The 72,089-nt window shown below is 34.2% G+C and overlaps 3 long non-coding RNA genes across 3 annotated transcripts; 2 read left to right on the top strand and 1 right to left on the bottom strand.

Annotated features, from left to right (window-relative positions):
* Positions 1-14,262: 14,262 nt before the first annotated feature.
* LOC127867228 (uncharacterized) lies at positions 14,263-26,515 on the top strand. Its single transcript, XR_008043375.1, has 5 exons — positions 14,263-14,353; positions 16,283-16,349; positions 16,479-16,537; positions 22,466-22,564; positions 23,528-26,515. It is a non-coding gene; the product is annotated as an uncharacterized LOC127867228 (long non-coding RNA).
* Positions 26,516-36,959: 10,444 nt separating this feature from the next.
* On the top strand, positions 36,960-70,665 carry LOC127867251 (uncharacterized). Its single transcript, XR_008043402.1, has 4 exons — positions 36,960-37,097; positions 62,962-63,567; positions 66,737-66,805; positions 70,422-70,665. It is a non-coding gene; the product is annotated as an uncharacterized LOC127867251 (long non-coding RNA).
* On the bottom strand, positions 47,100-48,570 carry LOC127867239 (uncharacterized). Its single transcript, XR_008043391.1, has 2 exons — positions 48,235-48,570; positions 47,100-47,293 (listed from the first exon to the last, which is right to left on the bottom strand). It is a non-coding gene; the product is annotated as an uncharacterized LOC127867239 (long non-coding RNA).
* Positions 70,666-72,089: the final 1,424 nt, after the last annotated feature.

Below are 72,089 nucleotides of genomic sequence, written 5' to 3'. Positions count from 1 at the left end.
CATTTTATCAAATATTGTCTTTGATTATCTTTAATTCTGGTTTTTAAAATTTTGTCAGCTTTGTACCATTTTTTGTTTGAATTTTTTGTTGGAATATCATTTTGATTTATTGTATTTTGTTTGTCAGTTGCCGTTATATTTGGCTGTGTATTGTCGGTAACGGTTTGCGGATTGTTTTGATTTTCTGTGTTATCATTAGTTTCTTTTTCATGGAATTTGAATGTTTGAGATAAATCACGTAAATCCTTTTCATCATGGTATCTTCTTAATCTGTTGATATTAACCGGAACTTTTAATTCTTTGTTTGAATATCGTTCTCTCAAAATATATGTGCCATTTTGTAATATTTTGGTTATGTAATAGGGTTGCTCTGAAAATTTTCGAAACAATTTTCTGGATTTATTTAAAGGTACTTTTTCTTGTTTAATAAAAACAAGATCTCCTAATTTAAATGGACGTATTGCAGTTTTGCGATTGTAAAACTTATGCATAACGTCACGAGAATTATTTATGTTTTCTTGTGTGATATTCCATATAAGTTTAAATCTTTGTTTCAATTCCTCAACATAAGTGTTTATTGAAGGGTTGGTATTAATTGGTGGAAATAATTCGGAAGTGATGGGTTTATTCATATGTCGGCCGAAAAGAATGTAGTACGGAGAGTATTGTGTCGTTTTCGGACATACTGTTGAATTATAGGCTAATTGGACACTGGAAAGCTTATCAGGCCAATCGCTTTCGTCTTTTAACGATGTACGTAGTATTGAGAGTAATGTAGAGTGTACCCGTTCTACCATTCCGTTACTCATTGGGTGATAAGATGAAGTTCGATGCCTCTTTATTTGAAAGAATTTATAAAGAACATCCATTATACCACTTAGGAAGTTTTGTCCTCGGTCAGATGTGATACGTTTGGGCGGTCCAAATATTGCAAATACTTTATGATAAAGTTGTTCTGCGATTTCAATAGTGTTTTGCGTTTTTAATGGTATAAATAGTGCGAATTTTGAAAATGCGCATATAACGCTTAAAACATATTTATATTCTTTGCTCTGTTTTGCTACCGTAACAATGTCGATGTGTAACATGTCAAATGGTGCGCTTGCAATAAAAGGTTCTTGTAATGGATATGGTTTATAATTGTGATCTCTTTTAAATATTTGACAGTTTTTACAAGATTGAACATAATCTTTAACTGCTTGATACATTTTTGGAAAGTAATAAAAAGTTTTGAGGGTTGCAAACATTCTATCAACACCACAGTGACCATTTAAATCATGAAAACTGTAAAGTATTTCACTTCTTAATGACTCAGGTAAAGCTAATTGTTTAATTAAAGTTTTTTCAGTTTGATGTTTCTTAGATCTTGGTTCGTAAAAATGAAACAGAACATTGTCAACTATTTCGTATTGGGTGCTTATATATGGAATTCGTTTTGCTGAGTCTTTATCATCAGGTAAATGACCGTTCTTTAAAAATGCATAAATGTCGCCGAAGTCTTTTGATGTAGCTTGTAAGTTTATAATGTCTAGTTGATTAGTTGTTAAGTGCGCGTGTTGTTTGCGGTCATTGACTGTCTGGAGTTGTGAACCAGGTATGTGATCATTATCTGAGATAACACTGTTGTCAGGTGGAATGGTGCTAAGTTGATTGTCAGCAGAGATAATTGGTTGATGATTGGTGGGTGTTGTGTTGATTGTTTGTTTTCGCATTTTTCTTGTGAGAATGTTAACCTGGGAGCAATGATTATTTTGCGTTACTTGTATTGGTGCCAAGGTTTGTGGAGGTGTTAAAGGTGCGTTATTGTTGGAAAGTGTATGTATGTTTTCCTTGGATTTAACGTGGGTGTCTGATTTAGAATAGTTAATTCTACTAAGGTAATCGCTCGGATTTGTCTTGCCAGTTTTATAAATGATTTCATGATCATAATTTTCTAGTTCTAAAGCCCATCTATATAGTCTGTCATTTGAGTGTTTTGCTGTATGCAAAAATGTTAAAGCTTTATTGTCTGTTATAATTTTGACATGTATATTTGATATATAGACTCTACATTCTTTCAAAGCGTAAATGATTGCTAATAATTCCAGTTCACAACTACTGTAACGTTTTTCGTTATCTTTTAAAGCACGACCCCCATATAAAATAACATGATGACGGTTTGGAGAATCTTCCTGACATAAAATGAATCCTACTGCGGAGGTACTAGCATCTGTATAAATAGTGAATTCTTGATTAAAATCTGGTAATCGTAAAATTGGTTTTGCCATTAATGCCCGTTTTAAATAATTAAAACTTTTGTCATGTTCCTCGGTCCATTTGAATATGGTATCTTTCTTAAGTAATCTATTTAACGGGGCGACAATGTGTGAGTAGTCTTTTATAAACCGTTTTAAGAAATTTGTCATGCCTAAAAAACTCTTTAATCCTTTTTGATTATTAGGAATTTGGAATTCGTTAATTATTTTCAATTTGTCAGGGTCCATTTGAATAGTGTTTCCTTCAAATACTGTGCCTAGAAATGTTATTCGTTTTTGTGCGAAATGACTCTTTTTAAGATTTATTACTAAACCAGCTTCTTTTAGTTTATGTAAAAATTGAGAAAGTTCTTTGATGTGGGTTTCAATATTGTCACTCATAAGTATACAGTCATCCAGAAAAAATAGAAGGTTTTTGAAATTGAATTCTCCTAATATTTTTGAAAGATACAATGACCAATAAAAGGGGCTATTACATAACCCATAAGGAAGGACGTTAAATTGAAAACATCGTCCTGTTGGTGAATTAAATGCAGTATACTTTTTAGAATTTTCGGCCATGGGTAGATTAAGAAATGCTTGTTTTATGTCTATTTTAGTAAAGATAGTTGACTTTTTCTCTGCGATCATATTTTGAACATCTACAATTGTAGGCATTTGATAATACATTTTCTTTGAAATTTTATTTAACAGTCGGTAATCAATGCATAACCTATATAATTGTTTATTTTCTTGTTGGTCTTCTGGTGAAATATCATCTGAATGTGTATGTTTTTTAACTAATACAATAGGGCTACTCCAAATTGAAGTTGATGGTGAAATTATATTTTTATCTAGCATTTTCTGTAATTCATCTTCAATGATTTGTCTCGTTTTGGGGTTTACCGGATATGGTCTTGAACGTATAGGTATAGCATTTGGTATCAATTCGATGGAACATTCAAAATTTTTAACGGCGCCGACATCTGTTTCTGAATCACTAAAAATATCTTGATATTGCTTTAAGAGATCGAACAGTTGCTGATTATTCGCAAATTCTTTTCCTATTTTATTATGTAATATTTGTTCTTTTTCGGTTGTCGTCTTAACGTTTCCACTTTCGTTACATTTATCTAAATTATTAATGTCATATATTTCGTTTTCATTTAAAATATGTATTGAAGCTAAAATATCATATTTATTTATCATTTTTTCTGTATCCGAGTTATTGTAAATTGGAAATTGTATAGTTTTATTTTTGTTGTCTGTAATACATAAATCAAGTTCCATGATATTTGTTTCATCCATAATATGTAAATCTTTATTCAAAAAACATTCTTTTAATTGAACAGGTATTTTCTGAAATGAATGAGGTTTAAGTCTTATCTTTTTATTAGCTTGGATACAGTGAATTTCATTTGTTATAAAATTGGTTTTGCATGTAATATTATCTTTATTTATTTCAAGAGTATTAGTCTCAAAATTTAATTTTGCCTCGTATTGCGAAAAGAAGTCTACTCCTAGTATTGCATTATTCGTTAAGCCTTGTACTATGTAAAACGGGTGCTCAAAGCGCGTGTTGCCAATTAGCATTGGGAGGTTAATGACCCCTTCTACATTGTACGAATTATCAGAAATGGCGGTCTTGACATGGAGATTAGATGGTAGGCATTCGTTTCGCGAAATGTTTGTGGAGGCGAAGAATGATTTGCTGATTACAGACATACTACTGCCCGAATCCAAAAGAATGTTTGTTGGGACATCTGCAATTGTTCCTGGTAAAGAATTATGAAAAAATGTGGATACTACCTTTAAAGCTAATATTTTACGTTTAGATTTAATACTTTGTTTTTGTTTATTTTGAGTTGTATGCGTACTTTTGTTAATTAAACCCTTTTTATTTATTTGCTCGTGTTTTACTTGGAATTTTGAATAATTTGCGTTGTTAAAATGGTACCTACTGCTCTGTCTTTTCCATCATTTTTTAGTTCGAAAACACATTGATTGGAAGTGATTGAATTGTTGGCAATTGTTGCATCGTTTATTGAATGCAAAACAGTTTCTACCCCCCCTACAAGAATCGTATCCGCATTTGGGGCAAATTTGGTTTTGTGCATTTTGTCTGTGTACTTGTAAACGTGGGTTAGATACGGATCTATCGACTATTCGCGGTCTTTGATAGTCTAACGGTACTGACATCCTATAATTTTGGTTTTGTCGTGGTTGAAATTGTTGATAACGGCTGTAAGGAACAGATGGCATTTGATTTGGAAACATATGCTGTTGAGCGTAAGAATTTTCTACCGGTATATTTGGTATTTGGGTTGACTGTAAAGCATTAATTTCCTTAATTTTGATGTCCGCTTTTAAGGTTTTAATCTCTTCCAATAACGTTTGAAATTTTGTGTCAATAGCATTGACTGAAAATGACGTGGTCATGTCACAGAGTTTACAGTATTTGGCCAGTTCTGACAGAGATTCTGGCTGTCTTAAAATAACATCTTTCTTAATACTGTCTCTTAATCCATTGACAAGCAAGCTTACGAGAACTTTTTCTTCTAAGCCTTGTACATCAGTAGAAATTTTTAATGCTCTCGAGATATAATCATCACATGATTCATTTTCTCTTTGTTTAATAGCAATTAGATGATAATCTAATTCTTTAGTCTGAAATCGTTTAGCAAGTGCTTTGGTGAGTTCTTGATAATTAGATTTAATATCTTCGGTTAGATTATTGTAAAAATTCTCTGCATTGTCGGACAGGTAAAATGGAAGAACATTAGCGTACTCACCCCTATCAATGTTATTCATGCTACAAAATTTCTGAAATTTTGCCAGAAACGCTGGTAAACTATCATAGTCTCTGCCTGTAAAGCATGCTAACTTAATTATGTTTGGCTTAAACATTGTACCTCTTGGGTCTGAAGTCTGTGTGGTGTGGGAGTTTCTCGCCGGTCGTTCCCCGTCTGCTGGAGGGTGGCCAGGTGCGGAAGGCGTCTGCCTACGTAAGTTAATATTGTCACTATTAGCACTTTGCGATGGAAAATTAGCACTATTAACACTAGGTGATGGGGTATTTAAGAAAAAGTTAGGTCTCTGCGAAATAACACTGGAAATTGGATCCTGTAGTCGTTCGTCGGGAAGGCACTGAAAATTACCATATGGCGGTGGTACTGGGTCGTACCGGAAATTGGATAATGGCTCGAGCAGCGATTCCTTCGGTGGGTCCTGCGTTAATGGCTGGAGTGTTGTTTCTTGGGTTTCTTCGTTGTCTGATGCATCGGATTGTAATGGGTGACTTTGAAATGGGCTGTCATGTATTGTTACTCTTCTAATTGTTTTGATAGAATTTAAATGTTTATGAAAATCTGAACGTAATTGTTTTTTACGACGTTTTTCACTTGCAACAAAATCTTCGGGAGTTTGTAAATAAGGTTTTGACTCACTTGATGATTTTGGGGTGTCTTGTTTTGATATGGTAGTTGATGGGTGAAGTGGTTGCTCCGGAACTGTCGACTCGTCAGGTGGGGATGTTGGCGGCGTCAACTGTGGCGGTAGAGTGGCTGATAGGCGAGAACGTAAATTGTAGTGAGACATCTTGAAACATTTCTGACGATTTTTGTTGTGGAAAATGTTATTGTAAAGGAATTAAACTTTAGAACCTATTCTCCACCAGATATCGTACGTGCTTTTACTTTCTATTTCAATATTCTTGAAGTTTCCATTATTTCTATCTAGTGTAATCGGTAACGGGATCTTTATTTACGTACGATACATTAATTTCTTAACAGTTAGTTATTCTGTCCATTACGGTCTTAGTGGATGTTGTATTTGTAGTGTTTCATTTTCAGTTAGTATTAAATGTTACCATTCTTCATTTTATGCAAATTAGCGTTAAGCGCTAATATTCTATAATCCATAATAGATGTAAATAATCAAAGAAGTCGACAGTGTAAACAGCCCATTTTATTCTCTGTAATATCCGAGAAAACACTGTGTTAATTTATTAAACAAGATAAACATTTGCATGCATAAATATCATTTATGATATATATACGTACATATGCAACGATATTGATTCTTAATATATATTAATAAATCACACAGAATATTGTTCAATTTCACTAACAGTTTTCAGGCATTAACATTATTTTGTTAAATCATAAAATAAAGAAATTATTTATTTATGAGAAGACAGTACTATTTGTTTTACTAATATGATACTTATAAAATAGCAATTATCATTAATACACAATATATATTTATTTGGATATTGCGCAGTCAATCAACTTTCCTAAATACTCTACATTGAATGTAGGTGAAACAAATTAAAGTAGTAAACAATAATTTAAGTATGAATATATTTATTTGCAGCAAACAATAATTTAGGTTTGAAAATAAATAAGTATCAACAGCTCACCTGTAATATCCGAGAAAACACTGTGGTGAGTCCCCCGCAGTGTTTTCTTAAATATTCTTCCAGATGCAACTTTCTGAAACCTGATCAGGCTTTTCCTAATACGTTTCTCACGTGATCCTATGTGGCCTCACGTGGTACGCTGATTCACCTACTTTTTTATATTTGTTCGGGTCAAAGTTGTTAACCCTTGGTCATGGAACTTTCCAGAAGTTTCTATTGCTTACGTTTGCGTTCTTGATTTGGTAAACAATTTAGATTGGAATGTGCTATTCTTTGTTAGCTTAGTAAGCTGTTTTCTTATAGTACATCAATATGATAGAGTTTGTAGCTCACCTGGCACAAAAAGTATTCCGGTGTGGTTTTGTGAAAACTGGGCTTATGAACTGCGCAATTCCTTAAGTATTTCTAACAATGTACAATAGTTATTCTAAACAATATGCAATAGTTATTTTAAACAATATGCACTAGTTATTTTAAACAATATGCAATAATTAAAATTTTGTTAATTGAAATTAATTAAAACTTTATTAATTATGATTAATTAAAATTATTAAATAAGTTAAAGTGAAAATTTAAATATTTCAAATATTTCATAAGATTGTGATTTTAATTGGATTACATACCCCTACTTACACGCCTGGTATGCGGATACTTTGATAACAGATGGCACTTCGATACCAGATAACAACAAAAGCCATTCGCGAGAGTTTAGTTCTTCAGCTTTTTAGCTCACATGATTGCTCAGGTCGTGTTGATCCACATGAACCGTTGTATTTTCAATTCCCTTAATCTCAATGTACCACTTAAAAACAAGTTTTTTATTTAGACAATTATTTTCGGTCGTCACTTGAAATATATTACTTCAGAAATAAGCATTTGAAACTTTTTTGAAATGTTTACTGTTCGTCCAGTTTATGCTGTTTTCCGACCGATTTTTCTATTTTTTTGTGGAAAAATCTACCATTCTTCCGTGATATTTTTCTTTGCAATAGAAAATGATAGACCATTTATAAACTCGACCATGCGGCTTGTCTAAAAAACTCATCTTTATGATATAACTTTAAAAAAACCCTGATGAACTTACCTCTCGCGCGTGGCTTTTGTTGTCATCTGGTATCGAAGTGCCAACTGTTATCAAAGTATCTGCATACCCAGCGCGACTTACGATAACTCGATTAGTATCAGCATTACTTGTTTTATCATGTTTTACTGTAAAACTCTTAATTAAAGGCATATTGACTTTAAGATTGGGTTTAACGTTACTCGAAAACCATATGATTTTTATCACATCTATTGGAACAACTTTGCTAAGTTATTTTCATAAATTAATAAAACAGCTGATATGCCTTTTCACGTTTTGGTAAATTGACAAAAAAAAAAGTTCAGATTCGCTCATTTTTGCTGTAGTGATGATATTTGTGAGGAAACGGTATTCTTGTTTATTTTACTGGAGCTTTTTAGATCCAATGTTTACATTTACATTGAATGACAAACTTCGATACATGCCAAAAGCTGTGAAAAGGCCCCTTTAATATTGTGCACTACTTTAAATACTAGTAGATAACTGGGTCAACTTATTAATTATTTATTATGTTATAATCTGAAGAACGATGTCAACTGTTGATTGTTTTTAACGAGTAAAGGACACAATTGCGTATACCAGTAGTCGAACCTTTTATGAAGCTAACGAAATTCTAGGTGATGATGCTATAACACTTGTTGCTCTTCTTGAAAATCAGCGCAAAGATCGATTCCCCGCTTGGAATCTCGCTCAGTTTAGAAAAAAAAAACATAACAGGTTAAATCACATTTTAGGATGATTTTTTTAAAAGAAATGTGTACTGTGGAATGTAGGTGACCGTCAACATGTGTTGTCTTCACGTGCGCGCATACAGGTTTCGCGTGGTACCAAGATGCATTAAATGCACCTTATATTATGGACAATGAAACGAATGTATACTTAACACATGGGAATAACAATAAAAATGTTTTAAAATACGGGTTTAAAGTTTTTATATGGTAAGAATCGATATTTATTATGCTTTTCGTTCTGAAATATGACTGAGTGTCAGTTTTATTTTGAGTTCTGAAGTAAAATATTACCAGCTATCAACATTATATATATATATAAAGTTAAACTGATATTATTGACGAAAAACACCATCCTTTTTTTTAAAGCATACGTTTGTGAAATTGTCATTTCAAATCAAAACGTTGTAAATGTCACACTAATTAGTTACATACGACGTTTGCTTATTGTCGATTTTTGTATATAATCAGTAGATTGCCTGCAAATATAAAACAAAATGGATTTAAAAAGTGTAGGCCCAGTTTTTTCACACGAGTGTGACTTTAAAATTATTACATAAATGTTGTATGTTGTAATAAACGTAAAACGCATATAAAGGTGGCGTGATTAACAAACTATTATCCTCTGATTTTTTTTAAACATGTTACTGTTACTGTTTTTCACAGTTAAAATTCAATGGAAAGGCCGTTTACAACTGTGTTTTTTCTGTACGTCCTATGCAAATAAACAGCTATTTTTGGAATCTCCGGACATTACATCGGAATAATTTACAATCTTTTTTCTTATTCAGAATTCTAATTTGCTCACAGTGTCACTGACCGAAAACTCGTTTGGTAGCATATGATACTTGAACTTGACAATAATTTTTCGATTAGAAAACTTTGGTTTAAATACAAATGATAAAATTGGATTTGTTTGGAAAATAACAGCAAGTATGTGCGACCGTGGAACACAAGATTTTTATTATACATCCGGTCTTAGAATGGCTAAGGTTACTTATAACTCGACCGGATATACACGGGCTCAGCACTGCGATAAAATGACTCAATTTTAAGTTTTATTTTAATAAAAAAATACATGACCCGACGCAAATGTTAAAGCCAAAACTGAACTCAATTTAACTAAGTGCACCGAGAAGTATAAAAAAAAACTGGTTCACATATCTGTGTCCATTATTTTTCTTTATCCGTATTCTGATAATAGCTTAAAGCTGTTTCTGTTAGTTTGATAATAACGTTGTCAAAAATGCATACTAATAATGTGGTAGTTTAAATAAAAAGCAAAGTAGGAGTGTTAATTAGAGATGAGTATGACTTTTATAAAAGTAGAATATGTAATTATGCATCTCAATATAATTTTAACCTTATAAAGCAATCAATCTTTTCTCGTAAATTATATTTGTTTAAATAAATTGAATATACTTTGCTATTTGATACATTTATAAACTACTTTTGACTATTTAAGGAATAAAATAATAAAAAAATATTAATAATAAATAGAATTTTATTTGCATAAACATGTTTGTCTTTCCTGTATGGACTGCGTTTTAACCCTAACTCTACAGTGTTTGCGTTTTCAACAACCCTTACGAAAATCTAGGCCCTGTGGCTACAAGTAGCGGCTAAGTTGCCGCTACTAGTTGCCGCTATGAAGCGGCAAGGTGGTTTTTCGTATGCAAATGAGCATTCTGGCTACTAGTTGCGGCTAGGTTGTCGCTACTAGATCTGGCTATGTTGCCGCTACTAGGTCTGGCTCTGCTGTGGCTACTAGTTCTGGCTTCGTTGTCGCTACTAGCTGCGGCTATGTTGCCGCTACTAGTTGCCGCTATGTTGCCGCTACAAGTTGCGGCTACGTTGCCGCTACAAGTTCTGGGATGGCTCCGCAAGATTTATGAAATAAATCGTCTGCTGTTCCAGAGTGTAATGATTGCGATCTTTGACAGCCATGAACATATATGAACCTCCAATACCATATAATAAATTGCAAACCAATGCATTTTCTACTAAAAAACTCTCCTTAGTCTATATTAAAGTGTCATTTGAAGAAAATTGTTATTGGATTTAGTTTTGACTTGTTGTTTTTTTTAAATTGACTTTACGATAACAAAACTGTCGGAAAGTTTTTTCATGATTTAGGACAAATGTTCGGAAATTTTTTGACCATTTAGGACACCTGTCTTGGGGAAAGTGGGGCCAATCTGAAACACTGTAACATTTTTTTTATCAGAAACCGTCTTAGAAAGCATGTATATGGATTGCTTTTGTCTTTTATGTCGACTTGACAAATGGCGAGCCCAACAGCTATAATTAAAACATCATAACAACCTTTTGAAATAATCCAGAGATAAACAAGAGCACCGCATAACGGGTGCCACGCTCGGCTGCGAAAGCTTGTCAGAATTTGTTTTTGAAGGTCACAGTGACCTTGACCTTAGACCTAGAGACCCAAAACTGGGTGTGGCGTGTAGAACTCATGAAGGTGCAGCTACATATGAATTTAGAGCAAAATGTTTAGGTTTTAGATCGACGCGGACGTTGGACGACAACGGACACGACGAGCTGGCTATGACAATACCTCGGGTTTTCCCCGAAAACAGCCGAGCTAAAAATAATCTTGCTCTGATACATGTAATTTTATTGCTTTTGTTTAAAAACAACAACAATTGAAATGTTAAAATAAATTACGTATAATAACTAAGTATAGATACAAACCTTCAACACATGAATGAAAACATGCTTTTTATTCAAAACTTTTGTTTTTAGCCAAATCAAATGTCAAATAAAAATGTCAGTGTTAAAACTTGAAACAGACGTCCTTTTTGGGTATGAAAAATCAAATTTAATATTTAAATAATGCAGGTTTTTATTTCCAAACCCATGCTATTTCATTATTATACACAACTGTATTAATTACCACAACTTACTTACAATGACTTTATCGATTCCCCAGTTACTTAATTTTGTTGTCAGATTTTTCAGCCATTTTGATTTTTTGTCTGATGACATCATCAGTGATGTCATGACATCATACACAATATGATGTCATTCTACAATTGTGGCTACCTTCTGGCTCACAAGTGCCATTCTATTGACAAAGAAAATGTTCTGGTCACCTTCTGGCTACTAAGAGCCACTAGTGGCTACCATAAGCCTTTTGTGTTTTCAAGATTAATATTAAAGTATTGGTTGTGGCTACCATCTTGCTCATACTTGAAATTTTTTTTATACAAGAATATGTTCTGGCACTCTTCTGGCTACTATGAGCCGCTAGCGGCTACTATTGGCTATTTTCTGGATAGTAGATGTGGCTACAAAAAATGGTAGCGGCTTTGTAGCCGCAACATTGCCGCTACATAGCGTCAACCTTTTCATTTATGTAAGGGTATATCTTAATCAACTGGAAAGCGGCGTTGTATACCCCTATAACGCAAACTGCATTCTGCAGTCTAGATGTTTATTTCAAAGTTAATGAGGTCATTTCGCGCCTGAGGCAACATAATATGAGGACCTGGAGTATGTCCCAGCATTCCTACCTAACGTAATAGACAAACGAAAGGTTGGACGACATTTGGAACTTAATTTACCGGTATTTAATTGCTAAACGACATTCAATTTTGGTGCCGTTGTATTGCGGGTGAGGGCGGAATGATCGGAGGAAACTCCACCGGTCCGGTACTAACAGCAAAACCCGCATTCGCCGTCAGTTGGGATTGAATTCGGGTCATTATGTGTAGAACCGGCTTGTTTCCAAACACTGTTCAGTGGCGTGTTGCACGCAGTACCCATTGAGAACCACACCTGTTCGATATAATGACGAACGACCAAGATCACATGCGACAGGAACGGGAATCGAAACCGGGTCGTCTTTGTGAGAATTCGTGTACCAACCACTGAGTTAACCGGACGACCTACATAGTGTAGCTCGATTGGTCATTGTCTGCTCGGATACCAATAACATGTACCCCGGGTACTCTAAAGTATACTTTAATGTACCCCGCGTACGAAAAATATACAAACACGTATCCGGCCAATTAAGCCTGTACCCGAGTTTTATTCCCGCCTAAAATCCGATCTCGTAAAACGCACTACGAAAAACGAGACAAAATTCTCTTTAAAAAAAGCATCAAAATTTTTTTTAAGTAGGAGTCTCGATAATATAGAGGCTATTTTACAGAATATCGACATAAATATGAACATAATGCCGACAACGACAATTTAGACTCGATTGGTCATTTTCGGCTCGGGTACTACTGCTCGATTGGTCATTGTCGGCACGGGTACTACTTACAGGTACCGCGGGTACACTTAAGTATACTTACATGTTCCCCGGGTATGGTAAAATACTAAGACGTACGCGGGAATTTTAACGCTGAATCGGTCGTTGTCGACTATATTTTTTAAATTAATTATGTTCATATGTATGTCAATTTTCTGTTAAATTGCCTCTTTATTATCGAGACTCTACTCAAAACATATGTTTATGCAGATATTTTTTAATTGAAGTTTGATTCGTAATTACGGTAATCGATAGCGCGTTTTACCACATCGGATTTTAGGCGGGAATAAAACTTGGGTACAGTCTAATATCGACCGGGTACGTTTTAGTATATATACCGTTCCCGGGGTACATGTAAGTAGTACCCGTGCCGACAATGACCAATCGAGCGGTACTACTTACATGTACTCCGGATAATCTTGAGTATACTCAAATATACCCCGATTACGGTAAATATACTAACACGTTCCCGACCATTTTATACTGTACCCGAGATTTATTCCCTCCGAAAATCAGATGTCGTAAAAAGCGCTAGGGAATACGAAACAAAATTCTCCATGAAGAAAAACTTACTCAAAATGCTTTTTGAGCAGGAGTTCCGATAATATAGAGACGAAATGTTATATAATATTGACATACTTATGACCATAATTAATTTGATGAAAGAGCCGACAACGACCATTTTAGCACTAGAATTCCCGGGTACGTTTCAGTATATTTACCGTACCCGGGGTACATTTAAGTATACTTAAGAGTACCCGGGGTACATATTAGTATACTTTAGAGTACCCGGGGTACATTTAAGTAGCACCCGAGCCGACAAAGACCAATCGAGTCCAATTTAGCACTATAATTCCCGGGTGTGTTTCAGTATATTTACCGTACCCGGGGTACATTTAAGTATACTTAACAGTACCAGGGGTACATTTAAGTAGGACTCGAGCCGAAAATGACCAAACACTTTATTTATTTCAATGTTATATGTTGTAACGCAGTTTATAGAACAATAAATTGGTTGAATCACAATGTCATCTTTCATTTACATACTACATTTTATTATTTTCACGTCAAAATTGAGCTGCAAAGTCAAAATTATAACCCCGGGATTATAACCCCAAAACATCTGCTCACAACTTATGGCTATATTGAACTTTACCGGCACGCAGTTGTTAACCACTATTGACAAAGCGGGGGTTTGGGGCGGTAGCCCCCGATACTAAGGACATATATGGGATAAAAAGGATTATTAGGTGTTGCGTAAGGTGTTCGGTGTTGCACGCTTAGCAACGATACAATTATACGCTTAAAATTCCACTCTTTTGTACATACCGGTAAAGTTCAATCGTCCCCAACTTATTTTCAAATATGACCAAAGCAAATTATAAAAAATCTCATATAAAAAATACGGGGGTGAATTGTCTTGGGGTGAATTGTCTTCGGGGGTGAATTGTCCAATGAAATCAAAGTCTGGGGGTGAATTGTCCTGGGCGTGAATTGTCTTGGGAATGAATAGTCTGACACCCAGTGACAATTAATCAGGGGAGATCACTTTTAAGAACTTTATGAATGGTGTTCTTTTTAGACCTAATTCTTTGTTTTAATTGCAATTTAAAGGTAAAACGATCGTGTAGTATTCAAGAAATCATATCCTTGAGTAATTAATACTTTTTGTTTTTGATAAAACAAGGACATTATGACCAAACAATTATACTTGGTTTTGTGCTTGCGTTTCGGACAGTATATAATTCGGAAGTTGATTCAATTAGAAACCAGTGTCGAATAGTAGTGACTTCAGAATTTGTTATTGATGTTAATCGTTATTTGTAAATTTATTTCAGAATACTTGATTTAACGTATATCACCACAGAAAATTGTATGTTTTGCTGTTACATTATTCATAGCGTTTTCATCACAGTCACACAGCATTAGTTGCTCCCCCAAGCTGCTACCCCCTCCCAAAACCCTCAAAATGGTCAATTTGCTATAAAAAATATAAAAACAAAAAAATTTCGTTAATATTTGTTTACATACATATATGTGACACCAGCCAATATCAGAAGATCACTACTCCATCAATTTTCAACTGATTTGCAAACTCTTGGTATCAAACAACGCAGAAGACTTCATTCTATATGAATATATCAATGCCTCTTCGCATAAGTCTATCATAAAGCAGTCATCCAACTGCAAACTTGCAAAAACATTTCCTTGAATCGATCTGGCTACAATGAAAATACATTGCAAGCTTGCATAATTTGGTTGGACAGTCATTCACATTGAATTCGTATAACAAATGTCTGTATATTTGTCCATATAACAAATGGACAATTTTGAGGGTTTTGGTAGTAGCTGGTCGGGGGGGGGGGAGCAACTTATGCAGAGTGCTTGTGATTTTCATAACAGCTTTTTTCTAACTTCTTTTGGGAAAATGTAAAAAAGTTAAGTAGATTGATCATAACATAATTGTTTTGTTATTTAAGTAGCTTGTTAAGTTGTATATTTTGAAAGCAACTGTTTGAAGTCATTACTGAAGGCTGGAAATTTGCTCTTCAAAGAATAATCATCTATTTATACTCTAACCCTGTCTTCTAGCAGGTCAGCTATTCTGGTGGTATTTAATGTATGCTGCCTGGCTATTCTTTACCAACAAACACTCGCAACCTACTTGTTAAATCTGAAAGGAAACATCTCTCTCTGCCAATATCAATTGATTCTTGGTAATGAGTGTCCTTACATGATGGAATCTGTCTTTTGAAGCCCAAATCAAGTACAAAACCATCTTAAATAAATGTTCCCATTCAACTCCCTCACTTTAAAAAATGTGTACATCTGTTTGCAAGTGCATGGTCAGACATTATTAATATTGTTAAAATTCTTGGGGTTGCACAAAGTCACCACTTATTTATTTTGAATTTATTTGTGGTGAAACTTACATTGTTTGCATTGAAATAATTTGATCAGTGCTTCCAAATAATCAAGATATTTATTTATTTTTGTGTCATTAATTTCCAATTATTTAAAATTATATCAACTTCATGTATTGTTTCTGTTGATGGTGTATAAGATCTTTTTTTATTCATTTTTAATTTAATTTTAGTGCTATTTCTCCTTTTTACCATGGAAATACCTAATGTTGACATTATCTCAGTAAAATATTAACCTTAAAAACTCCCCACCATGAAGCAATAAAGACTCAATGGTTGTTTTAAAGCTGTTGTTTTAGCTTTATAAAATCTTTTCAGTTTTGGGCACTTGGCAGATGATGAAAAAAAAATTATAATATTCCTGAATTGCAATAAAAAAAACCATTTAAATTTCCTTTTTATACTTCTTGACAGGAAATATTATAAGATCACCCTTCGTGGATGGATGGGCAGACGACTTTCCGCTCTTACAGGTTTTATTGAAAATTCATCAAACTTACCCAAAATATGCTAGTCACTTATTACTTGTATACATGTATATCCTATATCCTAACAGGCTATTAGGGTTTGGTTGTTTCTTGTTTCATTGAGTGTGTTTTCAATAAAGAATATTTTTAAGGTTGATGACCATACATCCAGTTCACACGTCTTAAAGATGAGCAGTTGCCTGTGATAAGAAGTAATCGGTAACGTAAAATTCCAAAGTTATGTTAAGTATTTATACAAATCCTACTTTTGGTGGAATATTCCTGTTTACATAGATTTTCCTATTTAAACTTGAACACAAACAAATCCTTTTTTCTTCTTTTTTCAAGATCGGCCAGTTAACGTTTGTGAAGAAGAAAACAACTTTGAATGTAGTGTTTAACAAGAGGTAAAAATGTTGTTACCAGTTATTTACATGCTTGGCCAGCAAATTTGCAAAATGTTTTTTCTTTTAACAAGTACTGTAAATACTTTGAATTTATAACAAATATTACATGACTGTGGTGTTCCAATTGTTTGTATAGCGCACGTTTATGGTGTCAGTGTACAAACACCCTAACACTACAACAATAAAATATTCCATTTATTGTGTACCTTCTTTGATGAAACTTACTTAAACTCATCAATGCAATAACTTATGTACAGATTTTGAATGTTAAGCAAACACTATATTTATTGTCCCCTACCGGTGACACCGGAGGGGACTTATGGTTTGCGCTCTGTGCGTCAGTCAGTCTGTCTGTCAGTCTGTCCGTCACACTTTTCTTTTTTCTGAGTCTTGCGATAACTTTAAAAGTTCTTCATATTTGTTCATGAAACTTGAAACATGGACAGATGGCAATATGGAGATTATGCACATCATTTCATTGTGTTCCTACGTCAAGAATTCTGGTTGCTATGGCAACAAATATATAATGGACATATGTTTACATTGTATGTTTGTGTTAAATTTTCAATGCCTGTTTGTTTGGTTGAATATCAAATGAATTGTGTATTGACTGCAGTAAATGAGAACACTATTATATATATATATGGTGTTGCAACGAAAATGTCTTCGTTTATAATACGAATGGATAATGATAAGATGGTATCATGTAAATTACGTAAAATAACGCTCGTAAAATAGAGATATCGATCAGCATTTTCATCAGTTACCCGATATTTTTATCTTACACTTTTCCAACCATTTTGTTTTTGTGCAATATTAAACATGACAAATGACGAAACCATGTTTCATTCACGGCAAGCAGTAGTTCCTGCACGAGCATTCCGTTTTTGTGTAACGTATGATTTTAAGGTATTAATCTCAAATGTTATTAAGGACAGAAACTGTGGTTTTATATACAGATATACTGTTAACCCTCGAAATTTTTCTGTGGTCCCCGAGAATAAATGTACACGGGGTAGTAACATCAAAGTAATGTCATTTTAAAAGGCGGTTTACTGAACCAACTCTTATAGTTAAAGCATTATAATGTTTAAATAAATAATTATTTTTAAAATGATTGCACATATAAGTATATATATAAATGTGTGTATAAGAATGTATATACGTATTTATAATAAATATAACTAACACAATAAAACAACATAAAATAAATAATGAATTGCTAAAATTTATCCTGCAAATTAGTTATACGTATGCATCTGAGAAATCATTGTATATAATTGAACATTAGATACATATAATTTATTTCTTATACTTAGGGCAATTTACCTCGCATTAGCACATTTGCTTGTTTTTGTATATTCACATGTTGTATTTTACTGACCTTTTTTGTATGTCTCTACTGGGGACAAGTTTTATATTGTGTTTTCTTCTCACTTCTGTGATTATTTCTTCTCACTTCTTCATGTCTATAGAATATTCATATTTTTGTATCTCTAATTTTTGCTTTCTATTTTTGTATGTATGTATGGACATCTTTAAAATAGAAACTTACTGGACAAACCCACATAATAATATTTACACACCCTCCCTCTCTTTAAATGATTAAATTATGCACTCTGAACGTAAAAGGGCTAAAAAATAAAGACAAACGCATTAAAATCTTCAAATGGTTAGACGAAAAAAAATATAGTATATGCCTACTACAAGAAAGTCACTTGACACATACTTTAGCACAAACCTTAAAAGATGAATGGGACGGAGACATCTATCTTAGTGGACAACATACTAATAAACAAGGCATTGCCTTTCTGATAAAAAATAATATAGGGATCACAGTCAATAACTTTAACGAAATAATAATTGGCAGACAAGCAAGTATAGATATCAAAATACACGAAACAGAATTAACATTAATCAATGTTTACGGCCCTAACATAGATGATTCCACATTCTACGAAACATTACAATCCTTCATAATTAATAACCAAGATAAAAACATTATAATCGGTGGTGATTTTAATACTGTTCTTAACCCATTATTAGACAAAAAGAATGGAAACCTTTATACTCATCCTAAAAATAGAAATAGTTTAAATAACATAATTGAAAACTACAATATGATAGACATCTGGCGTACAATATATCCAAACGAAAGCAAATTCACCTGGCACTCAAACACAAAACCAACAATATTTTGTAGATTAGACTATTTTTTAATATCTGAAACTCTTTGCAACATTATTGACACATGTAACATAAAACCAGGATTTATGACTGACCACTCTCTAGTTGAACTTAAACTGCACAATATACAACCTGAAAGAGGCCCAGGATACTTTAAAATTAACAACAGCGTCTTATTAGATACACAATATCAAATACAAATAAAACAGGAAATATTAAATACAGTTCAAAATAATAAAGATGCAAACCCAAACACCTTATGGGAAGTAATTAAAGGAAATATACGTAACGCAACAATTAGATACACATCATTTAAACAAAAAGAAACACACAAACTTGAAACTGAAACCATCAAAACCATTGAAACACTTGAAAAACAATTGCATCAAACAAACACAAATGATACCACCGACATTGAAAATGAAATAACATTAAAAAAACAAATATTAGATGGCATCTATCATACACATCTCAATGGAATAATACTTAGAGCGCGTGCTCATCATGTTGAACACAATGAAAAAAACACAAAATATTTCGCAAACATTGAAAAACGTAGAAGTGAACAAAAAACTGTACACAAATTAGTAGTCAATGGCAAAGATATAACAAACAGAACTCAAATACTAGAAGAACAACGTTTATTTTTCGAAACCCTCTATAAACGAAAAAATGTTGAAAATAACACCCTCTTTAAAAATACACATCACGCTTTAAACCAGGAGGAAAAACAACTGTGCGACGGATTACTTAATGAATATGAATGTGGATTAGCCCTAAAAGAAATGCAAAATAACAAAAGCCCAGGATCAGATGGCATCACAATCGAATTTTATAAAATATTCTGGAATGATATAAAAACACATCTAATTAATTCACTTAACTATTCATTTAACAACGAAAACTTAACTACGCTACAAAAACAAGGTATTATATCACTTATTCCAAAACCTGGAAAAAACTTAGAATCCTTATCAAACTGGCGCCCGATTAGTTTACTTAACAATGATTATAAAATTGCAACTAAAAGTATAGCAAACAGAATAAAAAAAATATTACCATCAATTATTTCAAAATCTCAATCTGGTTTCATAAAAGGACGCTACATTGGTGAAAACGTTCGTCTTATCCAAGAATGCATAAACTATTTCAACAATTCAAATAGTTCTGGTCTAATATTCTTTGCAGACTTTGAAAAGGCATTCGATTCGCTTGATCATTCATTTATGTTCTCCTGCTTAGAAAATATGAACTTTGGTGAAAGTCTCATTCAATGGGTCAAACTATTCTATACCGATATTAATAGTATAATCATTAACAATGGCTTCTTTTCAAACAGTTTTAACATCGAAAGAGGGGTTCGACAAGGATGTCCACTCTCATCATCGCTATTTATTATTTGCATCGAGTATCTATCACATCACATCCAATCAAATAAACACATAAAAGGCATATCACTAGAACCTGACGAAGAAATCAAACAATCCCTATTTGCTGACGACGCCACCTACTTTTTAAACGACAATTACGATTCTTTCCATAACCTAATAGAGTCGCTAACCCTTTACGGAATGACATCGGGTCTTAAACTAAACAAAAGTAAATGTACCGTGCTACGAGTAGGTAAATTAAAACAAAGTAATGTTCTATATAAAAAAGAAATGAAATTTAATTGGACATCCGATGAAGCCACAACGTTAGGAATTACTTTCACAAATAATGAAAAGGATACAGTTCTTAAAAACATACTACCTAAATTACAGAATTTTAAAAACTGCTTAAAATCATGGCATCATCGTAAACTTACACTAATCGGAAAAAACACAGTATTAAAAACGTTTGCACTTCCTAAATTAATATATGTATTAACAGTTCTCCCAAATCCACCAAATGATGTTATTAACGATATAAAATCAGCAATATTTAATTTCATATGGGACGGTAAGCCTGATAAAATAAAAAGAACTCAGTTAATTCAATCTGTAGAAAATGGAGGTATCCAATTAACGAACATTGACTCATTCTTGAATGCAATCAAATGCAGCTGGGTTAAAAGATACCTAGATAATACCAATACGAGTAAATGGAAATTATTCTACCAGAAAATCCTAAAAAAATATGGTGACTCCTTACTCTTTGAATGTAACATCAGCAATACTATCTTACATGAAATTGCAAATGAAAACATATTTCTGTCTGATGTTCTATCAGCGTGGAGTGATGTCACTCATAACTTAGAAACCCAAACCAGCAGTAAAACAATTTTATGGAACAATAAAGACATAACTTCAAACAATAAGACGTTTTTCTATAAAGATTGGTTTGAACGAAGCATTAAATATGTCGACCAATTATATGACTACAGAATTAAGGATTTCTACTCTTTTGATAATATATGCTACATATACGGAATACCTTCAAATAATTTTCTGAAATACTACACACTAATCAAAAGCATACCCATACATATTAAATCTGAAATCAATACAAATAATACACCATGTACTCAAACAATATTTGTAGAAAACATACTTGGAAGAAAAAACAAAACAAATAAAATATTTTACAAACTACAAATTAAAAACCCTACGGAAAACTCCAAAATCCAAAATAAATGGCAAGTCCTTTTTGGAGAAAATGAACTTAATTGGAAACACATATTTACCATGCCATATAAAGCAACTATTGAAAGCACACTGAGAAATTTTCAATATAAATACATCCATAGAATTATAGCTACAAATAAATATCTCTATAAATGCAAATTATCTAACTCAAATCTGTGTGACTTCTGCAGTGAAAACATTGAAACTATAGAACATCTTTTTTGGGAGTGCAAACACATCCAACCTATTTGGAATCAATTAACATCCTTTCTTGAACAACAGCAACTAAACGTTAAACTATCTTTCTTAAATTTAAGTTTCGGAATTAACTCATTGAAATCAATAGACGGTAATAATATTGTGAATTTTATGGTTATATTGATGAAATATTTTATCTTAAACATGAAGTACAAAAAACAAGTACCAAATTTTAATTGTTTTGTCCATAGTCTTAAACTAAAAATCCAGATTGAGAAAGAAATAGCCCTCAGTAATGACACATTACAAATCTTTGAACAAAAATGGAATCGGATTAAATTCTCATAATGTTTTGTCCACTTATATACATTTTCACTCTGATGTTAGTTTATCTTTCTAAAATAGTTTTGTTTATGTCTATATATATATTTTTTTTCAATCTGACAAGATCATTGTAAAGAAAAAAACAAATCACACAAATACAGTATGCTTTCTTCCGACTTTTTACAACTCATCATTTTTCATAACTATTCCTCTGTTGTTCTTTTCTTTTCTCTCTAAAAAAATAAAATTATATATATATATATATATATATATATATATATATGTGTATATATATATATATATATATGAGCATATCTTGTATAACATGTCTGAACTGTATTGCTTTAAACAATCACTGTGTTGTGTGACCATATACATGTTTACATTATATGTATGATATTGAATAAAAAAAATAAAAAAAATAATAGGAAAAAAAAAAAAAAAAAAAAAAAAAAACAAATATATAAAAACATAAAAAAAATCTGAAAATAGTGGAGTTTCACCGGTAGGGGACATATATTGCTTGGCAATAGTCTTGTTTACAATTATTTTAGTAAGATTGTCTATATGTATATACTAAATTGTTTTTAAAGATGTTCTCATGTGTTTACAGCCAGTTATGCCTTGGAGTGCCTTGCAACCAAAGATGAGTTTATAGATCAGGGGAAAGAACTGTCATCAGAGGAGTCAGAAATACAGAAGGCTGTATTTGGTATAATGAACACATAAGGAACATGTTTTGAATGTTTGATAAACAGTTAAAAATCCTGCTCTTATGCATCCCATGATCTTTTAAGATTGTGGGGTATATCAGTTTAAGTATATGTATTAATTTTAAAGTTGGAGGACAACTTATATTTGTATGATTTGGGACTTTAATGACAATTTGCCTTAACATTATGTTTTCATACATATTCTGTGTTATTTCTTTTTTAGTCCAACGTTTTTCTTTTGATCGCAACCTACTTCATGACAATGTTTCTGGTCACATTGAAGAGATTTGTTCACAGATGGAGGAATGTCTAAATAATTGCCTTAAATTGCTTGATCTAAACATGGACCTGTGGAGCTCCATTATAATTACAAGAATATTACGAAGAACAAAAAAATTGATGCATTGAAAGGGCTGAAACCGGTGTCTTTTAGATTTGTCTTAACCACTTGGCTATACTGACTGTCATTGTTTACGCTTATTTGAAACTTTAAAATGATGATTATTTATTTTTAAAAATGTATTTTTAGAATGAGCCAACATAATTAGTGTAAATTTGCTCCTGGATGTGCAGTGTTCTGTTATTGTTTAATCTGTTACAAGAAGTTGGAGAACTGAAAGTTTCACAATGTGTGAACAAGACCCTTCAATGTGACTTAAAGCCACAATGTTCTTGGGAATTGTTGATTGGTAAACTGTTTTTTTGGCACTTTGTTGAATAAGAAACTTATTTTGCTGACAAGCAGCTATGTTAGTTCTTGTAAACAACTTAGATTTTGTTATTGACTACATTTAGTTTACTATTGAAAAGTGTGATTAGGTTAACTAACTGCCATTATATAACTGAAATACTGTTTAATTATTTGAAACATCCACAACAAAACAACCAAAAGGGTGTTTGATGAATTGATGCTATAATAATGATTGGCTCTTTTAATCTCGGTTTCTTTTTTCCGTACGCAGGTCCCTGTATGAACATTGTATCCGGATGTGAGCAAATCTGCAAATCTCTCCGTGACAACACTAACGACCCAGAGAATTCCCACTATGTACACAAAATCCTCTCTTGCCAGACTTGCATCGTCTAAACTACAAAACATCTCAGACATGAGCTTCAAAAACAACTCCACATGGATTTCCAAATGAGAGGTTTTAGTCCTACAAAGGGGGACAACAGTTTTAGGGATGTTTACTCTTGAGATGATAGTCAGCATGATTTATCTCCCTTGGGTGGAAGTTTGCAACTGCCATATGTTGCAGAGAATCATGGGATGGAAGAGCATTATCGAAAGAAGACCAAAATCAACTGTAACAGACATGTCCTTAGCTACAGCCAGGAATTTCTAGATAGACAGAGCTTTTGTTTTGATCAGGTTGATTTTAGTTCATTTGAGCGTGGAGTATGCAGATAGTGAGCTTTTCATGTACAGTACTAGTCATTAGTAACTTACCCTAGTTCTTTTTGCAAAATGTAATTTCCTGACACAAACTCATCATGCAAATATTACTGCTCGTGTTTTTAATTTATGAACACTAGTGATGCCCTAGTGCAAAATAAGTTTGAACTAAAGGTAAAGATAGATAAAACATTTTAGCTTACCTTAACACACGATGCCCGTGGGTACGTTTTGTGATCACTTTTTGTAATCTTTCCTTCAGTCTGTAGATGCATCCTGTCTGACATGAAATTTTAATTGAAACCGCACCTAAATGATATGGGAGATTTTCACCTCACATCAATTGAATGATTTGTGGGTGTTCTGCTCTCAAAGTTGTTCAAATTGTTCGAGTGCCTGTTTTTTGTGTTGGTGAATGAGATGGTGTATAGATCCTTACAGGGTTTACATGAACATGATTTGAATCATTGTACTTTAGAGCCGCAAGGCCTTGATGTTTCATTGTTAGTATGTAACGTCATTTAGCCACCTTAACAACTATTGTTAATATTATAACCGCCTTGGGCTTTACTTGATTTCAGAAATTACTTTTGAAATCTCCGCTTAAAAAACATAGTACGGTTGTTTCCTTTTTGTTTGTTTTACATCACACATTATCCTTCTAAGAATATTTTTTTGTGATATAAACTAATATTATGAAGCTTGAACCAAGGTCACGTTACTCAAAGGTATAAACTTAATGCAAAAATGTGTCCTCAGAAACAGTAATGTCCAAACATTTGTGTGAAGTAAGTGACGTCCAAAAAGAATATTCTGTCCTTACACATACAGTCAAATCTGGCCATTTCTGTGTGGGTCAAATTCTAGTTAGGTTTCAAAACCTCTGGTGAGCATGACATGGCCCTCAAGGGCCCTTATGGTTTGCTTTCCCATTGATTTATGACAATGCTCTTTTGACATTTTCAAAAAGTAATTACAAACCTATTTATTTTAATTGTAAATTTAACAGCAGTATGAAATACAATAATATGATTCTCTGGAGATACACTGTAACACTGAACTAAAATAAAATTGTGTATAAAATTCTTCAGTTTTATGTAATATCTGTTCAAATATCCCATATTGTTTAAGTGATGCATAAGAAATAGTTGATAACACTGTGAACCACCATGCATCATGTTGTTCACTGTTAAAGGTGAGAATCAACTACACATATATGTTGTGTATAATAAATATTTATTCTATAGTATATGTTAAATGTAGTTAAATGAGTTTTACTCTCTGACTAGTGTTTGTTTTGAAACTACTTTCAGGTGCAATATATATACGTTGTATTGTATTTTCCAAATCCTCAAATTGAAAGTATGTTGAAATTGTATGTTTAAAGATTTAAAAAAAGATTCGACGACTGTTTTGTTGCTTATATATATGTTAATAATCTTTTATTAATCTTGCTTCGTATAAGTAAAGTGGTACACATTGATGAGATGTATATTTGTGTATATTTGTTCATTCATCTGACTTTTTTTTCGGATTTTTTTTATGTTTGAATAGACAAAGATAATTTACAGGTAGTGTTTCGAATAAATGTTGAATCATTATATTATTACATATGTATTGTATTTTTTTAGTTGTTGCAAATTCAGTGACTTTACAGTATTACTTGTTAGTTTTCTTACAATCATTGTAAATAAGAACTATGCATTTAGAAAATATCAACATTAGTTGGACTGACAATTTTAACAATTTTGAGTGCAATATTGTCATACTGATGACTACTGATACTATTATTCTAAACATGCCTTTATTGACAACCCAGAAATTGATAACTCCCGGATTACTGATCCTGAATTTTTGCACGCACCACCATTACTTGTTTTCAATCCTTTAGCTTGGAAATAATTTTTTTCTTTAGTTGAAGTTAGACGTTATTAAATGTGTTGATTTAAAGGGGTATATCAAAGGTACCTTATACCTTATTATATTACATTTGTTAATCTTTTTATGCCCCCGGTAGGGTGGCATATAGCAGTTGAACTGTCCGTCAGTCAGTGTGTCTGTCTGTCCGTCCGAAAAAAAACTTTTACCGTTGGCCATAACTTTTGAATTATTCAAGATAGCAACTTGATATTTGGCATGCATATGCATCTCATGGAGCTGCACATTTTGAGTAGTAAAATCATGCAGTAGGCAGCATTGTGTTTCTGACAAACACATTGTGGTAAAAGGTCAATGTCATCCTTTACGGTCTACGGTAAAAAATACAGATTTAAGGGAAGTAATAAGCTTTAAAAAAGGAGAAAAATATTCAATATTGAACATAGCCACTTTATATATTTTGCATGCATGTGTATCTCATGGAGCTGCACATTTTGAGTGGTGAATCTACAGTCACGGTAGTGGCTTTTAATTATTTGCTACTAAAAATAGAGATTTGTTACAGACAATTATTTTCAAGGGAAGTAATTTATATAATTATAAATATCATATTATATATTTCCTTACCAAGAATTGAAGTTCTTTTCACAGTTACTGTACAGATTTATTATTTTGATTATTTATAACCCAAATGATTAATTTTTCATTTTTTTATTTTAAATGATATAATTTGAATTTCTTTGATGTTCATTACATACCTGTGGACTTATGTCCATAGATACATGATCAACTCTGGCTATGAAAAAGAAAAAAACAAAAAAACTCTGGCTATGATCTCTTTTAAACCACAGGTTTTGGTTGTCAGTAATGTCTGACATGGTCATAATTGACGGTGAGAACCTCCCCGCCCCCCCCCCCCCAGTTGGATTGGACAAAATTCAAGGGAAGTAATAACCTTTAAAGGGAGATGATTTCTATACCTGCCAAATGATAAATAGAAATTTAATTACAATGCGGCGAAGTAGGGGGCATTGTGTTTCTGACAAACGCATCTCTTGATTAAAGTTTGTATTTAAAGTGAAATTAAGGGCATTTTTCACGGTTGAATTGAGCTGAAAAGAATTAACAGGTCGAAAGGGTTCGTTTAAATGTGATAACTGACCAATTATCTGCAACTCATCTTGCCAACAGTTGTTTTAAAAAATATATGTTATATTCGATATTTTACATAACTGTCCCAGTCCTCTAAGCCGAGGGGAACTGTCTTTTTATTAGGATCAGAGTTAGTGTTCGTGTGTCGTATGAATAGATATTGTTGCAGGAAATTAAAATGATCCGCAAAAAACAAAATTGTGTCGTATGAACGAATCTGCACTTAAACTAAATTTAGATTCACATCGTACATGCATGATAAACATGTTGGCGAATTTGACTGTTGATATTCAAATGCATTATTTTTCTCTTTCTGGGATATTATTTTATTATGTGGATGTTGCATTAACAAATATACGTATATATGAAGTGAAAACACCAAAAATAAACAACGGTTGCGATAGACACCTATAAACATAGCATATACTGTTAGATGCGTCTAATGTTACTTTAATTGATGCATTACAAAAAAAGAAAACAAATAATGTAATCGCTCCATGCATTTGAATTCATAAGTAAAACCTTAACTACCAACACACTGCAAATATGAACGTTTAAATATTTTTATGTACATTGATACATTTACCTTTTTTTTATGTCCCCCACTATAGTAGTGGGGGACATATTGTTTTTGCCCTGTCTGTTGGTTGGTTGGTTGGTGTGTTGGTCTGTTTGCGCCAACTTTAACATTTTGCAATAACTTTTGCTATATTGAATATAGCAACTTGATATTTGGCATGCATGTGTATCTCATGGAGCTGCACGTTTTGAGTGGTGAAAGGTCAAGGTCATCCTTCAAGGTCAGAGGTCAAATATATGTGGCCAAAATCGCTCATTTTATGAATACTTTTGCAATATTGAAGAAAGCAACTTGATATTTGGCATACATGTGTATCTCATTGAGCTGCACATTTTGAGTGGTGAAAGGTCAAGGTCATCCTTCAAGGTCAGAGGTCAAATATATGTGACTCAAATCGCTTATTTTATGAATACTTTTGCAATATTGAAGATAGCAACTTGATATTTGGCATGCATGTGTATCTCATGGAGCTGCACATTTTGAGTGGTGAAAGGTCATATATGTGGCCCAAATCGCTTATTTTATGAATACTTTTGCAATATTGAAGATAGCAACTTGATATTTGACATGCATGTGTATCTCATGGAGCAGCACAATTTGAGTGGTGAAAGGTCATGGTCATCCTTTAAGGTCAAATATATGGGTCAAAATTGTTCATGTAATGTCACTTCTGCAATATTGAAACTAGCAATCTTATATTTGAAATGCGTGTGTATCTCATGGAGCTGCACATTTTGAGTGGTGAAGGGTCAAAGTCAAGTCATCCTTCAAGGTCAAACGTCATATAGGGGGACATTATGTTTCACAAACACATCTTGTTTTTATTTTATGAGATTACCTCACGAGTATATTTTACATTTTTAAATTGTTAGGGTTTGTTAAATTGTTCTGATTATAAAGTTCGGTATAGTGCACATAACAAACTGTATATGTATTTAAATAAAACCTTGTTAAAAGAGTATTTGAATTGTTTATTTATTGCTGGTGATTTTACATAAAATTATTTCGATTGTCCTACGCCCACTGTCTCGCATTGAAGTTAGACAGTTGTTATTTGGTGGCAAAAGTATGTGCATTATAACAGCTAAACCATCAAAAAAGAATTGTTGGTAGGTTTATTTACAGCCATAATATGACTGATATACTGTTATAACTATTGGCCTTCTGGATCTGATATGAAATAAACATTATCTATAACCGGCAAAAAAACCCAAACAAAACAAAAAACGCTTTGTATTTCTCCTAATTGTATATCTGTCTGGATGCATTTGTTTACATATTATACTACAGCCGAAAATAATTAAATGACGAGCAATACTCATAGAAATGTAAGAATATTTAATCTGCAAACATCTTGTCACCTTCACTAGGATTTGAACCTAGATCTTCCACTGAATCAGTGGATATGTTAGCCAGTTACACCATGGAAGTCAGACAGTCCAATAACAGATTTAATATATTTGTATACATACTGGTACGCGTGTATTTGTGGGACAAAATATAGGGTTTTCTTGATTTACTCATTACTGTGTTAATAATAAGAAATATGTCATGAAAAAATTGTTGATAAATCCTTGGTTAGTTTTTCTACAAATGAATGTAAAGAAATCACTTGTTTGATGTGCGAGTGCATATGTAATAGGCCCAAATTTGGGGTTATTAGAAGGGGTTATTTAACACTGAACAGGTATATTTGACAGTCTTATAATGTGAGTACCGGTAAATGGAAACAAATTAAGAGTTAAAATGATACTTTTCTTATTTGAAACATAATGATGAGGTGAATGTATTTAATTTACGGTGTAACATGTCTTCTTCTGCGTGTTTACATAGATGCATAGTTTTTTTCCAATAGCAATATATAAAAGAATATCCATTTCAATATCATCTTGAAAATTGATGATGCTCATTGAATTAATAAATGGGAGACAATTTTAAATTCTGTTGTAACAAAAGCTGTCAGAAGACAGCGCGCTCGACTTTTCGAGTGCTTGACAGTAAGCCATCATGGGAATATTGTTCATATTCAATAAGGTCAAGGTAATATAGTCATATTCTAACTGGAAGAGGACCATAATTGAAACATATTAATCGCTTATGTTTTAAAGAAGTGGTACATTATAGACGATTCTGAGTTCATGTATATTTTTCACAATCTATTAAAAATTTGTAAAGACATAAAACAAACTAATAAGATTATATTTTAAGTTTGATAGCAATAGCTTGGGTGGGATGGTTGGACGGTCTTTCAAAAATGAAATAATAAAAATAAACATTTGTGTTTTTTACCATGTAAAAAAAACAACTTTTTTTTTTGGGTGGGGAGAGGGGGAATAATGTGGAGAATAATTATTTTCAACAAGATCACCGCATAGTGGGTGCCAACGCTCGGCTGCAAACAACTTTAGTGCCTTAAGCGCTTTGATTTACGATGACGAAGTTACCCACTCTCTTACACTGCGGTTCATTACATTCATTGTATGTTGAGGCGATATGATTATAAGCATAGACAAAGAATGCAAACTTATTTTATACGCTAATGATAGTACAATTTTATTTAGTCCTGTTTTTATATCCCAGAAGCTTTGTAATGTTTTAGAATGTTGTTCTGAATGGCTAGTGGATAACAAGTTGTCTCTACATCTCGGCAAAACAGAGTATATTATGTTTGGGCCAATACGCAAAGTAAGCAAACTGAAAATGTCTCCAGTAATACAAAAAATGTGAAAAAGGTTAAGTATTTGGGCCTTCAGATTGTTGATATGTACTCTTTCTGGTGATAATATTGCAAATAACATTGTTTCTAAAGTAAATGCAAAACTTAAATTTGTATACTGACACAAAACTTGTTTAGATTTTAATTCTAGAAAACTTTAAAGTTCAGCTCTTTTACGATGTCATTTTGATTATTGTTGTTCATCTTGGTTCCATAGTTTGAATAAGCTCAAACGAAACGAGAGCGCCGATGGCGTTAAAAGCATAGGTGCAAGATACAGGGAAGAATGGCGTCACGTGGTATAATGTAGTTCGATATCGCCATCCGCGAATTTCTCAAATCAATAATTTCAAACAATTACCGACTATTTAAATAGATAATCTTTCCATTTACATCAGTGTTTGAAACGCTTATGAAAAATAATTACCCAAGCCTTTCAAAATTTAAGCACGGACAGATCTGTATCGAACTATTCTTTTCACAAATGAAACAAGAAATATCTTTAAAAAAGATATACGGCGTAAATAGTTTAATGAATGAGATCAAGTATAGCGAATGTCATCACACGCAGTACGGGATGTTACGGGGAGTTTTCGCGGCTTATTTTACATTATAACATATTGCTGGTCATAAACCTATAGATACAAAACAGAAAACCAAAAGAAGAATGGAAGTGAAATTTAAACATATGAGTCAACCGGCCACACGAGAAGTATCCGTATTTATAGGCGCGTTCTTCGAACAAACCTGTTTTAGTGGTTTGTCGGGCATTGCTATTTGATTCGATTATTAACAGTATCAATTATCATCGTGCTAATGCTTAAAGTGATATTATGGGCATTTTGCACTGTTGAATTGAGCTGAAAAGAATTAACAGGTCAAAATAGTTAGTTAAAATGTGGTTACTGATTAATTATCTGCAACTCACCTTGCTACCAGTTGTTTATATAAAATATATTTTATATTCGATATTCTTACGTGACCCACCCAGTCCTGTAAGCTGAAATGATCCGTAAAACAATTTCGTGTCTGTGTGTCGAATGAACAAATCTGCACTAAAACTAAATTTAGGTTCAACTCGTTAACGCATGATCAGTTATCAAACGAAAGTACGGTTGATATTCAAATGCATTATTTTTCTCTTTCTGGTATATTGTTTTAGTATGATGATGCTGCATTAATTAATATAAGTGTATATGAAGTAGAAACATCAAAAATAATCAACGGTTGCGATAGACACCTATAAACTGTTACATGCTCATAATATCACTTTAGTACATTAGGCAATATGGACGAATAATTATTGTTAAATTTATCAACAATAATATTTATCATTGTATTGTTGAAAACACATTAAGAATCTATTATTTACATACCATAATTATATTGCTGAATATCTTCATTTAACATATTTCTGGTCTAAAGAAAATTCCAGGTCACCTAGTTCACGGATAGCGTCTTTATTATATAACGATTATTTTACTGGCCGCCAACTCCGGTGATGACCTGTATATAAACTCTGAATGTCCGCGAGTTGACCCGATATACCTCGCGGGTTGAAATGCAATGCTTTAAAGTGAGGCCTCGCTTCCGCTGCTCTTTATACTTTTACATGTTAACATGTTGACAGGAATAAGGAAGTAAGTACTAAATATGAGAACATAGCCTTTTAAGTATAAACGCTCTTGCGCTGGTAATACTCTGAAAATAAAAGGTGTACGCACAAACTGTATTGATGTCGAGAATTGAGTGTAAAACTGTTCTATCTATTAAGCCTTTTCATTCGAGATAAAATTGTTTCATACAGTAAAACAGTGTTACAAAGACGCGGATATGTTTCCAATGTTCTGGTGGTATACTCAAATCAGCCAATGGAATAAATGAAGTGTATTCATTCGTACCTAGCCGCGGGAAATTTTATTGGAAATTTATTGGACACTTACAAAGGTCAGGCTAAGGTGAAAAGCTGGCTTATGCAGCTTACGCCGAAAAAGACGCTACCCTATTCGTCTGCGTCAAGAATTTGTCGTAAAACTTTTGGTAAGCGTTAGATGCAGACGTGCACAACAGATTGAGTTCTGAATACAGATTTCTGAATGCAGACTTTTATAGAAACTCCTCACAGCAGTTACTTCCCTTGCTTCGCCCGGTCAGTAACTTCTCGTATAAGGGAGGCCACTGCGTAGGAGTTTGAGATTTATAGTGCAGATAGAATTGTTTTACGAACGAAATTTGTTTTAGGTTATAAGAAGATTTTTTGACACAAAACGGTCTTAGAAAAATTCACTAAAAACGGTGTCAGCAATATTCTTGGAAAAAAACGTTAGAAAAACGTTTCCAAAAAAAATTGTAAAAATGACCATATACTAAATTAAATAGATATTTCGTCTGATTTTTGATCAGGTAAGGCTTCATAATGGGTAACCGATAGATGTGGATTTTCGAAATGTGGTATATACCATAAGCATAGGTGCGTAAACGCACCTATGCTAAAAATCACAAATAATGCAAAATAAAATCTAATAAAATCAGATTTATTAAAGATTACGAACCAAAAACCTCCATTACCAATGATGATTTTGTACAATTGAAAATGTTAAATGTGGAAAACAGAGTGAAACAATTTAAGTTATATGCATAACATTTATTATGGAAAATGTCCTTCCTATCTCAGCAAGAACTTTGAAAAATCATCAAGATCTGGTAAAAGTAATTTCATAATACCAACTGTGACAAATGCTTATTTCAAAAACACGTTCAAAAACTCTGGGTCTACAGACTTGTATTCCCTTCCAGAGGACATCAAAAAAGTGGAAAATATTGACAAATTTAAAAGAATGGTTAAGAAACACCTACAAGACAAACAAACTGAGAGAAGTGAGAACATATATATGTATTATTGATATAAGAATATGACTGTGATATAGAAACAATCGGAATCTGTGATAAATACTATTTGAATTGAAATGATTTCATATTTGCAGTATTTATTTAGTTAAGCCTCATGATTGGTAATGTTATACATTTTTTAGCTCGGCTGTTTTCGGAGAAAACCCGAGGTATTGTCATAGCCAGCTCGTCGTCTGCCGTTAGCGGTCCGCCGTAGGCGTCGTGCTAAAACCTTAACATTGGCTCTAAAATCAAAGTGATTCCACCTACTACTTCGAAACTTCATATGTAGATGCACCTTGATGAGTTCTACACGCCACACCCATTTTTGGGTCACTAGGTCATAGGTCAAGGTCACTGTGACCTCTAATATAAAACTTTAACATAGGCTCTAAAGTCAAAGTGCTTCCACTTACAACTTTGAAACTTCATATGTAGATGCACCTTGATGAGTTCTACATGCCACACCCATTTTTGGGTCACTAGGTCAAAGGTCAAGAACAATGTGACCACTAATATAAAAATTTAACATAGGCTCTAAAATCAAAGTGCTTCCACCTACAACTTTGAAACTTCAAATGTAGATGCACCTTGAAGAGTTCTACACGCCACAACCATTTTTGGGTCACTAGGTCAAAGGTCAAGGTCACTGTGACCTCAAAAAAATATTCTGACATGCTTTCGCAGCCGAGCGTGGCAACCGTTATGCGGTGCTCTTGTTTTTATACTTAGAAAATTGAAATTTTTTGTTAAGTTTTGTGTTTAGGTCCATTTTATTCCTTAAGTATTTAAGCTTTTGCTTTCATACTTGCAACACTTACTAACTATCATAAGGGGACTGTGCAGGTAAAGTAATGTAACTCTGACTGGCATTTTGACAGAATTATGTGCCCTTTTTATACTTAGAAAATTGAAAATTTGGTTAAGTTTTGTGTTTAGGTCCACTTAATTCCTACAGTATCAAAGCTATTGCTTTCATACTTGCAACACTTATTAACTATCATTAGGGGACTGTGCAGGCAAAGTTATGTTACTCTGACTGGCATTTGGACGGAATTATGGGCCCTTTATACTTAGAAAATTGAAAATTTTGTTAAGTTTTGTGTTTTGGCCCACTTTACCCCTAAACTATCATAGATATTGCTTTCATACTTGGAACACTCGCAAACTTTCATAAGGGTACAGTAAAAGGACAAGTTGCATAACTCTGGTTGTCATTTTTACGGAATTATGGCCTTTTTTTTACTTAGTAACTTTGAATATATGGTTAAATGTTGTGTTTCGATCCACTTTACTTCTAAAGTATCAAGGCTATTGCTTTCAAACTTCAAATACTTTCATGCTATCATGAGGTTACTGTTCCTGGCAAGTTGAATTTTACCTTGACCTTTGAATGACCTTGACTCTCAAGGTCAAATTATTAAATTTTGCTAAAAATGCCATAACTTCTTTATTTATGATTAGATTTGGTTGATACTTTGACAAAACTACTCTTACCTGACATACCACGATAGACTCCATCCAAACCATCCCCCGTGCCCTCCCCCTCCCCCCCAGATTTCCCCCCCCCCGAATCCCCCCCTATTTTTTTTTTTTTTTTTTAAAAATCATCTCACAAATGACCACCACCACCCTCACACTATACTATACCCCCCACCCCCACCCCCCCAAATTGGTTTATTTTTGAAACGGTTAAAAAACAAAAATATTTATATTTATTATTTTATGTTTGAAATACCGTCCAACCATCGCACCCAAGAATACCCCCCATTCCCCCCCCGAATCCCCCCCCCCTATTTTTTATTTTTTGAAGATCATCAAACAAATGACCACCACACCCTCACACTATACTATACCCCCACCCCCCCTAATTTTTTTTTTAAGATCATCTCACAAATGACCACCACACCCTCACACTATACTATACCCCCCCCGTATCCTCCCCCCTAATTTTTTTTTTAAGATCATCTCACAAATGACCACCACACCCTCACACTATACTATACTCCCCACCCCACCCCCCAATTTTTTCTTAAAACGGTTAAAAAACACAAATATTTATTTTTATTATTTTATGTGTGAAATACCGTCCAACCATCGCACCCAAGAATACCCCCCACCCCCCTCCCCCCCTCCGAATTCCCCCCCCCTATTTTTTTTAAGATCATCTCACAAATGACCACCACACCCTCACACTATACTATACCCCCCACCCACCCACCCCCCCAATTTTTTTGTTTGAAACGGTTAAAAAACACAAATATTTATTTTTATTATTTTATGATTGAAATACCGTCCAACCATCGCACCCAAGAATACCCCCACCCCCCCCTCCCCCCCCCCCTAATTTTTTTTTAAGATCATCTCACAAATGACCACCACACCCTCACACTATACCCCCCCCCCCCCATTTTTTTGAAACGGTTAAAAAACACAAATATTTATTTTTATTATTTTATGTTTGAAATACCGTCCAACCATCGCACCCAAGAATCCCCCCTCCCACCCCCCCTTCCCGAATTTTTTTTTTGCATTTTTTTTCCGCATTTTTGGAAGATAATGTAATAAATGTCCACGCCCCCACACAATACACCCCTTTTCACTCCACCCCTCCCTCCTTGATGATTGAAAATGATAGTCCCTTCACCTTTAAAAAGAAAATAGATGAGCGGTCTGCACCCGCAAGGCGGTGCTCTTGTTTGGAAATAAGCTTTTATAGCTTAATGGGTTATCCATAGGTCAAATATAGCATTTCAATTGGTAACTAATTTGTAAACTTGTTATAATATATATATTTAATTTATTTAAATATTTATATATTATTTAATGACTACAGCTGTCAGAATGACATTGGTGTAACTATGTTTTTATGTATTGTGATATTGTTATATGCGTTTGACCGTGTGTGTTTCAGAGTTTATTTACAGGTCCTACTGGCCTCTTCACGAGGTTACGGTAGCCCGACCTGTTGCGTTTGACCTAGAATGTAAATAAATAAATATAGGCACGAATGAAAACTCTGCTAGGAGAGGTTCATGACATTCTATACATAGATGGTGACGTCACTACATTATTGGCAGTCAAAGCGGCCCATCCACACACATTATGATTGTCAATATTATTGACTCAATAATATTGACAGAACCTTTTTTGCCCTCAAGTGTACACAAATATTTTCAATATTTTGTTCATCTGTACTTCATTCAAACAAGAAAGAAAATTGACAATGCGTCAATAAATATTTGAGATCTCTGATTTTCATCAATGCATTGACGGTGTCTTCAATATCATCCATTCACTATCAATTTTATTGTCAATATTCATTATTTACAATAAAATTGACATATTGATATATATTCAGATTGGGTGTGGGATGGGCCGCTTAAAAGACCGGTGTGTACACACACGTGACCGAGATGTATGACATGACTTAGTGAATCTCTCATTCTGGGATCCCAAATATATCCAAAAATACTGATGGGCATGCACTGATATCGATTAGTGAATCTCTCATTCTGGGATCCCAAATATATCCAAAATACTGATGGCCATGTACATGTATGCCTATGCACTGATATCGAGTTCGTATTTACGCATAGCCAATGAAAACATCTCTTAGAAAATTGTTTATGAAACGCAACCACTACTCGTAGCTAGTAACACATGAAACACACACACGCGCTGCAGTGAGTTTGTGGTCTGCGCTAGTTGCAATAATCCAACTCCCAGCTATTGACCCTCCGGGTATGAGCTGTACGTATGTACTCATAAAAGCTCAGAGCATTCAAGAAGAACTATGGTCTGCGCGTATAACGAAGTTATATTTAAAATAATTTTCAAAGTAAGGAAAAATAAATGTTACAAGGGAATAACCGAATGTGGAAAGTAAAGTGAAAAAGCGGATTACCAACTTGTCTATCGGTAAGTGGTAAATGTTTTTCATTAGAAAGTGAACTGATATTTGCCACAGGCGCTCGATGGCATTGTTTTTATTTATTTACTTATTTTATATATATATATTTTTTTAAAGTTACCCGTTGTTTATTATTATGCATACACATACTTAATGAATAAAATTCTTCCGACATAATGTCTGCTTAAAAAAAAGGATATTTCGACTATGTACATATGAACCGGACGTGATCCGTTACTGGCGACCAAACTGTATTGTCAATATCTATGTACATAATCGAATTTCTTTTTTTTAAAGACGTGTATGTGTATGCATTTTAATAAACAACGGGTAACAAAAAAAACATTTTGAGTGGTGGAAGGTCAAGGTCAAAGGTAAAAAAAGCGATCACTATATGCCCTCCTTCGGGGGCATAATAACTGGTACACTTTGTACGAGAGTGGCTACAACCAATCTCTATCATTTGTAGCCTGGTATAATGGCAGATTTTCCATATTCGATGAGAGTTGGTCTAGATTAGTGTAGTGTAGAACCCGGCTCGATGCCGATTACTTAGATTATAATGACTACCAAATCACAACGACACACCATTGAAGGTTTCCACATTTTAATAAGCGCCCTCTATACATGTTCATATCAGGGGATGCAACTATAACAATAATCCTTGTAATAGTATAACAGAATTACTTCCCTTAGACAATTGCTCCTAACATGATACGATACTACATTTCCTCTCCAAGTGAATTATAAACATCCCAGAACTATGTAAACTTACACAGAATATTTTCAACATAGTATTTTTTTCAAATGGTAATCTTAATGTTTTAAAACAATATTATGCTCCCATTGATAGTCTGTACATTTAAATTGAAAGTAATAAAACTTTCGAAAGATTTTTTTTCATGTCATATGATTTGGAAATCCTTCACTTTTATCAAATTAACATTGCAACATTTAAAACATATGTACACCAACAAAGTATGAATCAATTAACCTTTGTTGTTATTGAAACCATACTGTCATTCTTTATCTTGTATCTTAAGAATTACCATTTACTCGCTATAACACATTGTCTTACTAAATCATAGTAAATACTGACAATATTGTACTTTAAACTCTGCATTGTTGAATCAAGTTCGAAATAAAACAGGTATTACTATCACTGGTGTTCACAATTTACAAATTTTACACATGAATGTGTGGAATATGCATAATATTCAGGTCCATGCAATATCAACTATTAACTAGCCATATTTTAATACATATATAGTTAATACTTGGATATGGGACAAAGTTGAGCCAACTTATCAATTTTAAAACAAAATACATATACATGATATTCTGTGTGTCTGTATGTACACAAGTTAATACAACATAAAGTTGTAATACAGAATAAACAGCTATAATCTAATACTGATTGATTTAATCATTAATACAAAAAAGGTTTGTATATAATATTCATGATATGGCTAATTTAATACATGTCAAAGTCTGTGAATCTTGATGGAAGTTTCGGCCAGACCACAGGATTATGGAACGGAAAGACCGCCAATATTATTCATCACCTGAAATGTTGCACGTGTTGATTATTCAGCTCATTTGTTTAACAGAGAATTTTTTAAATGCTTACATACAACATTTTTATATCTGTTTTGTACAAGTGTAAAATGTTGTATGTTCCGATTCTACAAAATGTTTAAATGTTTGAATATATATATATATATATATATATATATATATATATATATATATATATATATATATATATATATATATATATATATATATATAGTTATAGTTATAGTTATAGTTATATAAGTAAAATGTTATAATCCAGATTGTGAATATTATATAATAAAAGTAAAAACACGTGTCTGGGATTTTAAATATATATTGATTTAGCCAACGCGTTTCGCATAGCTCTTCAGGGCATCTTCAGGTAAAAATCCCCTACATCAACATTTTTAAGTCATTTAGTGCCTAAATTGCGGTCGATTTACGTAAACTATATACCATTTTGTTGAGAAAGGATGCCTCGTGACGAAAAATGACCACGAACGGCTACTTGCCAACATAAACTACAAGAAAACACTTCTCGAACTCGTAGAAATGCTAGGTCGGCTCTTGTCTGACCAAACGTTAAGTGCCGATTTTTACATAGAGAATAATAGGTTAGTGTTGATTATAGATCAGGTTTATCATGCGAGGCTTAGAAAACAAAAAGCACGAGCCTTGGCGACTGCTTTTTCGTTTTCGTGCCGAGCATGATAAACCTGATCTATAATCAACACTAACCTATTATTCTATTTATCCCACTTTTTATTCAGTAAACTTTTTTTATTTAAACAAAATAAGTTTTCATGAGTGTTTGTCGTACTTTGATAATGACTGTAGTGTAACCAAGGTCAGGTGTATTACTCCGCGTTCCATAAATAACCGCTGATCAAATAATCATTTTTTTAATCAGAATATCGTTCTGTAACAAAGTGCCGAGCGTTATTAAATACAATTTTAATCATATTGAATTGCAAATCTTTAAGTTTTATGATATCAATATGACATTAAGTTGTTATATACAAGGAACTACATTTGTTTACAACGTAGCCTAACACCACACACAATTCACTTTCGATATCAAACTATCGAGTCGATCACGAGGTGCACAATATTTGCTTCTTTGTTATAATATGTGGTTATTCGTGACGAAATAACAAATATTACTTGGATTTAAGCTAATTATATACATTTACATTTTGAATGTTGAAAGTGGCACCAAAGTGAGGCAAAGTTGTTCGAACTAGAGAAAGACATTTTCTGGTGAAGTGACTGGGTGGGGCGAACATCAAGATCAACTTGTTCGACGGTAGACAGTGGTTGTCTAGGCTGCATTTCGGCCATAGTTTCGGTGCATGAAGGTGAACAAGAGGAATCTGTTGGATTGTTACATTAACTGGACTGAGCAAGAATGATCACTTTTGCTGCTGGTCAACAGATATGTTGGAATAATTGGTTATTGACTGGACATTGTTGTGCCCTGTTATGGCCATGGTTTCAGTGGGTGGAATGTTTGCATTTCGAAGTTTTTGGACCAGGAATTTGCGAACTGAGTGGTTCGTTATTCTCTTGTGCTTGAGAAAGCCGGCGTCTTTTGCCATGGCCTTCAGCATCTGACCTAACTTGTTGACACCTAATTGTTGACGCAAGAATCACCGGGATGCAGTGTCATTTGTGCGTATTGACAGGTAGAAAAGATGCTTTGAAGAAAAATCAGATGGACGCATATCCGAGTACAGCTTGTAAATGAACACAGGATTTCTTGGTCCAGACGATTGTTTTCTACGGTCAAAGGGGAGCAACTCTAACTAACATCTTCAAAGGGGAGCAACAACAACAGAACCTATTTGCATAGTGTTAAATTTACCTAATACTAGGTTTTAATGACAATAAATGACAAAAAAACTCGTTTTTTGCTACTTTCCTTTGTTTTAAGTTCATTAAGATTGACAAACATTTGAGATTGTTTTTATTATTGATGCACTTGGCAAATACAGGTGACGAGGTGCGTGGGAAAAAGTAGTCCCGGTTCGGCAGTTCATGACGTCATTTCGTGCCATTGATTATAGCCTTGCCGTTGATTATAGATGAAATTTAATCAACGGGGCTTTAATCAACCGATTTCGCTGTAAAAGTGGGATAAAAGAGTAAAAGTATCGAAATACCCCTGCTACCGAACATAATCCGCATTAGTACAATAAGCAAATACGAGTTTATCAACTTACAACACAGATTTGTCCTTTTGTTTACGTTATAACGTCAAAATCGTTGTAAATCGGGAATTGTTTATCGGCAATTTCCACTCTGGATCAGCAGACGATTTATTTCATAAATCAATCTCTGGGTTAATGGTCGCCATCTTTCGAACTACTTTCAAAAGTACAACAACAACAATAACAGTAGAAGACAATTTTAATTGCGAAAAGTTGAAAAATTGAGTACATGTGTCACGGTTGTTGAGTGAAATAGTGTTATTTTCAACTGTGTATGAAGCATGTGAACTGGTAGTGGAATAACCGAATTGTTGGTGGAAATGGAATTTAGAAATATATCTAATAATTCATCATCGTGTAGAATAATCATCAGCAGCATTTCTGTGGAACATTGCACTATTCAAAAAACAAGTGTTTCATAGATATGGTGCTTTTGACATAGTTCACTAACCATCAAGACTGAAATGATTCATGCACACAGGTAAAGTAAATAATTGAATTTGTGCAGAATGTTTATTTTTTACAAATTATTATTTAATTTGACCAATTTATTTTAGATTGATTGCACTGAAACTCAGAGTCTAAAGCTTAGTAAGACACTTAAGCCAGTTTTCTGAGAAGAAACAATACTTGTTCAGAGTATAGCAGGCTCATGCGGCCTCTGGTTTATTAATTTGGCCTCGGCCTTTAACCTGGGTCGCTTTGATTTCAGGTGTTTAGCCCCCATATCAACAAGGCTCTCGACCCTATAAATTATGTAGTTATTCATATTGTCTAAAGATTTTGAGAACCCTCACTCGGTGCCAGTGGGGATAAAACAGGGACCTTCTCATAGCTAGATGAATGCATCAAATATGCCAGCAACACTTTATAATCAATTACTTTATCATTGATGATTCTGTTCTTTTAACTACATTACTAATTTACCAAAACAATGTGAAACACATTTTTATGCCCCAAAGGAGGGCATATAGTGATCACACTGTCCGTCTGTCTATCCGTCACACTTTGCATTTAGGTTTCGAAAAAATGCTCATAACTTCTATGTCGCTTCAGATGTAACATTCATATTTGGTATGCATGTGTATATGGACAAGGCCTTCCCATACACACACAAATTTTTACCCCTTTGACCTTGAACTTAGGGTCGGCTTTTAGGTTTTGAAAAATGCTCATAACTTCTATTAAAGCGTTTATCGGGGGCGTATGTCATCCTACGGAGACAGCTCTTGTTTTTGCTACTGTCCTCTGCACAAACCATGATATATCTGCATATATGCATCCAACCAAATCAGTAAAACTATTTGTCACTTAATTACAGTAAACTTATTGCATGTTAACTTTTCAACAATATATATATAATACATGTATATATAATTATATATAACAGATCTTGAAAAAAAACTCACATCAAACTTCAAATTGTTTTAGTAAATTATAGGCTTTAATTGGTATTGTGACATTGACACCACTCATGCATGCGACTATACCATTATACAACTATGGAGCACATTATTTATGAGAAATTCCAATACATCAACATATCGTCTCAGATTTAAGGCAGATAATCTAGTGCTTTTTGCTGCCATTTTTACTATTACACATTTTTCATTTTATGTTATGATGCATTGATCTTGTTTCTAAATTAACCAAGCAATCATGTTAAACTTTTGAAGAAAGATGTTGTCTGATAAATATAAAAAATATAATCACTGCAAAGTGAACAAAATTCAGTTGAATACTGTGACCAACAAAGATTTGCCAAAGAGCAATTCAGATCATGATTTAAATTAAATACAAGTAATATGAAAGTCTGCCAATTGGATCCCAGTTAAGACTTATTTGTCAAATCTGCACATTAATTTTCCCTTAGCCATGTATAATTAGGGACTAAATACCATCAAGTCATGTAAAAAGGAGCAGGGTATAGCACGCTGCTATTTTTTTTTTTTTATTCAATATAATACATACAATGTATACATGTATATGATCATACAACATAGTATAGTGATTGTACAAAGCAATAAATTCAGACATGTTATACAAGATATGCTAATATGTATATATTTTTTTCAAAGAGAAAAGGAAAGAACAACAGAAGAATAGTTATGAAAAATGATGAGTTGTATAAAGTCGGAAGAAAGCATACTGGACTTGTGTGTTTTGTTGTACATTCACAATGATCTTATAAGATTGAAATATATATATATATATATATATATATATATATATATATATATATATATATATATATATATATATATATATATATATATATATATTTTAGAAAGATAAACTAACATAAGAGTGAAATGTATATAAGTGGACAAACATTATGAGAATTTAATCCGATTCCATTTTTGTTCAAAGATTTGTAATCTGTCATTACTGAGGGCTATTTCTTTCTCAATCTGGATTTTTAGTTTAAGACTATGGACAAAACAATTAAAATTTGGTACTTGTTTTTTGTACTTCATAATAAAGATAAAATATTTCATCATTATAAGAATAAAATTAACAATATTATTACAGTCTATTGATTTCAATGAGTTAATTCCGAAACTTACATTTAAGAAAGAAAGTTTAACGTTTAGTTGCTGTTGTTCAAGAAAAATTGCTAATTGATTCCAAATAGGCTGGATGTGTTTGCACTCCCAAAAAAGATGTTCTATAGTTTCGATGTTTTCACTGCAGAAGTCACACAGATTTGAATTAGATAATTTGCATTTAAAGAGATATTTATTTGTAGCTATAATTCTATGGATGTATTTATATTGAAAATTTCTCAGTGTGCTTTCAACAGTTGCTTTATATGGCACGCTGCTATTGATCTCTTGAGCTTTCACAAGAATTTTACGGGTAATTTTCATACAACAAATGATATTATGTAGTGTAATGATAAAGCATTATGAGCACAAATTATATCTCTTACATCTCTTACTAGTGGTGCAAAAATCATTTAAGTGTCACATTTCAAAAGAAAATTTATATAAAAAGGTATTATTAATTGTTAAAACGTTATAAAAGGTTATTTCAATTCACTAAAGCATTTAATTACAAGAAGCATTTTATGTCCATTACAATACATGTAACAGTATTGGCATTGTATTTATCTGCATTTGATGTGCATTTAATACACTTAAAAATGCAGACAAGACACACTTCTAACCGAAACAAATGTATTTTTTTCTGTATTTTTCCAGCATTAATACTCTTCAAGTGTATTTTTTATCATCCCAAATACACTTTACCAGGAAAAAGGTATGTTAAAATGCATTTTTAGTTTGTTTTAAGTATATTTTCAAATGCATTAAGACACTCTTTTCTTTTGCAAAAAATGTTGAACAAAAACTTGAAAATATTTAATATACTAAAGCGTAGTAATAATATAAGTTTTGTATGAGCATCAAAAACAGTGTCAAATTCATACCAGTGCCTATTTAGTAGCAGTAGGCCTTATATGGTCTACTTGTGGTAGAATTAATGCATTTTGTATAATACAACATACATAAATTAAAAAATATAGCTGCCCATACAGGTCAATACAATGTTCAATTAACTACACTATGCAAAGTTGAAATATGACATCAAGCTTGGAATAATCTTTTCAATAATGAATAATATGCTGTTTTAATTTATAAGTGAAATAGACACTTGCATATAAAAACTGATATTAAATTAAAACTAAATGTTTAATTTGATTTTAGCTCCACTGGCCAAAGGTCCTGTGTCCATCGTGCATCCATGCATAAACTTTTCCTTTAAACATCTTCTCCTAAACTACTGGTCCAATTCTGATGAAATATCTTAGGAATGTTCCTGGGGTGTACCTCTTTCAAATTTGTTCAAATTATGCCCCTGGGGTCAAATTTGACTCTGCCCTGGGGGTCACAAAATTGAAAATTTGCTTAAATAAGGCCTATTTTGTGAAAACTTCCAAAATCTCCCGTCCATAACCATTGGGCCTAGGGCTATCAAATTTGGTATGTAGAGACATCTAATAGTCCTCTACCTAATTTGTTCAAATTATACCCCTGGGGTCAAATTTGACCCTGCCCCGGGGGTCACAAAATTGAACATATGCTTATATAGGGTATATTTTGTGAAAACTTTACAAATCTTCTCGTCCATAACCATTGGGCCTAGGGCTACCAAATTTGGTATGTAGTGGCATCTTATAGTCCTCTACCAAGTTTGTTCAAATTATGCCCCTGGGGTCAAGTTTGACCCTGCCCCGAGGGTCACAAAATTGAACATATGCTTATATAAGGCCTATTTTGTGAAAACTTCAAAAAATTTCTTGTCAATAACAATCCGGCCTAGGGCTATCAAATTTGGTATATAGTGACATCTAATAGTCCTATACCAAATTTGTTCAAATTTAATCCCTAGGGTCAAATTTGACCCTGACCCGAGGGTCACAAAATTGAACATATGCTTATATAATGCCTATTTTGTGATAACTTAAAAAAAATCTTGTCCATAACCATTAGGCCTAGGGCTACACAATTTGGTATGTAGTGACATTGTATAGTCCTCTACTTAGTTTGTTCAAATTATGCCCCAGGGGTCAAATTTGACCCTGCCCCGGGGGCCACAAAATCAATTATATGCTTATATAGTGCCTATTTTGTGAAAATTTTAAAACTCTTCTTGTCCTTAACCATAAGGCATAGGGCTACCAAATTTGGTATGTAGTGACATGTTATAGTTCTCTACCAAGTTTGTTCAAATTATGCCCCTTGGGTCAAATTTGACCCTGCCCGGGGTCACAAAACTGAACATACGCTTATATGGGGCCTATTTTGTGAAAACTTTAAAAATCTTGTTGTCCATAACCATTGGGCCTAGGGCTACCAAATTTGGTATGTAGTGACATCTAATAAACCTCTACCAAATTTGTTCAAATAATGCCTCTGGGGTCAACTTTGACCCTGCCCCGGGGGGTCACAAAATTGAATAAACGCTTTTAAAGCGCCTATTTTGTGAAATCTTTAAAAATCTTCTTGTCGAAAACCATTTGGACTATGGCTACCAAATTTGGTATGCAGTAACATCTTATAGTCTTCTACCAAGTTTGTTCAAATTATGCCCTTTGGGTCAAATTTGATCCTGACCCGCATGTCACAAAATTGAACATTATATACGCTTATATCTTGCTTATTTTGTGAAAACTTTAAAAATATTCTTGTCCTTAACTCTAGGACCTAGGGCTACCACATTTTGTATGTAGTGAGATATAGTAGTCCTCTACAAAGTTTTCCCAAATTATGCCTCTGGGGTTAAATTTGACCCAGCCCAGAAGGTCACAAAAGTGTACATGTGCTTAAATAGGGCCTATATTTAAGTATTTGCACATGCAGAGAAATTTGTTTCAGCCTTTTTTCAGCAGTGGAGGGATACAGGGCCATCATGGCCTTCTTGTTTAAATACTCAAAAAATGAAACCGTGTTCATGCTTGCATGAACACAGTTTATAAATGCTGTCAGAATTATAAAATATGCAATTACTATAAATACAAATGCCAGGGAAAAGTGCTTTTTGTACTTTAAAATTCGAATGAATATTACAATAATACATTCTGAATACTATAGTATGTAATTAACAGTTTTGTCTGAGAAAATCACTAAATTTTATATATTTATTCAAATTCACATAAATCATATTTCAAAAACACATCATGACTTCAAATCCTTTCACACAATACTGAAAAAAATGCACAGTTTCTGATTGTTATTGATTCTTTATTAATTTATACATGTACCATATTTTAATCTTGATGCATCCTCAATTGTATAATGCACATCTTAATCTGTTTTAACAATTATAATATAAAGATTAAGGCTGACTCAGTAAAATAATAATCCATGATTTCTGCAGTACTTGCAGACAAAATAGGAATACTGCTGTGATATTATCTATCTATCTAATGGGATATTAATTTGGCTTCAATAGAAAAAATCAAAGCATACACATGTATAAAATGTGTATGTATATATTAGTTAAAATTAAATTTATTGACCATCGATACAAAGATATTATAATATATGTATGTATATATATATCCTTGTAAAACTAAAAATTAAATATGTATGTTTCTATTACATCATTTAGGACTTTTATTTTCAGACAAAGTAGAGTGAAGCTTAAAACAGTATCCAATTGTAACAGTCAATTTTGGGAAAATCAACCTTATAATTATTTTCTGTGTTGGCCAATGTCATAATTGGTATAAAATGTATATTGAACTGGAAGTTTTCTTTATTTTAAATGATAACATTTGCTTTGTCAGCCATAATTGTCACAATCAAGTGGTCTTTTTACACTGTAGTTTTCTCACTGACTATGGGTTTGTTCTGAGAATGAGCCACACAAAGTATCGTTGGGGAGATGAGTTGTCAATTTTATGTTTATCAGTCTTTCATAATCCAGTATACCTGTAAAAAGGGAATTTGTAACTAATAATCACACAATATACACAATTAAAATTGTCTGCATTTAGATTTATTTAGTACTGCACATTAATCATTTTCCAAAAATATGTAGCAACATAACATTATATAATGCTGCAATACTAAAGTAATTTACTAATTAAAGGTCGCTGATGTGTAATGGATGTGGTGTCCACCTAATGATCTGGAGGTCACTGGTTTGATCCCCAGTGTGGGAGCATTCTTAAGAAATCTCCAAGAGACACCCAAGTACTGGTTCTAGGCCCAGGAAACGAACTCAAGAGCATTTCACATACATGTACGTAGTTAGTACTTTAAATTTAATCGAACTAAAAATGGGTTAAAACTAACAACTGAAACCCTTATTAATACATTTTATTTTGAATCAAGCAAATGTGCAAATTCATTAAAAATAATGAGTAAAATTTAAAAATTCTACTTTAAAGTAATCATGATAATTTAGATCATTTTCAGAATATTTAATGATGATAATGATACAATTATATATTCCCTAAATGATAAAAATAAAACATGTAATGTTAATTTATGAAAAAAAAACGTTTCAATTTTATCAATATCATGGTAATTACAACTAGATACAGGCAATTAGATCAGAAACGTGCATTAATTATATTAACCCATTCATGCCTAGTGTCCTGAAAAAAAGGACATTGCAAACAGCGTAGACCCAGATGAGACGCCGCATAATGCGGCGTCTCATCTGGGTCTGCGCTGTTTGCTTAAAGAAATTTCTGTAAGAAATATTCTAAATATAGAAATAAATATACCAGACAGCCCTACTTTTGGAAATAAATTGATCCAATTTAGAAGGATGGGAGAGTCCACTGGGCATAAATGGGTTAATGAACAACCCAGACATTTGTAGTGATTTATGGTCACTATTTGATTAACGTTCTATACATGACCTGTCATAAAAGGTATTTTTTAGCCAGTACTACAATCGGCAATGATAGTCTGTATTGCATACATATTCCAACGTCTATTATCGATTCGCTTCCTCAAACTGAACAAATATTTAATGTTTACATCGCGAAACGTAATGCATCCAGTTTCACTTTCGGTTTGGTTGGTTTTGTAAACACCGTACTTTCATCTTAAAAATTGGATGATAGGGTGATTAAATAATAATGGAAAAGTAAATCACTTGGATAATAGGTCAAAATGCAACACAAATGAACGTTAATAGTGCTCTTAATATCAAAGTTTCGGTAAAAAGTTTGGCGCTAGTTCAACGCGCATGTATACAGACTCATAACAATAGACTGACAACCTTTTGGGTAGTAAAGTAGTAATACAAGGCAATATGGCGACCGTTAGCCACGAGGCCTCTCTTACGGAGGAATCCGAGATAGCCGATGTATCACGATTGGGCAATTTCGAGTCCAGCTCCATGTCGATCAGACGCTCAAGGTAAATACGGTTCTCGGTGAGGTATTCGGTAACTCTGAGGCGCGGAATCAATAGTTGGATAAATAGCATAAAGTGAAGGAGACTTGTGATCAGTCACTAGTGTGAAATCTGTTTCCACCAAGTACATTTGTAGTCGTTCGCATGCCAATACAATAGAAAGAGCTTCCTTTTCTGTTTGCGAGTATTTGCGCTCAATTCTGTCCTCTGCTCGCATACATTATGACATGTAATTCTCCGTGTTCATCTTCTTGTACTAGAACACAACCCAATCCAACTGGACTAGCATCACAAATCACTTCCGTTTTTCTGTTCCTATCGAAATATCCCAAACTACTAACTGCAAAACGCTTTCTCTAAGTTTATTGATAGTTTCCGACTGTTCTGTTCCCCAGACAAATGGTTCATTTTTATGTCCCCGACCACTATAGCGGGGACATATTATTTTTGCCCTGTCTGTTGGTTTGTTGGTTGGTTTGTTTGTTTGTTTGGTCAAACTTTAACATTTTGCAATAACTTTTGCAATATTGAAGATAGCAACTTGATATTTGGCATGCATGTGTATCTCATGGAGCTGCACATTTTGAGTGGTGAAAGGTTAATGTCAAGATCATCCTTAAAGGTCAAAGGTCAAATATATAGCTTCAAAGCGGCGCAAAAGGGGACATAGTGTTCCTAACAAACACATATCTTGTTTCTTGTTAACGGAATAAATCGAGAGCTGAAGTTCACAAGTCGAAGAAAACTTTCGATTTCAGAAATTTTCTGCGGCTGACGAGCATTTCGTACTGCTTCTATCTTGGATTCAGTTATTTCAACTTCAGTTTTAGATAATTTCAGTCCCATGAAGTCAATGTTTGGTAGATTGAACTGACATACGTTTGTCCATGAACTACAATGTCATCAAAGATGTTGCTCACACCATCGAGTCCTCTAAGAACATGTGCAACTCTAACAATAATCCTTGTAATAGCATAACAGAATTACTTCCCTTAAGCCATTACTCATAACATGATACGATACTACAATTAGTATCAATATAAAAACAATGGCCAAGTTCAATCAACATCGAATAAAATAATTCTAGCTTTAAGATTGTTAACATGGTTTTTCTAAGATATGTCCGGTTGACTAGTTATTACATATAGTTGTGACGACAAACATTCTGACAAATTTTCAGCTAGAGTTTGCAATGATTTCTGCTTCTAGCGTGGCAAAAAGGTTAAACTACTTGATCTCGTTTCTGATATTATCTTGCCATAATGTAAATATAAACATTATAATGACTTAATTTATCATGATTGAGCCAATAATGTGGCCTTAAGAAAGCAACTAGCTAAAGGAAAACAAGCACGATGCAAACAGTATGATGACAGGCATAGACTAGCTAAACCTCAGCACTTTATACTGTGTGTTTTTCAACATCCCTTCTTTTTTCACTGTGTAACCTTCATCTTCATCTGCATTATTGTTTGACACAAGTTCTTTCAATGGCAGATGTAGCCTGAAATTGAATAGTTATATGAATAATAAAAGGATTTCCATGTGTTTTGGGTTTGACACACTGGTAAATAATATGTGTCTTGTTTTGCATCATCATTGATGTTATATTATATCAATTTGTGACATTATGCAAAGTTTACCTTAATTTGACCTGACAAGTATTGTTAAGTACAGTTTTCTATTAAGTGAGGACATTAAACCAAAATAATAACATTAGTTTGAGTTGTGGGTATGACAGTTAATCATTATCAGACAATTTATTATGCCCCCTTCGAAGAAGAGGGGGTATATTGCTTTGCACATGTCGGTCGGTCTGTAAGACCTGTCTGTCTGTCTGTCTGTCGGTCGGTCTGTCGGTATGTCGGTCTGTCGGTCGGTCGGTCCACCAGGTGGTTTCCGGATGATAACTCAAGAACGCTTGGGGCTAGGATTATGAAACTTCATAGGTACATTGATCATGACTTGCAGATGGCCGCTATTGATTTTGAGGTGACTAGGTAAAAGGTCAAGGTCACGGTGACCCGAAATAGTAAAATGGTTTCCGGATGATAACTCAAGAACGCTTAGGCCTAGGATCATGAAACTTCATAGGTAGATTGATCATGACTTGCAGTTGACCCCTATTGATTTTCAGGTCACTAGGTCAAAGGTCAAGGTCACAGTGACCCCAAATAGTTAAATGTTTCCGGATGATAACTCAAGAACGCTTAGGCCTAGGATCATGAAACTTGATAGGTAGATAGATCATGACTCTCAGATGACCCCTATTGATTTTCAGGTCACTAGGTCAAAGGTCAAGGTCACAGTGACCAGAAATAGTAAAATGGTTTCCGGATGATAACTCAAGAACGCTTATGCCTAGGATCATGAAATTTCATAGGTAGATTGATCATGACTCGCAGATGACCCCTGTGGATTTTCAGGTCACTAGGTCAAAGGTCAAGGTCACGGTAACCCGAAATAGTAAAATGGTTTCCGGATGATAACTCAAGAACGCTTATTCCTAGGATCATGAAACTTGATAGGTAGATTGATCATGACTCGCAGATGACCCCTATTGATTTTCAGGTCACTAGGTCAAAGGTCAAGGTCACCGTGGCCCGAAATAGTAAAATGGTTTCCGGATGATAACTCAAGAACGCTTATGGCTAGGATCATGACACTTCATAGGTACATTGATCATGACTGTGAGATGACCCCTATTGATTTTCAGGTCACTAGGTCAAAGGTCAAGGTCACATTGACAAAAAAACATATTCACACAATGGCTGTCACTACAACGGAGAGCCCATATGGGGGGCATGCAAGTTTTACAAACAGCCCTTGTTTTAAATTATCCATAATTATCTTATTTTTTCTTTACATGCTTTGGTTTTTTATCGTTTTAATGAATTTATGGCTAACATGATTCTCACTGATTTTACTATATAAATTATCACTGTGATTGTAAACGATGCTGATAGAAAGCCAAACCTATCACCAAATAGTTTAACAGCTGCGCAACTGTAGAAATAAACAATCTCATTTGTTGAAATGATATCCCCCCTGTGAAAAATGAATTTTGTGACAGACCGAAAAACGCCAATTCTATACCCCTCCACATTTGGTGGAGGATAACTAAATTGTTTTCAATTTGACTGATTTTCTTTTTTTATGAATCTTATTCTGGCAAGAGCCCTTTTAAGGCTCAAGTCCTATGCATCAGAACTTCAAATGCTTGTTTTAATATTCAATTAACAACAATACATTGAAGTAATAGCAATAGTTACAGTCCTTTGAAAATATTTCTAAAATTACACCACAAGCATACTTGTAACTTGTTTTCTCATCCCTGCTGCAGATGTCAACGAAGTAGCGCAAATACAAAATCTGGTATTCTTGGTTCATCGAAGGTTATCTGGAAAAAATATGAAACATTTACAACAAAAATTAAGGTCTTGAGAATATTCAATATTATTTAGTTTACGGGAATGTTACCTCAGACATAAACTAAAGAGAGATCACTGCATAAAGCGTTTTGTCTAATCTCTTACACAGGGATCTTATTCTGGGAAAAATGAGAAATAAAATAAATATATCGTGTGCCATGATGAAAGAGCTTGACAAAAATCAAACTCTACCATTTTTGCACCTTATTTCCGCAATTTTCTAGTAATATTGTTACCTCTTTTAGTGCAATATTTAAGTATAGTCTCTTACTTTATCATATTTCAGTGATTAAGGTGTGAACACCGATGCTTACCCTATACATATCTCCAAAAAATAAAACCCTAACAAATTCCAAAAAGTAAAAAACATGCCTTTGAGTTAAATATGTTTTATTAATTCCGGGAGTATAATCCTACATAACTTGATTATAAGTAAAATGTAACATGCTTCGCATTCTTGACAACAATTTACTAGATTAAAACAGTTACATTTTACACAATATTCTAATGGCTATTTAGTTTACTGTAAAAGACAACATTTTTATAAAATTTAAATGCCGAATTTTGAAAGAACCGCATAACCATGCCTTTTCTTAAAAGTGCATTGTGTGCTTACTTTTTCAAACCCTTTACCAATCAGAAGCAATATGAAAATGGTTATGTGCAAACAGCATATATATATATATATACATATATATATATATATATTGTCTATATACACGTATACGTATATACAAGTACACAACTATATACAAAACATACATTAGCATAATAAACACACATTTTTCTTCGTCGTGGATCTGGTCTTGTGTTGTGTCCGGACCCAGGCCTGTGATGTGACTGCATGTCCTCATTTGTTGCATCTTCATCATCTCGTTGACTTCATAGTTGTCCCTTATGTAGAAAAGTCTTTCGTGGACTTCCCTGAAATTTCGTTGGTGCACTCGAGTGAGGGCGTGCTCCGACCCTGGGCGGATGGTCAGGTCCATCGTATCTGCCTCATGGCGCAACATCGGGCAAGCACGTTTAACCCTAGGTCGGGATACCCTGCTCGAGTGTTAATTCTGCGATGCCACCCTGGAAAAATATGCTGTGAATTATGATATCTATTATTTTTTTTATATAGTAAATACATTTACAAAATACCTTCAAAGTCGCTATTTGTTCTCACTGTCTGGCGATTGACACTCCAATTTACGGGTTGCGACATCGATTATCTGATCTACGTTCGTTTCATGTAGAGCATCACATTCTGGAGGGGACCTCCAACATAAATGATATTTAATTTTTACGCACTAGCGTAGATCTGGCGTTTGCAAGTCACTTATGGCACATGCTTCTAATTGATTGTTTGCGAGTCGCTAATAGAGCATAAGCTTTCTTAAAGTAAATGCCCAACACCATTTTATTATTTTTTATTGGATTAATTTCATTACCGATATTGTTCATTCATGCTTTTAAATTATGTTTAAATGTTATACATACACATGATGCATAAAATAAAATTGAATTTTTGTGTCAAAAATTATTTTATGAATTATATACTCGCTTGACATGCATTTTGTATACTTTCGGTTTATTTGCTACAACTCGCCCTCATTTTTCTTTAGGATAATTTAAATTAACTCAAATTAAGAAACCAGTCTACCGGAAGTTAGGAAACGGTGTTTGCATAGAAATAATATTCCTTGTCAGTTCTTTTCGGCGACCAAGCGCCTAATAGAAGGGAGGGAATTGTGGGTTGTCAAGCAAGTATATTATTCATCAAATATTTTTTGATACAAAAAAATCAATTTCATTTCATCAAAATACTTGCTTGAAATACATTTTGGATATCTTAAGAATCCTAAGCAATGTGAATGAAGGGTGGGATGTGTATGAACTCAATAAGGTCTCACCCCTGTTCCTAGTAGTATCTTCAGTTTTCCTTCACCTGCTTCACTGTGCCTTCAGTTTAATTTATTTCATAACAACTATATAGCTTCAAATATTGTCCCTCAACATTTTCTGTTCTTTCCTAGAACGTATTCTTAAAGTCATGTACACAAAACAATTCATATCCATAAACAGTTCTTTTCCCAAAAGGAACTCATTGATATGTAAAACTCGACCTTTCTATTCAAGAAAATTAACATTTACACTCTTCGAATAGAAACGCGTAAAAGTGGACTCTGGTCCAATCAGCTGCTTCCATGATACTTTTCACGAAAAACCTTTTTACAACGCCCATGATGGGGCTACTGCTCGAGTTGAGCGTCTTCTAGCCTGAACATCCATGTTATGCTGTTAATATGCAACTTTAAAAGTTTTATAATCCATCTGAAAATAGTTTGCGACGATACAGATTATAGAGTTTTCACATACGAAACAAATAATTTTAACTCCGCAGAATTATTTATGTTTCTCAATTTATTAGTTCTTCTCAATTGTATATAGTAAGTGCACGCTTTGGGTCCAACAATTGTTGAAATGCAGAATAAAAATATTCAGACTTTTATGACCAATTCGATCCTGCTTGCTTAAACCTTTTTTTTTACAAAAGTAACACCCTTTTTTGTAAACTTACATTTTCTTCTCCCAAGTGTTTGAGACTGAAGATAACCACAGCGTCTAACATGGGTTATTGCTATTAGAAACACAGTCTTCCACATCACGTACTTCAGTGTTGCCTTGTTCATAGGTTCAAAGGGACACTCTTTTAAGACCTCCAAAACAATAGGTAGATTCCATTTAGGTACAATTTTATTTACCGGTGGTCTACTGTTAAAAACTCCTTTAAGAAGTCTAATAATAAATGGATGTTGACCCTCTGGTATTTTATCTACAGGTTGTAAATCAGAAGAAAGCATAGACATAAAGCTTGCGATAGTCCTGTATTGTAGACCTGAATGAAACAAATCTGTTAAAAACCGAGCTGTTTCAGTAAAAGATATTGAAAAGGTATCAATATTCCTTTCCGCACACCAGCTACAAAACTTCCTGAAACTTTCTTGTTTCTGAAGAAAATCCTTTTGTTGCAAACTGTTTGTTGAAAATATCCATGCAGTAAGGTTGATGTTTTTTACATTGGGATAAAGGATCATTTTCTGTGATAATAGATTGTCCTGAACAGGAAGTGCTATTGGTTTTGCTGTTAAAAGGTCCAGTAACTGAGGAAACCAAAACCTTCTTGGCCAATGTAGTTCAATTAAAATGATATGACACTGAAATTGTTTCATGTGAGATAGAACTCTTGGTATCAGAGGTATAGGTGGAAAAGCGTATACAAAGATTTGGTCCCATGCGACTTAAAATGCGTCTGTTACATACGTTTGTGGATGATATGACCAACTGCAAAATAGTGTTGTCTTTTTGTTTTGTTTTGTCGCAAAGAGATCTATCAGAGGGTGTCCTTAAATTTTTAATATCATATCTGCTATCGCTGGATTCAACATCCACTCTGTTGAATAAAGAATACTACGACTCAATCGATCGGCTAGGTAATTGTTCTTTCCTGCGATGTGTACTGCCTTCAATTGTATATTGTTGGCAGTTGCCAAGTTCTACACATCCCATGTCTGAGAAAATAACTGAATTGACATTGTTCTCCCTTGAGGATTTATGTATTGTACTACAGTCTGACTGACTGATCGAATCAAAACAGACTGTTGTGTCCACTGGTGTAAGAAATGTCTGACAGTCTGCTTAACTGCATCTTCAAACAATTAATGTGCCACAGCTTCTGATGTTTTGAACACTTCGCTTGAGCAATCGGATTGTGTAAATGTCCTCCCCATCCCTTTTTGAAGCATATGTTACAATTGTGACCTGTGTGCTAAAATGTTGGCTCCCGATAACCACCAGTTCATGTGACATGACACACTGGGATACAATGGAATATGTTTGTATAAACTGTCTACTGAAGCTTTCAAATGCTTGAGAACATGCATTTGAATTGGATTATGAATTGTCGTCCATTTGAAAACCAGTTGTTTACATGATGCAATCAAACCCAACAAATGTAAATAATCCTGAGCCGTACTAATCTGTGTTTGTAACTTCAGGATTGCTTATTTGATTGCAATTACCCTCTTTTGTGTGGGATATGGAGAACAGACCCTACGTATTCCAGACAGTGACTTGGAACAATATAAAAAAGTGAAACAAAAGAAGTCTTGGAACAAGATTGGATTTTGATAGATTGCCCATGGATCCTATTTCTAATAATGTCATAAAAATTAATATTCGATCCACAATTAGCCCCTGAAACGCCTGATTGAAAGAAGATATCCAATCCAATCGTCTTGATATGTGGCAAGTTTTATTGACTGTTGTCTCAAATACGCAGCTATTACTTGAACTACTTTTGTAAACACTCTTGGAAATCATGTCACACCGATGCAAAGTGCTTTGAACTTATAAGCCTGTCTCTGAACACAAAACCTCAGATAACGGATTTGCTTCGGGTGTATTGGAATGTGAAAATAAGCATTTCTTAGGTCTATTGAAATACCAAAATCTCCTTTCTTTACGCGATCAAGTACTGTTGATAATGTGTCCATCTTGAAATGAACCTTTCGGAGATACTTGTTCAGAGATTTAAAATTGATTACTGGTCGATACCCCTCTGTTTTCTTTTATACTAGAAACAGTGTACTCTAAAAACTTTTTATTTAATTTCTGTCTGGCAGGAACAGTCATAATCATATCTTATTTTAAATAAAATGTCTATCTCTTATTGAATAAATGAATTTTTTTCTGAAATCAAGGTCTCTTTTAGACCTAGAAATTTTGGTTTCTCTAAAAATTCTAGTTTGTAGCCATGTTGAATTATTGACAGAATCCATTTGTCTTAAGTTACAAGTTTCCACTTTGGTAGAAAGTGTTTTAAGCGACCTCCTACAGGTTTCTCCGGATTGTACAACATTTTTCTTACCGAGTCACTTCGAGCACTGAACCTACTGCCTCGTCCAGCTGGAACTGGCTGCTTTTTGAATGGTTCTCTGGCAGGACTTCATGTTCTAGGCCTGCGCTCAAATGGCCTTTGTTGAGTACATTTTCTTCTTTCAGAACGAAAAGTACCTGCTTGAAATGGATCATATGAAGTATATCTGTCAAACCTAGCACCTTCTTATCTAAATGTTTTTAACTGTTATGATCAAACAGGCTCTTTCTCTTCTAAGAAGACTTCTTCTCCAATTCTGGTAACAATTCCTCAATCTTTTTTATTTCTATCATATCGTTGTTGCAAAAGACACTCCGCCACTTGAGAGCGTTAAGTTCAAATCAGAATGTAATATAAAATTCCTGTATAAGCAATAGTTGCTTTACGTTGCACAATATGATGGAATGCTGAACATCTAGCAATCTGATCAAGCGATTTGTGAGACATTGCAAAAATGCCTTTGACTGTTTGCATAGATCTGTAAAGATTTGGTACACTGTCCTTTAAATTTGACAATAACTGTCCTAGTGCTTGTTGAGAATACAATTATGACGAATTGCCATTTTTTTTGTCGTGAATAGGCAGAACATTCAATTCCTTTGTAAGGTTGAGTGGCCAAGGAAGCCCCAGACTTAAAACATGTAGCCTTCTTTGAACTATGTTTCTTAGACAATAATGTTTCATGTTTACCTGTCTTTCATCTTTTCCAACAAGTTAAGTCAGTCCATCCTCTGCTCGAGTAGGTGAACAGTTTCCACCGATAACATTCCTAGTCATCGTTTCACACCTGCCATTTGCAGAGCCGTACGAATGACTTTCATTTTCAGAAGTTGCTGACAATAATTTATCAACACTGCATAAAATTTGTCAATTTTCGTCTCCAACGAACTAATTCTGTTACTAACATTCTGTACCAAGGTATCTACTTCAGACTTGCGTTTCCTTGTAGACACCGATTTTGAAATCGACGATTCTCCACCCACTGATTCTGCACGGTCAACGTGGTGAAAATCATCTGCCAGAGTACTTCCAGCAGTTGAATTATGAGCAACATCTGCCTGCGCCATTCAATCACTATATATTTATTGTCAAAACAATTAAACCTCTAATTTATCTTTCCTAAATGAGAGCACGTGTTAGCGCTTGGGCGCCAAAAGTAAAACTGTTAAGGAATATTATTTCTATGCGAAAACCGTTTCCTAACTTCCGGTAGACTGGTTTTTTAATTTGGGTTGATTTTAATTAACCCAAAGAAAAATAAGGGCGAGTTGTAGCAAATAAGCTGAAAGTATCCAAAATGTAGGTTGAAATTAACAACACTTCATGTTTTATATTTATTAAGCATAATGAACTATGCACACGTATTTTATAATAACAATAAATCAATTGTATTTTTATTATATATGATTATAATTTTTAACACTATCGTTATTAAATACATTTATATACATCCCGTCATTATTCACACCTATACGGTATTATACGGAACGGTTTTATTAACACCTATCCGCCTTTATATTTTCCGTGGGACGAAACGTCTACCCTTTTCAACACAAATATCTGGCACGAACTATTAGTGGCACGAAACGTCCATAATTGGAATAATGATAAATTAAATGACTCAGGTTCGAGTTGACCTTCATCAAATTCAATAACTTTATCACAAATATTGATCGTTTGGGTTGTGAAATAAATGCATATTAACGCGTTCACGCACAATGTATCGAGCTCTTTTTGTAACTTCTTAACCAATTACATAGCCGTATGCCTTTTGTCGCCAGTGTCGATTGTGAAATCCCGACATTTGCCATTTTGTATACTGACAGTTCCGTCGAATATCGTTTAAAGAAAAGCTTAAGACTCTGAGTCTCATTCCAGCGTATGAAGCACGAATTAAACAGATCAATTATTATACCTCTAACGACAAATATCCTGCATATTGAAACATGTTAGGGTTTGATAACTTCCAACACATAATGTATGTCATGGTACACTAATTCCGCCGGTTCTAGGGGCTGTCTCAAGCCAATAGATCATAGCGCAGTTAATTTTACCCGTCATAACATTTTGGCATTGACATATTAAATTATGATATCTCATCGTCATCATAATTGATTATGTTTAAGTCACTTAAATGTAATTGGAAATTCGTCATCAATATTTTCGATCCTGAAGTGGATTAGATGTACTGAGAAATTTATGTAAGTTAAACGAATAAAGGAACATGATTTGTGAGAAAATTGAAACAACACTTACATTCAAGCACTTCTTGCGGGTTTTTCGTTAGTGTCACGATACTATGCGGAGGGCCGATAAAATGAGGATGAGGGATATGCCCTACTTCGCTGATGCATTTTTAGTCCCCTACCGGGGACTATATGGTTTGCGCTCTGTGGTCTGTCTGTCAGTCTGTCAGTCCGTCAAACTGTTTTGGATCCTGCGATTCCTTTAAAGTTCTTCATATTTTTTCATGAAATTTTAAACATGGATAGATGGCAATATGGGGATAATCCGATTATGCACGTTATTTTGTTCATACGTCAATAATTTTGGTTGCTATGGTAACAAAAAGACTAGAAATATTGCTGAAAATGGTGGATCCTGCGATAACTTTAAAAGTTCTTAATATTTTTTTTTCAGGAAACTTTAAACATGGACATATAGCAATATTGAGAGGTAGAGGACTTTTATTGCTTGGCAGAAGTCTTGTTTAAACATTACTTTTTTCCTTTATCAAATGCACCATGTAGTACATAATTCTAAACTTAACAAAACTAGAAGAACACAGTGAACAAGTGTTAGAATCTGTTCTTTATACAAAAAATAAAAAATAATCCAGGAACATTACGTACATTACGACTATGTATAACTAAAGTTAGTTGGAACTGACCGCACAAATGACGTCGTTTTCGTGATTTTCACCAAAGACTATTTTCACCCGGTTAGATGTTTATATTGATATTTCTTAAAAATGAATACGCCATTTCACCTTTACGGTGTTTGAGCTCCCCTCGTTTTTTTTGTTTAAAGATCGTAGACCTCGGAAAAAAGGTTGCTGAAGGAAAACTGTCAAGAAATTTGCTGCTTCGAGATTTTGGAAATACAAATATCATTTTCTCTTGTAACACAGAGTATTTGCGTTCATTTACAGTAAAATGTAACATAAATCACGATTGTTTTATTTTCTCGAGGGTTTTTTATTAACTCTATTAATTAATTTAATGCCGAATTATAATGGATTAAACCCCTGTTTTGAACTGATATTCTTTTAAGCATATTTTGGGACCTGACTTTTAATCGTCAAACACAGCTAAAACAATGTAATGTTGTACACGCAATAATTGTCGTGAATGAATGCCGCATGTATGCGAGTATTTTTTTCTCTTTAAAAGTCAAGAGTTAATATTTTTTGTTCTTTCGCAGTCGACCCAGTATTTAACATATGAGGAATTATTTAGTTTAAAGTCAGTAACTCAATGTTGTCACAAAAACAGCGATTTGAATGATTTCTCGCATACTTAATGCTAACATCTGGTGTGCGTAGTACAATGCATTTGACGGTTTTATTACGCATATGAACACTATTGTGTTTCAATATGCCTAAATAGAATACTACGCTTACTAAACGGAGTACTATGATTACTATTTTCAGGCAACGATTCACCAGTTATAGACGTTGAGGATGCCAAGATTGAAAAAGAAAGCATTACAAAGTGTGTACCGCTCTAGAAAACCCACTCATCAAACGTAAAAAAGATGGCGTCTAAGTTCCCCGCCAGTAAAACACACCAATCGATGATTAACACGCGCATATAAGTGTAATAAAAAAACTGGTAATGTCGGTTCGATAATACTACCATTACTGCGATTGTGAATACCAGGAGCGATTTTGAATATCGGGCGCGAGCTATATGATGTTTATCAGTTGATATTTTCTTGTAAATATTAACTGTTTATTTAAACAATGACAGTTAACGCGTTTTGCCACAACGATACAGATACGGGCATGTGACTTTGATATGACACACTTTGGACGACCTACTTAAAAAAAGTTATGTTGTTGGTGAATAGTATATCATAATCGCCAAAAGTGAAGTGTTTTTTATGACTCTTGTGACTACATAATATTTAGACTGTTGTATTGAGGTAATAAAGTATTGGTTCACCCAGAAATGTTATTTCGTTTGTTACTATCATAGCCTGCTAATCATAAAAAAAACGTTAATATGTCAAATGCATAACGAATTCATTCCGACCGCCGTGACCTTCGGAATGTAAATACGCGATAAAGTGATATTGAAAATGTAAAATAAATTCTGATTCGCTCTTGCGAGCTGACGTCACATCTTTCCCAGTAGGCCTATTCATGTATGATAAACGTTTACTACAAGTAACGTTGAAAATGTAAACGCAGAACACTTTGGTTATAAAACTCAGAGAGTTTAAGTGGTGAACTTTGTGCACTTTTAACGATAATTATTTACACAGAATAGTTCCTTCAACTGGTGAGAAACAATTATAATTACCGTAATTACTCAAAGTTTTCGGACACTAAGATTTCAGACACCCCCTTTTTTGGCCAAAATAAATATTTTTCGTGACTCTTAATTTTCGGACATTTCTGTCTATCATTAATGACACTAAATTTTCGAACAGTATATTTTACAGCGCTATTTAACCACATTTCGGCACTGTATTCGTTTATCTTGTCACACTTTGATCATGGGGTTTTTACAAACGGATTAAGGTAATAAAACCTGAGAGACGCATGTCCGAGGGCAATGCACCATAACATTTGCGTAATGGGGTAAATAGCCATGTATACCGGTAGAAAACAGTCGCTTTACCAAACAGCATTTTAAATGATATTTTTATTAAGGAAGCGGTATGTTTAATGTTTTTACTTTTTTGTTCTGTACCATTTCAGGCAAGAGTAAGCAAAGCTGTGAAGTTGTTTTTATTTAAAGTAGAAACACTATCGTGCATTGATTTATTTCAATATAATATAAATTTTCGAACATTAAATTTTTGACTCTAATTTTTCGGACACCTAAAATTTTTGAATATTTTCCGTATCTAAATTTTCCGACACGAACAAAATAATTATTTTTAAGTGTCCGAAAACTTAGATTTATTACGGTACGCAGCTCTCGCCATGATATTCGCTTCCTTGCATTTCGCGTTTGTTTGTATGTGTCTTTCTGTCTGTGTTTATATCGGAAAATATATGCTTGTTCTCCGCTTATAATTATAAGTCAAGGCTGAACTTTATTTAACTTCTTTATTATCATGCATGGATTTATATGTTTGTATTTAGATGTATTAGATTAAACAAATAATTAAGAAGCCTTATTATTTAGCGAGTGTATCAAATTATTATTTTTGAATTAATTTCACAAAATGTTCGATTTTAATATTTGGAAAAAAACTGGGAATCGGTTGAACGCTACTTGTTATCGAAGGAGTACACGGCTCTTACGCCCTCACAACAGGTATAGACACTTTTCTTTTTATTTAGGAAGGGAGCAAGAGCGCAGGGGGGGGGGGGGGATGAGGGTATGCCTTCAAGGCATAAATATAATAATTCGAGCAGCGTTGGTCAAATAATTGTGTTATTTGTTGAAATTTATTTTTGAAAATAAAGATCACAATATGAATCTTTTGTTCCTACTGTTGAACGTTCGAATGATGTGGCTAAAGAAATACCAAATAGTCTTGATGTTCGACACCAATCTCAATAAATGCTCATTGTTGAACGTACGTATCTCAAAGGTTGTTATTAATTCTAGCGTTTTGACAGAATCAAGCCAAAATGCTTAAACTAAGCGCCCAGGCATAAGCAAGCTGTAATTAAAGAGCTGCACTTTCAGGTCCCACAGATGCTTTCTGAGCTTAGCAGTATGCTATACGGGGAGATCAGTTCAGATTCGTCCAGCACCGAATTCTAACAGGACGACCTGACTTTTAATAAGCCGATGCCAGTGGAGGTTCGAAGTCCGTGCAAGCAGTTAAGCAAACTAGACTCTTGTGAATAGTATAACCTGTACCATCAGGGTTTGCCCTAGTCCGACGTATCCCAGTCCGACTCGTCCCAGTCCGACTCTACAAGTGACAGTAAAGACTTCTACCGGAACGCACAGGCTTACAATTACACGTGTAGCGATCTCAGCAGTGACACTTATAAGTCTTGAATAGTCCGTAATACGTGTCTATCATCCAACGGATTTTACACGAACGTTTCAAACAGTGGTACCGGTTCTGAACACTGCGGATTTGAAATAAAGAGCGAGCCTCATTGGGAGGAAGAGCCGATGAGCAGGCGACTCACATTTAATAATAACCATCATATCGTGCATAGCGGTGGCGGCGCCACAAGCGCCCATCCGTGCGGCGTCCCGGAGGACCTTGGGCGGCAGCTGCTCAAGGATTTGGGATGGAGGTGTGGGAAGTGTGCCGGCAGCTGCAGATTGATGCAGGTATGTAAACGCTACCCCGTTTTCTATATTGTTTATGGAATCATTAAAACGGTTCTGTAAAAATAAATGTATCATATATGTGGTATTATTGCTTGATTTCAGCCTCTTGTATTGCAAACATGTCATAGTTTTGACTGTTAAAGACAACCGTTTCACAATACATGTATTTAAAGAAAAATCCAGATACCTTATATATCACCGGTTTGATTTGTCCTTGGTACAGAAATTGCGTCACCTGGCGTAATGAGTTGAATACAAATAATAGTATGGATCACTGGTATTGTAGTAAATGTTATGGAAAAAATGTATTGCTAGTGTGATAAACGATACTAAACGCTAATATAGGCCACACGTCTAAAATCGACCCTTTCCGTATAAGGACTGATGTTATGTTGGAAGCGGGCCAATTATTAACCCCTAACCAGCTCTGCAGTGTGTTGTTATCTTAATATCTAAAATTCCCATCAATTTTAATTATTGAAATAAATGAATCACATGCTGGTCTAAATGGAACACCCATCTTTCAGTGCGTACAAACAAAGCTGTCTTATGTAAACCTTTCAAATCACACACAAATCGTAGAAAATTTGCGGGAAGTTAAGTCGTGGTAAAAAGAGAATTTTAATACGACATAGACGCTAATCACCTTTTTAGCTCACCTGATTGATCAGGTGAGCTTTTATGACCGGTCTTTGTTCGTCGTCCGTCCGTCCGTCGTCCGTCCGTCCACATTTGTTCGTGAACACTCTAGAGGCCACATTTATTTTCCAATCTTCATGAAACTTGGTCAGAAGCTTTGTCCCAATGAAATCTCGGTCGAGTTCGAAACTGGGTCGTGCCGGGTCAAAAACTAGGTCACTAGGTCAAAAAAAGGAAAAAACTTGTAAACACTGTAGAAGTCACATTTCATGCCCAATCTTCATGCTACTTTGTCAAAATGTTTGTCTTAAAGATATGTTGGTTGAGTTCAAAAGTGGTTTCGGTCCGTTGAAAAACATGGCCGCCAGTGGTCGGGGCAGTTTTCCTCTTTTGGCTATAGAGAAACCTTGTAAACACTCTAGAAGTCACAATTTTTGCCCAATCATCATGAAAGTTGGGCAAAAGATTGGTTTTATTGATATCTCGGAAGAGTTTGAAAATGGTCCAGATCGGTAAAAAAACATGGCCGCCAGTGGGCGGGGCATTTTTCTCTATATGTATATAGTGAAAACATGTGAACACTCTACAATTCACATTTTTGGCCCAATTTTCATGAAATTTGGTCAGAACATTTGTTTCCTTGATATGAGAGTTGAGTTCGAAAATGGTTCTGGTCAGTTGAATAACATGGCTGCCGGGGGGGGGGGGGCAGTTTTCCTTATTTGGCTATAGAGAAACCTTGTAAACACTATATAAGTCACAAGTTTTGCCCAATCACCATGAAAGTTGGTCAAAACATTGGTTTTATTGATATATCGGACGAGTTTGAAAATGGTCCAGATCGGTGAAAAAACATGGCCGCCTGTGGACGGGGCATTTTTCTCTAAATGTTTATAATGAAAACATGTGAACACTCTTGAAGTCACATTTTTGGCCCAATTTTCATGAACTTTGGTCAGAACATTTGTTTCCTTGATATGAGAGTTGAGTTCGAAAATGGTTCCGGTCAGTTGAATAACATGGCTGCCGGAGGGAGGGGGGGGGGGTAGTTTTCCTTATTTGGCTATAGAGAAACCTTTTAAACACTCTAGAAGTCACAATGTTTGCCCAACCATCATGAAAGTGGGTCAAAACATTGGTTTTATTGATATCTCGGCCTAATTCGAAAATGGTCCAGATCGATGAAAAAACATGGCCGCCAGTGGGCGGGGCATTTTTCTCTATATGTATATAGTGAAAGCATGTAAACACTCTAGAAGTTGAGTTCGAAAATGGTTCCGGTCAGTTGAATAACATGGCTGACGGAGGGGCAGTTTTCCTTATTCGGCTTTAGAGAAACCTTTTAAACACCCTAGAAGTCACCAGTTTTGCCAATCATCATGAAAGTTGGTCAAAACATTGGTTTTATTGATATCTCGGACGAGTTTGAAAATGGTCCAGATCGGTGAAAAAACATGGCCGCCAGTGGGCGGGGTATTTTTCTCTATATGTATATAGTGAAAACATGTGAACTCTCTAGAAGTCACATTTTGGCCAAATTTAATGAAATTTGGTCAGAAAATGTGTTTCCTTGATATGAGAGTTGAGTTCGAAAATGGTTCCGGTCAGTTGAATAACATGGCAGCCGGGGGGGGGGGCAGTTTTCTCAAATTTATATAGTAAAAAAACTCCTGAACACTCAATAAGTCATATTGTTTGCCCAATCATCATGAATCTTGGTGAAAAGATTGGTTATATATATCACATAATTAATGCCATAATTATTGCCTTTATCTTGTCCAAATTTTAATTATATTATTCAAAATCCTTGTAAACACTCTAGAGGTCACAATTTTGTTTCAGATTTTATGAATCTTGGTCATAATATTAATTTTTGTAAGCAAAGTTTGATGTTTGGTAAAGGGGGGTCAACTCAAAATATAGGTCACCAGGTCAAATCTTACAAAAAGAAAATCACTCCATATGCCAGAGTTTTGGTTCAATAATGATGAAACTTGACAAGGATGTTTGTCTGGACAATATCTAGGTCAAGTTTGACGTTTGGTAGTGATTGAATGGACCGATTCCTCTCAGGTGAGCGAACTAGGGCCATCTTGGCCCTCTTGTTACTATTATGGCTGGAAAGTTAGCGTCATTTAAAAAAGAAAAAAATTATAATAAAGGGTATAAAACGGCGAAAACTAACTGTTTTTGCATGGACGTCGCCATTTTGACTATCGCGTAATTACTCCCCCTGTTATTTAAATGAAACTATGATTGATGGGAAAACATGGGTCAGCGTTTTTGAAGCTATGGATATGATGTTTTTTAATCTAACTTTGTTGGATCCTGATTTCAATTATTAGAAGTTAAGGGGTAAATAAAAGATCGAAAACCCTCAGTATTTGGAAGCAGTATGGTATTGGTACGTCTTCACACACGTAATAAAAAGACCCGCGTTATTTTATTACTTAAGAAGACATTTGGTTAATAAAAAAAATCCAATAACAATCAAAAATTAGTTTTGCAAATACTGTGTACTCTTTTTCAGCAAGACAAAGCATGCGACGTTTTTCAAAAGTCGGACTTCTAATTCTAGTTTGCCTTGTACCTGTTTGTGGTAAGTTTAATATTAGTGTTGATATTATTTTGTTCGTATGCCATTGCAATTTAGAAAAACCCACATAATTTAATTAAAGCATTGCCTTCGAATGTAAACGAAGTGAAACTTTAATTTCACTAGTAACGGTGAAACATTTTGAGCAGGCGGTCCTTTTTGGCAATAACCAATTCCAAAACAGCGGAACAAGAGAAAAAACCTAGATACTTTGTTAGCTTGTTTCAACTACACAATTAGTAATTAGTTATATTGCATCTGAGGAAAAGACTTCAAATCATTAATGATATGTTCAGGGATACAAACTACAGCCGCCACACAACACAACGTTGAGGCAAAAACAAATGCACAATTTTCGAACCCTTTTTTATCTATTATATGTCAAGGCCAGTAAGTGCTTTTTCCATAAAGTCCATAAAGCTGACTTCAGGTTATAATTGATTAAATACGCATTTCGACTGAGAACGTTTTTTATGATCCCAGTATATACTGGGGGACATATTGCTTTTTGCCCTGTCTGTTGATTTGTTTGTTATCCCCACGTTTTTTGAAACGCGTGGGGATATTGTGGTTATCTCCGCCGACTGTCCGTCTGTCTGTCCGTCCGTCCGTCCGTCCGTCCTGGTCACTATTATCCCCTACACTATTAGCACTAGAACCTTGAAACTTACACACATGGTAGCTATGAGCATATGTGCGACGGTGCACTATTCGGAATTTTAATCTGACCCCTGGGTCAAACGTTATTGGGGTTGGGGTGGAGCCTTGTCAGAGATTTTCCTGCGACTGCAATTCGAAAAAGGATCATAACTACTGTGTCCCTTCAGATATTGCTTTCATATTTGGTATGCATGTGTATTTGGACAAGACCTTTCCATGCGCATACAATTTTTGACCCCTGTTACCTTGACCTTAAACTTTCGGTCAGCTTTCAGGCTTCGAAATCTGCGACCGCGATTCGAAAAAGTCTCATACCTACTGTGCCCCTTCAGATATTGCTTTCATATTTGGTATGCATGTTTTTCTAGACAACATCTTTCCATGCGCATACAATTTTTTACACTGTTACCTTGACCTTGAACTTGAGGTCAGCGTTCAGGTTTCGAAATCTGCAACCACGATTCGAAAAGTCTCATAACTACTGTGTCCCTTCAGATATTGCTTTCATATTTGGTATGCATGTGTATCTGGACAAGACCTTTCCAAGCGCATAAAATGTTTGACCCCTGTGACCTTAACCTTGAAATTGAGGTCAGCTTTCAGGTTTCCAAATCTGCGACCGCGTTTCGAAAAAGGCTCATACCTACTGTGTCCCTTCAGATATTGCTTTCATATTTGGTATGCATGTGTACCTAGACAACACCTTTCCATGCGCATATTTTTTTACCCCTGTTACCTTGACCTTGAACTTGAGGTCAGTGTTCAGGTTTCGAAATCTGCGACCGCGATTCGATGCTCATACCTACTGTGTCCCTTCAGATATTGCTTTCATATTTGAGACGCATGTGTATCTGCACAAGACCTTTCCTTTCGCATAAAAGTTTTGACCCTTGTGACCTTGACCTTGAACTTAGGGTCCGCGTTTAGATTGCGAAATCTATTATGTGGTTATCTACCCAATCAGAAGAAGTGCAAGCATTTTCATCAGACACAGGAATTATTCAACAATGATGCTTCTGTATTGAAAATACATATAGAGTTACACAGTAGTGGCGCAGATATGTATTAATAGTCAATTGTTTGTGTTAACTCATCCGTGAAATGGTTAAGCTCATCCATCTAATGTTTATACAATGAATTATAAAATATTGGCACAAAGGATACCTTTATATGAGAGAAGAGATAGAATGCAGTCAAGCATAAAAAGCATGAGAAACTCATGGAATAGAGCCTCAAAAATCTATAAAAGGGCTGAAACTTTCAATTTGTTCAATTACACTTTTAGACTCGTTACTGAAAATCCGTCAAAATGTTCAAGTGTGAAAAATGTGAGAAACCATATAAAGCAAAACGAACTCTGAACATGCACATCAAAGACAGACATGAAATTCAACATTTTCATTGTTGTGTACAAGATTGCGATAGAAAATTTCTGAGACGCTAATATTGAGTCAACCATTTAACCTCAAAACATAACTTTTCCAAAGCAGAAGCAAGATTGGCTATAAGAAAGCATGTTCAGCCATCCCATTCCAATGAGGATGATATGTACATAATGGACGTCAGTGAAGTTGATTCAGTATTAAATTTGTTAGAGGAGAGCAGGATGAGGAGGAGAAATTAGGGTACCTTAATCCCAATGGATTTTACTCTTGTATTAAGGACTTCAATTTTAACATTTTCGACATGGACAACCAGATTTTCACCGCCACCAGAATCAACAAAGCCTCGATTACAATTACATAAGTGATGATGACATGGATGTCAACAACAACAACAAAATCAACACCATACCAGGATTCAAACCAGATCCTACTTATGTGAACACTTGTTTTTAGTGTAAAGATTGCTACTTTTATACCCTACAAAATCTCCGAAGAAATCATTGTGCTGGTGATTAATAATTGGTGCTATGTTCATTCCTATGTATATTTCATTAACTTCTTCATTTCTACACCGATTTACTGCAAATTTGTACTGAACATCTCTTATGAAAATATGGTCAATCTTAACTATGCATGACCCCATTACCAACCCTGGGGCGCCCCTGGGTCAAACATGCGGCGTTGGGATACGCGTCGGCGTCATTTGTAGTTGGTTTGTTGGTTTGCGTTAAACTTTAACATTTGCCATAACTTTTGCAATATTGAAGATAGCAACTTGATATTTGGCATGCATGTGTATCTAATGTAGCTGCGTATTTTTAGTGGTGAAAGGTCAATGTCATCCTTCAAGGTCAAAGGTCAAGTATATGGGTCAAAATCACTAAACTTTAACATTTGCCATATCTTTTGCAATATTTAACATAGAAACTTAATATTTGGCATGCATGTGTATCTCATGGAACTGCACATTTTGAGTGGTGAAAGGTCAAGGTCATCCTTCAAGGGCAAAGGTCAAATATATGGGTCAAAATCGCTAATTTACTATACACTATAACTTCGTAACGACTTCTCAAATGCATATGGAGCTGCACATTTTAATTTGTATAATGTTATGGTCAAGGTCATCATGAAAGGTCAAAGGTCAATTTTCATTTTAAATATGCCAAAACGTCAGTACCACTTTATAAAGATAATTTATATTTTACATGCATGTGTTACTCATACAGCTGAACGTATTAATCGGTGACATGTCAAGGTCATCCTTCAAGGTCATATACTTAAAAATGCCTATACCTTTTTAACTAGTGAACATAGCATGTCAAACATTTGCCATAACTTTTGCAATATTAAACAGAGCAACTTCATATTTGGCATGCATGTGTATCTCATGGAGCTGCACATTTTGAGTGGTGAAAGTTCAAGCTCATACTTCAAGGTCAATGTCATTCTTCAAGGTCAAAGGTCAAATATATAGGTCAACATCGCTCATTTAATATACACTACATAGCAACTTCATATTTGGCATGCTGGGGGCATAGTGTTTCTCAAACACATCTTGTTTCTTTTATTTTCAGGGGTTGCCGATATTACCATAGTGGGACCCCTGTATGTGGGGCGTGACGTTTACATCAAGTGTCGGTCTGATGAAGCCATTTCATTTTCAGTAAATCAAGAAAACAAAATTAAAAGTATTGGTGCCTGTACTTACGATAACGAATGTTTTTTGCAACCTGGAATTCCAAAAAACACTTATAATACTAGTAGATCGTCAGAAGAAAAGGCGACAATTTTAAGAATTATGAACTTTGGCATAGAACAGGTGGGAATTTATTCCTGTTACGAAACATACAATCCTGCAAACGAGAAAAATGTTTCTGTATCAAACAAAAACTGCAGCTCGAATTGGACGGCGTACTGGCTAGTAGTGATGTTGTGTGTATCACTAGCTCGCTTTTGCTCTTTGCGCTGAAGAGATTAATGATCAGTCTGATTGCTCTGATAAAAGCTCCTTTCTTTTAAAAGTTGTGTTTCCTTTCTTGGGGTTGAAAACGAGCAGATTATAGGAAACGTCAAGGTCAACGTAATAAAAAAATCCTCTAGATCAGCTAATTTCTAACAAAAACACATTGTCACAAGAAAAACTATTTTTGGGGAATGTGAACGTTTCTTGCTATCTTTACGGAAAACATTTTATCTGAGACTATCTTTAATGTGGTTTGATACTTTTTATTTCAGATTTATTAAAATAAAGTTGATTTTGTTCCATGCAATACCATCAAACGCAATCCTTAAGGCTACCAATTCGTTTACTTGTATATTTGATAAAGCGGTCTGTATTTTTGATATAGCGATCTGTTTAATTACAGTTTTAAGGCCTTGATTATTTTAAAGCTTCCCCATACTTTCAGGCTCCAACTTTGGAGTTTTTAAGCTAACTGCTCGTTAATTGATTAATATCGTTTTATGAGCGTTTTATCATGTTGGAGTGCTCTCATCTAATGTTAAATTTTGCATTAACCTGATGCTCCACTCTTTTATGTTTTAATTATGATCCCTTTAAGGCAGCATATAGCAGTCGCACTGTACGTCCGTCAATCAGTCCGTACGGGCGGCAGTCCGTTTCCGGATTTTTCTCTTAACGCTTTGAGATATTATGTCCCTAAATATGGTATGTGAGTACGTGCACTAGTAACAGATCAAGTTCGAGTTTCGTTTCGGTCCATTTATTTTTTGCAAAGATATGGGGTTGGGCATGGACATTATCTTTACAAAACTGTTTTCACGATTTTTAGCTCCCCTGAGCACAACGTGCTCATGGTGAGCTTTTGTGATTGCCTTTTGTCCGTCGTGCGTCGTGCGCCGTCAACATTTGCCTTGTTAACACTCTAGAGGCCACATTTATTGTCCAATCTTCATAAAATGTGGTCAGAAGATTGGTCTCAATGATATCTTGGATGAGTTCGAAAATGGTTACGTTTGCTTGAAAAACATGGCTGCCAAGGGGCGGGGCATTTTTCCTTATATAGCTATATATGGCTATATTTAAACCTTGTTTACACTCTAGAGGCCACATTTATTGTCAGATCCTCATGGAACTTGGTCAGAAGATTCATCCTAATAATATCTTGGACGAGTTCGAAAATAATGCCAGTTGGTTGAAAAACATGGCCGCCAGGGGACGGGGCATTTTTCGTTATATGGCTTTAGTAAAACCTTGTTAACACTCTAGAAGCCACATTTAT

This window comes from Dreissena polymorpha, chromosome 2 (genome assembly GCF_020536995.1).
Source record: "Dreissena polymorpha isolate Duluth1 chromosome 2, UMN_Dpol_1.0, whole genome shotgun sequence".
NCBI classification, from domain to species: Eukaryota; Metazoa; Mollusca; class Bivalvia; order Myida; family Dreissenidae; genus Dreissena; species Dreissena polymorpha.
Note: the sequence above shows the minus strand (reverse complement) of the source record. Positions and strands in the feature narration are given on the sequence as shown.